This window comes from Xenopus laevis, chromosome 7S (assembly GCF_017654675.1).
Source record: "Xenopus laevis strain J_2021 chromosome 7S, Xenopus_laevis_v10.1, whole genome shotgun sequence".
Classification (NCBI taxonomy): domain Eukaryota; kingdom Metazoa; phylum Chordata; class Amphibia; order Anura; family Pipidae; genus Xenopus; species Xenopus laevis.
Window position 1 is genome coordinate 95515392 of NC_054384.1, and position 72089 is coordinate 95587480.

Here is a 72089-nt window from a genome sequence, read left to right on the forward strand (position 1 = left end):
GTTACATAGTTAAATTGGGTTGAAAAAAGACAAAGTCCATCAAGTTCAACCCCTCCAAATGAAAACCCAACATCCATACACACACCCCTACCTACTTTTAATTAAAATTCTATATACCCATACCTATACTAACTATAGAGTTTAGTATCACAATAGCCTTTGATATTATGTCTGTCCAAAAAATCATCCAAGTCATTCTTATAGTCATTAACTGAATCAGCCATCACAACATCACCCGGCAGTGCATTCCACAACCTCACTGTCCTGACTGTGAAGAACCCCCTACGTTGCTTCAAATGAAAGTTCTTTTCTTCTAGTCTAAAGGGGAGGCCTCTGGTACGGTGATCCACTTTATGGGTAAAAAGGTCCCCTGCTATTTGTCTATAATGTCCTCTAATGTACTTGTAAAGTGTAATCATGTCCCCTCGCAAGCGCCTTTTTTCCAGAGAAAACAACCCCAACCTTGACAGTCTCCCCTCATAATTTAAGTCTTCCCTCCCTCTAACCAATTTAGTTGCACTTAGTCTCTGCACTCTCTCCAGCTCATTTATATCCCTCTTAAGGACTGGAGTCCAAAACTGAACTGCATACTCCAGATGAGGCCTCACCAGGGACCTATAAAGAGGCATAATTATGTTTTCATCCCTTGAGTTAATGCCCTTTTTTATGCAAGACAGAACTTTATTTGCTTTAGTAGCCACAGAATGACACTGCCCAGAATTAGACAACTTGTTATCTACAAAGACCCCTAGATCCTTTTCATTTAAGGAAACTTCCAACACATTGCCATTTAGTGTATAACTTGCATTTATATTATTTTTGCCAAAGTGCATAACCTTGCATTTATCAACATTGAACCTCATTTTCCAGTTTGCTGCCCAGTTTTCCAGTTTAGACAGATCACTTATAGGTGTAGGTCTTTTAAATTCTAGGATTGTCTAACCTGCCTGATAGATATTCTGGACAGATATTGTAAGTTAGGCATTTGGGAGGGTCACATACACAAACAAATTGCAACCATCTATTCCGAATTTCTCTAATATTTAGTCCATAGAAACCCCAGCATACTTTGAAATTCACTTAAATTTGCCATTTCCCTATTTACAGCCAATGCATCTCACGGTGAGATCTCATGCCTAGGTTTTGGCTGTATTTAATACGAAATAAAAGAAAAGATTCAGTTTATGTTAGGCTAAGGCCAGGCAGTAATGATGTGCGGGCTGATCTGAAACCCGTGGGACCCATGGGTTTTGCCTGCGGGTCAGATGGGTTTTGGCCAACTTTTCCGGGTCACAGGCGGGTTCCGGTTGAGCTTTTCCTTCTGCTCTCCCTGCCTGCGACCATACTGTGCCGGCTTCCACCACCAGTCAGTGCTTTTTATACACAAATGCCTGTGTGCTCCACTTCTTCTGGTACATCAAAAAGGGGAAGGCGCAGCCGGTATATAAATATTTAGGTACACTATGCTAGGGTCAGGGGTGGATGGAAAAGGGGTGGTTAAGGTTGGGTGTGGGTTGATAGTTTGTTAATGTGTACATGACAACCAGGGGGATCTCGGTCTGAGGAGTTTCCTAGAAAGTGGGAGGTATTCCCATTCATCTCAATGATATCTCAGTGATAGGCAGGGGCGTAACTATAGAGGAAGCAGACCCTGCGGCTGCAGGGGGGCCCAAGAGGTATAGGGGCCCCATGAGGCCCTAATTCATATACAATTATACAATTTCAATAAATATTGGAGAAACAAGTCAACCTCTAAACATTTTGGGGGCATGAAAAATAATTTGCTGCTGGGCCCAGTAATATCTAGTTACGCCACTGGTGATAGGTCTTCTACATTATAAAGCAGGGCCCAGTTGATCGGAAGATTAGGATTCCTTACTAACAATTTCCTGATTTGCACCTGTATGGTGGGACCCATCTATGGTGGGACCCACAAATGCTACAAAATAAATCCAGGGCCCAGTTTCGGGGCTGACATCTCTGTATCTTTGCACAAGTGGCATAACTGCACTGGGAATGGCCGTTTATCACCCCTGCCAACAGCAATAATAAAAGAGCTGTATATGCTGCCATGGCTCACATAGCCAAACATTTTCCTTCTATGGGTTTCGTAGCTTTGCATTTGGAGATGGGGGGGAAGGGGACTTACAGGACGAGAGACCTTGTTCCTCAGCTTTTTACACCAGTCCCCCAGGAGGGTGAAGAGACGTCATTGCCTCTATAATAATGTAAGTTCCCTTTCAGGCTCTTATTCTACATATGTGCAACTAAGCAGAGTTTCCTGCAGCCTTTTAAATAATATAAATTCTCTTCTGGAGTCAGGTAAAATGTTTTGCAGCAGTCATCGTTGGCTCTAGAATGTGCAACTATGGGTCACCCCCCCCCCCACACCCCAGGGAAATATTTTTTGATAGTTTGGGGATGAGATCAATAATTCCCACTTACAATCGCGGTATTCAGGGAAATTAAAGAATCTTAGCTGATTAATCACTTTTCTGGGAAGGGACAGAAATCCACAGATAGTCCAAGGCAATATAGAGATATAGGTCAACAAGGGCTGGCAAACTACAAACTAACGTATTAATAATTAGTATGTGGCTCTGGGCCTCATTTAGGTATGTAGATAGATTTTTCTTTGCAGAGCTGAACATAGTCGATTATATGTGTATAATCCGGGGTCATTCTTACCACAAGTGCAGTTGAGATCACGCTAAATGTGACAAAACTCCATTCATTAAATGTACTTGCATGCAAACCTTCTCCTCACACTTCTCCATATTTGTGCTGAGCACCTGTTTGATCATTCTAATTGTGCATAAGTGCACCTATCAAGACAGGGAGCCATGGAGCCACCACTACATTCTAAGGTGGTTGTAGCCAGAGCCGAGCCAACAGCTACAGGTGGCCATGGACATCTCCGGCTCACCGCCTTCCACTATCCACTTGTTTAAAGTCACTCATCAGACCCAATCCCATTTCATCCCTGCAACCAGCTGCCAGACCCAATCGCCCTTCACCCCCTGCAACCAGCTTTCAAGCCAGATCCTCGTTCACCCCACACTATACCAGACCCTACTTCCCACGCCCACTATTTTCAATAGCCACAGCTCCTGTCAGCGCTCTGTGTGGAGAGGGCGTTTGCCATTTTCTCCCCAAATAGTGCTCCCTTCAAGTTGTGTCCTAGGCACCTACCTACCCGGCCTTCCCCTAGTTCTGGCCCTGGCAGGTGATTCCATGGTTCCCACATCATCCTTTGTCAATTGCCACAGCACCAAGGAATTGGGTGCAGATATTGTTTTGATGCCCAATGCCAGACAGCAACCATGCTTAGAAAATTTGCAATGGGTCTGATTTAATGCATTAATCTCAAGGCCGCAATCAAGCTGTAATTCTGGGGAAAAAACCCTCTGCATTGCAGAACCGGACTAAGACACTGACGTGCCCATGGAATATCTGTGCAATCACAAATAACCTTTATAGGTTTTTACATCTGGACTTTTTCTTTAAGTAAATTACACTTTTAGCCCTGCCTTCCTGCACTCACAGGGTTCCTCTACCTGCCAGCAAATAGTCAATTAACCTAACCAATCACTTTGCTGGAAATGTCAAAACGCACTGCACTCCCTGTTCCACCCCAGAACCAGCATATGTTGGGTGGTAGGGTAAATGACCAGGATTTAGGAATGATCAGAAATGGGGAGGGGGGGGGGTGGAAGGGACAGGTCACACTGTTTTGGAGAATGGGAGTACTGCGGCAGTACCCTTGCTTTTTTTTCTTTGAAGTTATCTCGCTATATAAACAACTGATAATAATAATAATATTATCTTGAAGGTGACCCCAGCAATGCCAGAACAATTTTCAGTTTAAATTTGGAGGCAGATAAAATAGAAAGAATATTTAAAGGGTGAACTCCACCAAAAACTATGTTTTGCCAAATTAAAGAAAACTGAATTCTAAACAGTTTCCATTGTACATGTAAATGTAACTGCTACTGAAAGTCGTATCTGCCCGTTTCTTACACTTCCCTTTTCTCCTTCTGTTGAATCTCACTCATCAATTCCCACAATGCCTTGCATGTTGTGAACCGAGCCTTGAGAAGAAGGTGAATAACAATCATATCTAGTGATAGGCGAATTTATGCGCCAGGCGCAAATTTGCGGCAAATTCGCAAGATTCGCCGCTGGTGAATAAATTCACGAAACAGCCGCGAAAATTCGCCGGCGTAAAGAAAAACGGATGCCGGTGTCAATAAACCGGCGTCAAAAACGAGATGCCGGCAACGTTTCGCAGATTTTTTGCCGTTTTGCAAATTTAGCGGGAAATTCGCGATTTTTTCAGTGAAGCGAAACGCCCCAAATTCGCCCATCACTACTCATATCTGATACATTTATTTCTGTAGCCTGTACATTTATTAGGGAATAACAAAAGAAACACTGCTTTCCATTGCCATTTTGATTTACAAACATAGGTATGGGATCTGTTATCTGGTACCTATTATCCAGAAAGATCCACATTACGGTAAGGCCATCTCCTATAGACCCCATTATAATTAAATAATTTAACTTTTGAAAAAACGATTACCCTTTTCTTGGTGATACTAAACCAGTACCTTGTACTTAATCCTAATTAAAGTGTAAACGATCCATATTGGAGGCATACTAACCTAACCCTATTGGGTTTAATTTATGTGTAAATGTTATTTTAGTGGATCCCTAAAGGTCCCCATACATGCAAAGGTTTCTCTTGCCGAACGACCGATTTTAGCGAAGTCTGACCAATCCTTCGAAATTATCGTGTGGTTAGTGGGATTCGAATGATCGAACATCTTATGATTTTTCGGCCGACAGCTGTCAGGAAAGGTCAAAAAATCTTTGTCGGTCCCAGTGCAATCTATCTGTGTTTGCAGGGCCAAGCAGGCAGCTACCCCTTGTTTTCCTGGCAAATTGGTCTTTTTAGTTGATGGACAATTCCTACGATCGTACGATTTTTCCGAGATAATCGTGGTCTCACGATGATGATCGGATCTTTTAAAAATCTCAACATCTATGGCCAGCTTTATACAGAAAATCCCAGGTCCCAAACATTCTGGAGAGCAAGTCCTTTAAAATGATAGGTCCCCTTTAAATAAAATGCACATGGTGTCAGTGAAATGTATATATATCGTATTTAGGTGAACTCCACTAAGGCACTTATATCATAAACTTCATTATTTCCCAAGTGATTCCAACTGACTTCAGCAGTAAATCCGTATGGAATCAATAGTATTGTACAGGTGGGCCGGTAATGAATAGATATGACCCTGAACATATTCTTGCAATAAATCAATGACCTTGGCCAATACACGTGACAGTAAACAGCCCAGCCGACATAAAACAGACTGCATCCTGCATAGGACTGGGGGAACCTCTTTGCACAAAACACAACAAGGAAATATATTTATAGGGTCCATTGTGCTCATTGCCCAGACTGGGGCAGCTATTGTTCAGTGGGTTTCTGTTGACACATGTTAATCCCCTGACGCCCACTTTTAAGTGGTTTACCAAGTAATTTTTAGCATGTTATAGACTGGCAAATTCTAAGCAACTTTTCAATTGGTCTTCATTATTTTTTTTTTTTATATATATATAGTTTTTTAACTAATTGCTTTTTCCTTCTGGCTCAAATGAGGGTCACTGACCCCATCTAAAAAACAAATGCTCTGAAAGGTTACAAATGTATTGTTATTGCTACTTTTTATTACTCGTCTTTCTATTCAGGTCTCTCTCTCTTATTCATATTCCAGTCTCTCATTAAATGTGCATGGTTGCTCGGGTAATTTCGACCCTAGCAACCAGTTTAAACTGCAAACTGGAGAGCCGCTGAATAAAAAGCTAAATAACTCAAAAACCACAAATATTAAAAAACAAAAACCAATTGCAAATGGTCTCAAAATATCACTCTCTACATCATACTAAGTTAATTTAAAGGTGAAAAACTCCTTTAAGGGCAGAGACACATGCTCAGATTCAAGGAAATTTAGTCTGCCGACGATAAATGCCTCTTCTTCGGGCGACTAATCTCCCCGAACTAGAATGTAAATCGCCGGCAGGATGGCACTCGGAAAGCTTTGTTTTCCAAAGTTGCCCAAAGTTTCCTCGTGAGTGACCCGATTGCCATCCTGCCGGCGATTTACATTCTAGACGGCGGGAGGCAGTTTGGGGAGATCAGTCACCCGAAGAAGAGGAGATTTGTCGCTGGGCGACTAATCTCCCTGAATATGGCGTGTGTCTCTGCCCTTAAACCTAGAAATAAAAATAAATAATAAGAGACTGGAATATAAATAAGAGAGGGCCTCAATAGAAAGATAAGTAATAAAAAGTTGCACTAAGAATACATTTATAGTCATACAGTGCATTTGTTTTTTAGATGGGATCAGTGACCCCCATTAGAAAGCTGCAAAGAATCAGAAGAAAAAGCCAATTAATTTAAAAAAAAAGACCAATTAAAATGTTGCTTAGAATTGGTCATTCTATAACATGCTAAGGGCTCTTACACACGGGTGTTCCGACCTGCGCTCCCCTGCGTTCCGTTTTTTGGCGTTCAGCTGCAGGGGAGCGCAGGAATAGACGCAAGTCATTATTTGAAATGGGGCTGTACTCACTCAGGCGCGTGTAGGCGCCGAACGCAGGAAAAATGCAGCATGTTGCGTCTGAACCTGCGTTCGGCGCCTACACGCGCCTGAGTGAGTACAGCCCCATTTCAAATAATGACTTGCGTCTATTCCTGTGCTCCCCTGCGGCTGAACGCCAAAAAACGGAACGCAGGGGAGCGCAGGTCGGAACACCCGTGTGTAAGAGCCCTAAAAGGTGAACCACCCCTTTAATCTCTTGCGTGTTTTTCCAATTAGTCTTGGGGATTCAGAAAGTAAAAGCAGATTGTGAGATTCCCTGGCAAAGACTCCCCATAAGTGAAACAGGATCCCTGACTGTTCAGTAACCTTAAACTCTATGGAGTCATTACTAAGCAGTGAGGGGAAATATACTTCATTCTAGGAATGAGGCTGTTAATGATACCACGGAGAGCTTGGACAATATTCTGTTTAAGACCATACCAAAGGCTGTCTCCAATACACTATCCAAATAATCTAAATTTTAAAAAATGATTCCCTTTTTCACTATAATAATAAAACAGTATCTTGTACTTGATCCAAACTAAGATATAATTAATCTTTATTGAAAGCAAAACCAGCCTATTGGGTTTATTTAATGTTTACGTTATTTTTTAGGCAAAAATGTAATGTATAAAGGCTGGAGTGACTGGATGTGTAACATAATAAACAGAACACTACTTCCTGCTTTTCAGCTCTCTAACTATCAGTCAGTGACTATAAGGGGGGCCACATGGTACATATCTGTTCAGTGAGTTTGCAATTGATCCTCAGTATTCAGCTCAGATTCAAAAACAAACAGCTATGACCCACGTGGCCCCCCCTCAAGTCACTAAAGGAATAAGTTGTTTGCGCTCCTTTTCCTTTTGGGGCACAGTTACACAGTTATATAGATGTTAGGGGCGCCTGCTTGCCACCCCTAAACATCTTGCCGCCCTAGGCCCGGGCCTCTCCCTAAATCCGGCCCTGGACATCCAGTCACTCCAGCCTATTTTGCACATCTATTTACCCAGTTTTTATTTTTACACTGAACAATTCCTTTAAGGTATGAAGATCCAAATTACGAAAATATCTGTTATTCGCAAAACCCCTGGTCCTGAGCATTCTGGATAACAGGTCCCATATATCTTATCAAGGCCTGGACTGGCAATCTGTGGTTTCTAACAAATGGCATAGGGGCTGCTGTAAGATGCCACATAGACAGTCACTACTTATTGGGCCTGTGGAGGGCTATTTGGGCCTCTGTGCACTTAAAATGCCAAGACCTATTTTGAATCCCAGTCCAGGCCTGCTCACATCTTACATATTTTAAGTGCACCCTCTTAATACCCTCAGCTGCCCAAACTGGCACACATATTAAATATATATATGACTGATTTCCCCAATGAAGCTGACAGAAGATATTCTTGCTCTTTGGCTTGCCCTGCAAATGGCTACACTGCACCTGCTCTTATTTAAATGCACACAGTGGAAGCTGCCATGCTGCAACTGATAAAAGAAGCAGTAAAGCTGATGAATGATATATTGGGATGGACCATGACGCACACACATACACACGCAACCAGATTTCTAGAACACAGCATGGCAGATGGATAGCCTCATACAGCTTGTTCTATTTCTGAAACGGAAAGTTGAAAATACCTAGGGGTGTAAAACAATTAAACAGAGAAAGTTTGCTGCAGTTCAAGCAGCTCAAGGCAAAAGTGGAGAGTGCAAAGGATATTGGGATGAAACACATCTAATTGATTTAACTTATGCAGTCGGGGTGGAGAGATTGCCATCAGTCCAGTTGTGTTGCATTAAAAATGCAGTTATTAAAAATAAGCATAGATCAGAATCAAAGCACCTGAAATTGCCTATTATTATTTGTTACAATATCCGCTTACAAACACATCAAAGTGCCTCTGTAATAACTAATAATGTATCTCCTACTGCCAATCAATATAATATACAATACAATAGTGAACACAACACAAAGAAATAACCAGTACCAGGACGAATATGACCTGGCAGGACTGAGGGGTGAAGGGGAGATGCTTTAGGGAGCTGTGCCCTTTCCCAACCCAAAGGCAAAGTTGTGTTTATTTCCCCTACACGTGTTTAAGTGCATTCAAGCGAAATTTACGCCCTAGTGGTGACAGATGAAATAAATGCCATTTTATTTGTGTAAATTGCTGGTTGTGCATCTGTTTTCCTTGCGCCTTGTGTTTGACATGAGAGGATATGACTTCTTCCCTTATATTTGCTGATTGCACTCCTGCCGCTGATTGGTCTGCTGCCAACTGATGAGGAAACCCACCCGTAATAATAATAAGGAACGTGCGCCCGCACCCTCCGGCGGCTGTTCAGCTCTAATGGCACACGCACAGAAACAATGTATTCTCAACTATTTTATTAGTAATAAAAAGGAGACTAATACCCTAAATTATGTTTTTTAAAAATCAGTCATGTGACACAAGCAACACTACTAAACACCACTTATACAGTGGTAGAGTCCTGCGTGGAACCAATTTCTACCCGACCCCACAACCCGCAGTCCGTGACCCGAACCGCAACCTGCATATTTACCCACTTTGATCCGTAACCCAACCCGGACCTGCAACTGCCTTATCCGCAACCCGACCCGCAACCCGCTGACCACCATCAAACAGGAAGTGGTGTTTCTGCAAACCGGACGTGACATCATCAAACGTAGACAGGGACAGAAACAAGTTTTGTAAAATTTTAAAAGGACTAAAATATAGACAATATAGCATAAGATAAGAAATTTAGATGAGACCCGCTTCCCACGACTCTAATCCATGGTTCTTGTGAATTATAATGCCATAAATGTATTCTGCAGCTCTGAAGGCTATAATACATGAACTGGCATAGCAATAATTGAGTAACACAAGAAAAAGGAGTCCTTGCTAGAAAGTTCTTACAGTCTATGGAGGTGGATTTTATCTATCCATTCAGGCTTCATATTAGAGTAGACTCTTGCTGGTATTGACCAGGCCTGGTGGTAAAATCTAGGTCACTGGACAACTGTATTAATCAGTAGCTGACTATGCAACACCAATCATGTGCAGGCCCGGACTGGCAATCTGTGGGTTCTGGCAAATGCCAGAGGGGTTGCTATAAGGTGCCATAGAAAGTCAGTATTTAGTGGGCTGGTGGGGGCTGTTTGGGCCTCTGTATGGGCTGATCGGGCCTCAATGCCAGGGCCTATTTTCATTCTCAGTCCAGACCTGATCATTTGATATACCGAGATCCACTTACTCTGTGACCTAAACAAGTGAATGAAGTGCAAGTGCAAAGCACTAGTGCAAAACAAAGCTTGAAGTGAAGCTAGTGAGAATGGTATTTACATATGTACATCCCACCTAGGGAACTCAAGTGACCAATGAACATAGCCATATTTACAATATCGGGGCAACTTTAGGGGGTTGCCCTTGGGAGCCTATATGGGAAAAAAATCACTAAAAGGAACAGTAACACCAACAAAAATAAAGTAATGAAAATGTAATGTACTTTTCTGCTGCGCTGGTTCAACTGGTGGACTCTAATATCTTTTATATAAACAAGCTGCTGTGTAGCCATGGGGCAGCCATACAAAGCTGAAAAGGGAGAAAAGGCTCAGGATACACAAGAGATAGCAGATATCAGTATACAACAATATTCTTCAGAACTTATCTGTTATCTACTGTGTATCATGTGCTTGAAAGGTTGCCCCCATGGCTACACAGCAGCTTGTTTATATAAACGATAGATGTGTTTCTGAAGCAAACATATCAGTTTTACCAGTGTGGGACAACAGTATATTATATTGTCATTCCATTAAAACACTTGAATGTTTTGGTGTTACACATTTAGCTCACTGCTAGACAAGCCTAGATCTGGCAGCAGATCTTAGAGGGGGGCATTCATTTTAATCCCTTCCCAATTGGTCCATGCGCAGTATAGACTTTATGCAGGTGACATTTAGGAAGGGAAGAGGGTGGATGGCCGGTGGTGACTAGGGCAAAGCCAGCTGCTAATACAGTCCTGCTGATAAGCTATGAACTAATAATTGGGGGAACTAATAACTGTGAGAATGACCCTGCCAGCTTATTAGTATGGGCCCCATAATTATTGATGGCAGGCCTGATCCACATTACTGTCCTCAATTACATTAAAATTCTGGGGAACAAACACTGCATTGTGGGCAATGGTTTGAAACCGCACTTTGCACACTTAAACTGCTTTTGTCTTTACACGTATGATATTCCCCAGACCCTGCTTCTACACTGACATTAGAAGTAGGGTCTGCTTGTGTTATTGTACATTTACAGGAAACTAAAAAAGAAACCCATCCATTAAACAGAGCACAGCTTCCATTTACTGCAATACCTGTGTACAGCTGACAACATTTTATTGGTGCTAAGTCAGTTCAGTTCTGCATCACTAATGGTGTTTGGGAGCTCCGGTATTTCTGGGGGAATGTATGAATAATAAGTGCAAGGAAGTGTTATCAGCAAATAGTAACAGTGAGTATCATTTGACAGTAACAATGAGTATCACCCATTCCATTGAACTGTTTATCAGCAGGTGACAGTGAGTAACACAACCTGGCAGAGGTGTATAAGGAGGAGTGTGCAGGTAGGGGAGGTGTCTCGGCAGTTTCTCTCTAAACACCGGAAGTTGCACAGAAAGAGGAAAAGTATTTCTTGTTATTTTTTAAATCGTCTCAGCAGGGAAAATCCTGCCCTGTCACTTTTCATCTCATCCCAGAGTTAAAGGTCTTCTCACTGCCTGGGGCCGCAGCAGCCTTTTCTGCTCTTCCCACCCAGTGTTATATTATATCCCACCCAGTGTCACATTATATCCCACCCAGTGTCACATTATATCCCACCCAGTGTCACATTATATCCCACCCAGTGTCACATTATATCCAGGTGTACATATCCCAACTGTTATTTTAGCCCCTGTTGTGACCTTCTTTCCCACACCTGATCTCTCCCACGGTAGCCACAATAGGTGGAAAATAATGAAAATTTAGGGAAACAACAGACAGAGGTGATTTTGAGCATTTTGTCACCAAAGCAACAAGTTCCGGCTGCCTGCTGGCGACTCCTATACAGTAGGGGTGACTTCAAGCCTTTTCACTCTGTATACCATTACTCTTATAAAGACACAGACTCCCAAGCAAAAAGCCACCTGCTATCTACTCCTGTATAATTATAAATTCAAAGCCCATTATCAAAGCCCATTGGTAGCCTCCCCAAACAAAAATGTCACTGTCCTCCCCTGTGTCCACTTCTCATCTGGACTAATCCTCAGCTGATTACTGGAGGTGCCATTAACTATAAGTCTAGTATTGATCACTGATCAGCTCAGCTCATGCTGACAGACTGACCCACTGGGAGAATTAAAAGGTTCCGTGTATATTTAAGATATGAGACTCCATTAACCTATATGAATTTTTACATTTTTTTCTTGCAAGCAAAAAGGTGAAAAAAAGTGTTGATTTGAGTGGGTGCCTGTGGGCTGACTGTATTCATCTGGGATACATTGCAGACTCCAACCACTGGGGATCAAGGGCACCTTAATGTAACCCACTGCATTTGCCACAATGAGGGCCCCAAGGGTGTGCACCCCCCATGCCTAGGGTTGCCAGCTTTTCTGAGAAAAAATACCAGCCTTCCTATATATTTATCTTTTTTCCCTATTAATATTATTGGGATCAACCATAATTTTTACCATAAAATACCGGCCAGGTGGCAACCCTACCCATGCCTAATGTTTCGGCCACAATCTTTGATTGGATTCAATTTTTGTTAGTGGGATTTCATTACACTGTCATGTCCCACAGGTAGGGGAGGGTAATATCTGATTTGTTATTATCTGCCATATTTCACCTTGTTGCTTTTTTTTTTATTCAACTAAACCTCAGAGGTCCCCAAGCCACTGGATTCCCCCACCAGGACATGTGGGTGCCCAGAGCCAACTTGCTATACTGCACCCACTTGCTATACTGCACCCACTTGCTATACTGCACTCACTTGCTATACTGCCCCCACTTTCTATACTGCACCCACTTGCTATACTGCACCCTCTTTCTATACTGCACCCACTTTCTATACTGCACCCACTTGCTATATTGCACCCACTTTCTATACTGCACCCACTTGCTATATTGCACCCACTTTCTATACTGCACCCACTTGCTATATTGCACCCACTTTCTATACTGCACCCACTTGCTATATTGCACCCACTTACTATACTGCACCCACTTGCTTTACTGCACCCACTTGCTATATTGCACCCACTTACTATAATGCACCCACTTGCTTTACTGCAGTGATCAACATGTTGCTCACTAATCCCTTGGTGGTTGTTCCCAGTCAAAGCGGGTGATTACTTTAGTTTTGGTTGCATAAAAACCAGGGGTAGTGCCAAACACAACCTCCTGTAGTCTGCCAGTCCACATAGCCAAGTACGACCCTTATTTGCATCCCCAGGAAGTTTTTTCGTTTGCGTTGCTCCCCAGTCCCCAACTCTTTTAACATATGAATATGGCTCATGGGTAAAAAAAAGTTTGGGCCCTACTTATATTGGTTATTACAGTTGAGGCTGATGGATCTTACAAATCTCTGCACTTTACCCTGTTTTAATATCTTAATGGGGAACTGCAAGGGGGGTTGGTGTGAGCAATTATTAGACCAGGAACGAAGGCCCCAAGAATAATTAAAAACCTCTGATTTAGATTGTAAGCTCTTGTGCGCAATGATCTCATATTTTAAATACGTTTGATCTGTGTAGTTTCTTATGCTGATCATTAGAAATAGTCCATAATATTTGGCTTATTTGCGTTTATAGCCGCACGTTAGCGTCTGCCTGAGGTTTTACAGACAGTAACAATCGTTATCTCTAAGTCTAGCGCCTGTTTTATGCGCCCAGTCAGTCGCACTCATATCCCTTTATTTCCATTCACCTCACGTTGCCCAATTCTCCCCCACCTCTCTAGTCTAAGATCTGGGTTGCCGCAGCCCGGGAAGGGGTTAATCCGCTGGAACAGGTGAACGGTGGGCGGTTCCTCGTATGCTAATAGTGGAGTGACGTCACCAGCGGGGAGCAGTTGGGAGTTCGAAAGCAGAGATCGAGGCCGGGAGTCGGGAGAGAGAAGAGGAGACTGTGCGTGGGGCGCGAAGCAACAGATACCGGGAAACGCGACTTGGTTGCTCGTTCTACTGCTGAGACGCGAGGAAAACGCAAGGGAACGCGCCAGAGTAGGGGGATTGGGGTAAATGGTGATCGGAGCCGGCAGGATGCAGCGTATTTGGGCTTTTCTCTTGGTGCTGCTGTTCTCAGGTAAGTGCCAGGCTTGTGTCTCTGAGCGATTAACCCCTCGCTCATCTTCTAGTGGGATTGTGTTCCCTGTGCTGTCTGATTTACTCACAGAGCCTTTCCCTGCGACTCAACTGGTGTCTGTGAACTCAATAGTAATGTGCAATATGGCCTCTCCCCTTCTGCATCTGCGGACTCACCTGGATCCCTGTCTGTTACACACTGTACTACTCACACTATACTGTACTACTCACACTGTACTACTCACACTGTACTACTCACACTATACTGTACTACTCACACTGTACCACTCACACTGTACCACTCACCCTGTACCACTCACCCTGTACTACTCACCCTGTACTACTCACACTGTACTGTACTACTCACACTGTACTGTACTACTCACACTGTTATCTCACACTGTACTGTACCACTCACCCTGTACTACTCACCCTGTACTGTACTACTCACCCTGTACTGTACTACTCACCCTGTACTGTACTACTCACACTGTACTGTACTACTCACACTGTACTGTACTACTCACACTGTACTGTACTACTCACACTGTACTACTCACACTGTACTGTACCACTCACCCTGTACCACTCACCCTGTACTCCCATAGTAACCTGGGCTGGGCAATACTGACCTTGTCATTTGCTCACTAGCACCCCCACCCCCATGCTCTCCTACATTTACCGTCACATATGTTACCTGCACTACTGTACCCTATATTCTGTGTTATTCACCCCCAGCCAGTCGTTATACTGTGTATTATTCACCCCCAGCCAGTCGTTATACTGTGTATTATTCACCCCAGCCTGTCATTATACTGTGTATTATTCACCCCAGCCAGTAGTTATACTGTGTATTATTCACCCCAGCCAGTCGTTATACTGTGTATTATTCACCCCAGCCAGTCGTTATACTGTGTATTATTCACCCCAGCCAGTCGTTATACTGTGTATTATTCACCCCAGCCAGTAGTTATACTGTGTATTATTCACCCCAGCCAGTAGTTATACTGTGTATTATTCACACTCATCCATTCGTAACAATGTGTCTGTTTTCACCCCAGTCATTCGTTACGCTGTGTATTATTCTCCCCCAGCCAAATATGACAAAGATAAGTAATATGGTATTTACCTGGCGTGGCCGTCCATGCAACACATTCAGTAATATCTGGAATACAGGGACAATGTGTTCTGCCCAACATTAAAGGGAATAAAAGTGCAGCTAAAGAAGCTGATGCAGAAGGACATTTGCATTTGTGTAGGTGAAGAAATATTGTATCACCTGCAGCTCTTGGTCCTTGAGCTTCTATTGAACCAATTGAACTTCTCATTGTTATTTTATAATTTGCGTTTACTTTGGAGAGGGTGACTTTTATGTTAAATAACAGCAAGAGGCTTATGTGTAGGATAAGACTGAGTCCTTGGCATTCAATGTTGTGCTTCTTTGGACGAGTTTATACTTTCAATACCTCCTTGTCTATGTTATACATACCTGTAATATATTCTGAATAAAATACCCACTTTAGAGAAATTTAAAGGGTTATTTCACCTTTGAATTAACTTTTAGTATTTTATAGAATGGACAATTCTACGGAATTTTTTTTATTCATTTATTTTTTTATAGTTTTTCAGTTATTTGCATTTTTCTTGCATGGATTCTTCTCAGCTTCCAAACCGGGGTCACTGACCCCAAAACACATGCTCTGTAAAGCTATACATTTTATAAAGTTATTGCTACTTTTTGTTACTCCTCTTTCTATTCAGGCTGCTGAATAAAAAGCTGAATAACTCAAAAACCACAAATAATAAATAATGAAAACCAATTGCAAATTGTCTCAGAATATCACTCTGTACATCATGCTTAAAGTTAATTTGAAGGTGAACAACCCCTTTAAGGATTATAAATCACTATGGGTGTTCCATGACCATATTCAGCCGAGTGCTTTTCTGCAGCTCTTGAAACCAAGGTGACTTCTAATATCCTCCTATATTTCAACAGGGTTTGCTTTATATATTACAATACACAAGTTTCAGTGAGTCATGTGACACAATGACATCACCGACCACGGCTTATAAGGATATTTCCAGGCTTTTGTGGATTATATCCATATAATACACAAAAACCATGTATATCCTATACATTATAGCCTTAGAAAAACTGCTCTTGGTGATGTCATCGGTTATTAACAGAGCTTAGTGATGTCATTTGTCACATGACTCACTGAAACTTGTGTATTGTAATATATAAAGCAAACCCTGTTGAAATATAGGATATTAGAAGTCACCTTGGTTTCAAGAGCTGCAGAAAAGCACTCGGCTGAATATGGTCATGGAACACCCATAGTAAAACGCGTGTATTATAATAAAAAAAGCACCCCTTGTACTTCAGCCTCGTGCTTTTATATGATCATGTAACTCCCCGGTGACTTATAATATCCTTATATTTTACAAAAGGGGGTACTTTATTCACTATATAAACAGTGCTTAATGATGTCATCTGTTACAACTGCTGTTGGGTGATTGCATCACTGGCCTTGTACATATATTGACCAATCTGCTATCTTTATTTTTCTAACAATGCCTTCGGCTGAATGTTGTGATCTGGGCCTGGTTTTTGGGCCCTACAGGGACCTACTCACTAGTAGCAAATGCCTATTGTGTGGCTCAATATCTTACCCCCTCCCCTGATGTATATTCCTTTATATAAAGCATAAAAACCATGTTGAAAAGTTCTGTACAACTGTGTTTTTAGTTTCACAACTTTGTGTGCTGCACTCTAGGCAGTTGTAATACTCACACTCCTCTCCTGCACATCCACCACCTGTTGCACCTACTAAATTATTTAAACAGCCCTGTGATGCCCCGTCTCAGTGCTCTGCCAAAGCCCTTGCACCCCTACGTCTTTGTTCTTTTCCCCCCACTGTTTGCCCCATTTCTTCATTGACCTGGTGCTGGTCTGTGATGAGTTAGTTGAGGAATTCTGGGAATGCTGTGTGTAATAATTAGATGGGGGAGGTGAGGCCTCGGCATTAGGAGGGGGAGGTTATTGAATAGGAGAAAGAGGGATCGAAGGTTAGAGTCCCACTTTACAAACTGTCACACCCCAACTGGTGGGTGGGGGGAAAATGCTTATCTTTTCAGACTCTTGTTTCCCCTCCCCCCAGTGCTCTCTGCTCTCTCACCGATACTGGATAATATTGGCCCTCTTTGTTGTCAGACAAAAGTGAAGTTGGAGAGGACTGAATAGCCGGCTGGGTCACCTCTCCAGCTTGTCGCTGTTAACCCCTTGGTTGTCATGCAGCTGCGGTACAGTCGCATGCCGTTGGACATTGCCCCTAAATAAGTTTGTTTAGTGACTTGTAACACATTTGGCGACTGTAGCAGGCCCTAATGCAACACATAAAACAAATCTAAGTGGATATTTGCTGCACGCTTAAATGCTACTCCATTCTGGTGGAACTAGGGAGCTATAAAATCCCACATACTGCATGCCTGATAAATGAGACCAACCACTGTCTGCAAATAACAGGTGCCTACACATTAATATATTTTTGTATATTATGAACTTTATACTTTGCAACTTTTCAATTGGTCTTAATTGTTTTTTTTGGTTTTTTTTGCCCTCTTATTCTTTCTTTTTTTTTTGTCAGCTCTTAAATAGGGGGACCCCAGCAGCCAAGAAACTATTGCTCTGTGAGGCTACAGTTTAATGTTATTCTTTTTCTATTTAGTCCCACTCCTGTTCATATTCCAGGCTCTCATTCATACTACTGCCTGGTTGCTAGGGTGACTTTGACCCTAGCAACCAGATAGCTGCCTGAAACACCAAACTGGAGGGCTGCTGAATAAAACCATAAAAAAAATGAAGACCAAATGCAAATTGTCCCAGAATATTATTGTATGGTACCGTTGTCCCCCAGTTAATGGTGCTTTCTCATGAAAGCTATTGGCAAGGTAAATGGGGGGGGGGAGTGGTATTTGTAATTTTCTGCTAAATATCTGCAATTACTGCTGAAGGCATGCTTTTATCTGCTGGCAGATCCTGTATTTCCGCACAGAACAAAGTTATTTCAGACAAACAGAGAAATCTGGAAAATCTTGCTGATCAGTAAACCACAAGGGCTGAGCTGGCCGGCAATGGGATCGATGATTCAGTAGTGCTGTGCTGTGTCATGGGGGTAAAATTAGGTTTGGTATTTGGAGGCTAGGGCAAAATGACATCTGGAACACATTATCATTGTTGCCCAATCTGTAGCACTTTAGTTGCCAGTTTTCCCAATAGCCTTCCGATCTGCAAGCCTTTAGCGACCTGGGTGCTGGCATTTGTAGTTCAACAACAACCCTTCTTTTACTTTATAAAAAAATAATGTGGCCCTGAAAGAGAGCAGGTGATAAATTTAAGGTCATACCCAATTGGTAACATATCTACCCCTACTGTCCATTTCGCTGTCTGGATTCTATCTTTTTGTTGTTGGTTTTTTTTATCTTTCATTCACGCGGCACCAGTATTCTCTCTGTTTGTCCCTAATTGGAGGCCAATCAATGCCAACATTGTGCTGCTGCCCACTTTGGACAATCATGGGGCGCGCTGATTATAACTTCCAAAACCTGCCCAAGCTGTTGAGGGACAACTGTTGAGCCTTATTCATTTTCCATTAAAGCTTGTTTTTGTGGTTTTAGGTTGGCGAACAAATCGTTGGAAAGTGGAGATACAAAAGGGGGTTAGTAGGGTCCGGGTTGGAAGAGCTTGTGCTACAATGATGTGGCCCCAGAGCTTGTTGTTGAGGGAACGTTGAAAGGCATGGACCTACAGCCTAGAAGAAATATCTGCATTTTGGAAAAAGCAGATCACTGCATTCTACAAATCTCTAGGAAGGCACCATAGTCTTATCCAAAGGTGTTTTAATTGTGGGGCAGTGTATAGAGTTAGGCAAGGTTGTATCCGGCAAAGGGACAGCACCTGTGGTATTATAGGAAAGAGCTGTATCATTGCAACATTGTGTAATAAGGCAAGATGGTGTCAGGGAATGGGGCAGCAATTCTGGGATAGGGTCTAAAATAAGGAGAATGTAACTGTTACTGTGAGACTGTGAGTATAGTCCTATTTCTAAACCTTGGGTGCCCAGATGTTACTGGACTAAAGCATACTTGTATGTTCATGAATGTTGCCAATTGTGTAGTTCAGCAACACTAGGGAGCCCACGTTTAAGAAATAGGGGCACAGTTCCTCTATAGTAAGATGGTATGTGGGATAACGTGTATAGCAAATAAGGTATATTTTCCCTTTAAATAATGCAAAATGAAGTAAACTAGCTATACCAAGATTACGTACCTGCCGCTTTAATTCCCATTTAATGCACAATGCTACGTGTCTTTGTTTCTTTGAAGCCCCTCTTACATATTTCCCACTGCCAATTATCTGTATCCTTCCCACAGTACTACATATACAGGTTTAACCCCTCCTTGTCCTGCCGGACCTCCAAAATTCTCCCCCCCCCATATCCTCTTGTCATTCCCTGTGTCTCCCAGTGCTCTCATCATCAGCCCCATACCACCCCTTAGCTCTGCATGCACTTTATTGTGGTGCCTTCGCTTACGCTCTGTTGCGCTTGATCTCGGCCCCTTTGCAGTGACAGACGGAGATGGGGGTAAAACGGTGCAGGGGGGGGAGGGGGGGAGAAGAGGAGGGATTAACCCAGTCCTGGGCTTCTCAGCAGGGAGTGAGCAAAATGTATGTTTATAATGAGGATGGGTAATGTAATAACATAATTGGCACAGCATATATGAGATTGAATCCTTGTACAGCACCATCTGTGTTTGTGTTTTGCTCTGCCCAAAGACAGCCAACGCAACAGCAACATAAGAGTATATGATATGTGCAAGCTGAAAGAGCAGAGAAAAGGTAAATTGTACAAGAGAATCCAGAGCACAAAGGGTTACATTGATCAAACAGCAGATAGTCCTGTGCAGTGTCTCATATAATATGTATAGCAATGGGCCAAATGAGAGCCATTGTCTTTGCTCCATAGATACCATGGGAATGGATGCTGTGCATGAATGTATGTGCTGCATTATCATGGCTGATGTTCTAAGCAGCGGTGCAACAGGATGATCATGGGTCCTGATGCTCAATTTGGTTTGGACCCTTCATGCTTTTCCTTCTGCCCAACAGCACTTTACTTTTCCACTTATTGTGGCCCCGCTCAGATGGGCCATTTCATATATTTTGTTTGTTCCTGTGACATTATGGGCCCTAGGAAAAAAAAATGTGGATGCTATAACTTTAGGGCTCCAGTATTGATTGGCCCTTTAGGAAAGACAATTCCATCAGTACATGAATAGGGTTGTAGGCTGACCTGCAAGTGCATGTGACTGACTCTAGCCCCTTGGTTTGAGTGGGGTTTCATAATTTACAAGAGAAGCACCCTTTAAACTTGAGTATGGGAGAACTAACTATATGTGAAACCTCTTTAGTTTCCCCTGCTGTATATAGTACAATTTCTAATTAAAGGAGAACTAAAGCTTAACTAAAGAAGTAGCTAGAAATGTTGTACATTATGTTTTGTGCTTCTGTACCAGCCCAAGGCAACCACAGCCCTTTATGAGGGAAGATCTGTGTCTCCAAAGATGCCCCAGTAGCTCCCCGTCTTCTTTTCTGCTGATTCACTGCAAATGCTCTGTGCTGCTGTCATTTACTGAGCTTAGGGACCCACTCACAATATACAGTACACATAGAATAGAAATGTCACAATATAAGGCTGATTAGTAATTAATACAGATAATTACTACATGGCAGCACAGGAACCAGTGCAATTAGCATCGGAATTTAATAATCAGCCCTGTAGCATCAGCTTATATTACAGACAAACTTCATTTTCTGCTTAATAATTAGTGACGAGCCCTAAGCTTAGCTTCTCAACAGCTGCTCAGAGCCCACTGAGCATGTGAGTGTCACAGACACTTTCCAAGATGGTGACCCCCTGTGACAAGTTTGAAGTCCTGGATCATTGCTGCTATTGACAAGCTGAAACTTTAGTCTGGTGCAATAAGGTCATTATATAAAATGTCATTTTTAGCCTTATTCATTTTTAGGGTTTAGTTCTCCTTTAAGGCCCTTGTTTCTATGGGTGATTAGTAGCCGCTAACTGTAGCCTGGCAGAATTAGTTATACTGCTTCCACCATAAATAGCAATAAAACATTATCCATCCAGCTACAACTGTGTATCCTCCTATGATTCCATAGCAAGGAATACTCCTTCCCACCTTGAATTTTGGCCCGTTAGCCGGTACAGGGGAATATGTTGCTTCTTTGGAAATAGTAAAATCAATGGGCGACACTTACACTAACAGCTCTGGCTTTACAGACCTCTTAGTGCTGCTGCCAAATCCCAAAGCAGTTTATTTATTTATGTGGCAATAGGTTATTCTATGGAAACACCACACCAATTCAATAAACCGATTCGGGACTTGTCTCGCTGCGTTACGCAGAAATGGGATTAGTGTTATTGAGCTGGGCTGCTGTATTAATAAAACAAGGCAGAGTGCTGCCCGTGCCTAATGGATCACCTTTTATATTTTAAATTCCTTAAATAAATGCGCAGTTTTGTTACCATTGTACTTGAGTGGTCTGTGGCTGGCTGGTTGCTCTGTAGTCGCACAACTACCTTTGCAGAACTGTTCTCCAAAAGACTTCTGAATGATAGCACTGCTGTGCTCATAAATACATTGTACTGTTTCTTATTAGTTCTATAGTTACAAGAAGCCTGGGACCCTAGGATTATATCTATAAATGCATGTAGGTTTCTGTACCTTTTAAGGGGTGGTTTACCTTTCAGTTAACTTTTTCGGGCAGAGACAGACGAGAAGATTCGGGAAGATTAGTTGCCTGACGACAAATTGCCTCTTCTTCCTGCGATTAATCTGCCCGAACTGCCTCCACACTGGCCAAAATCTAAATCGTCGGCGGGATGGCACTGGAGCTCTTCGTTTTCCGAAGTCGCCCGAATATTCCTCTTGAGGCAACTTCGGGTGACTTCGGGAAACGAATTGTTCTGAGTAACTTCCCGCCTGGCGATTTAGATTCTAGCCGGCTGGGAAGCAGTTTGGAGAGATTAGTCGCCTGAAGAAGAGGCGATTTGTCTCCGGGCGACTAAATCCCACAGAATCTTCTCGTCTGTCTCTGCCCTTAGTATGTTCTAGAATGACCAATTCAAAGGAACTTTTCAATTGGTCCTCATTATTTCTTCTTATAGTTTATAGTTTTTACATTTATTTGTCTTCTTTTTCTGACTTTTTCCAGCTTTGAAGTGGGGGTCACTGACCCCATCTAAAAACAAATGCCCTGTAAGGCTACAAATGTATTGTTATTGCGACTTTTTATTACTCGTCTTTCTATTTTGGCCCTTTCCTATTCATATTCCAGTCTCTTGTTCAAATCAGTGCATGGTTGCTAGGGTAATTTGGATCCTAGCCACCAGATTGATGAAACTGCAAACCAGAGAGCTGCTGAATAAAAAGCTAAATAACTCAAAAACCACAAATAATAAAAAATGAAAACAAGTTGCAAATGGTCTCAGAATATCACTCTCTGAATCATACTAAAATTTAACTTAAAGGCAAACAACCCCTTTGACTGTGTGCTCAATCCGAGTGCAAAAAAAAACTCTGCTTAGTTTATTTTCCCTTTACGTGGGCAGTAAAGGTATGAGGAAATAGTTTTGTGCCCAGAGCCTTGGACACACTGCCTCCCTCTTCAATTTAACTGAAGGATAAGCCCTGCTTCTAAGTTGTTTATATTCCCCCTGCAAAGCTTGTTGTCAGAGCAGCGGATTTGCCCTTTCATTACTAACAGCAGGACGGTGTGTATGTTGTTGGTGTGGGATTGTGGAATATCAGGCAGGCGATTAGATAACCTTAACTGACCCGCAATGAAAGGTGTTCTGGATTCTCCAGTCCTGCTTTGCTCTTATTGTCTGGCTCTGCACCATGTGGCGTGTTTAATGTCAGCAGCGGGTAATCGGCCTGATGAAGGGGCCCCTTATGTCCTGAAAGCCTGGGCGGATTATCTGTTTAGCCGTCCAATATAGATCTCACCTAAGCTTTGTCGCTTTTGATATTACGGGATTTGAATTTCTTATATGTTGTTTGCTTGGGGAAGTGCAATCCTTATTCTAAGCAGGGCTGTCTATATGACTAGAGGAGCGTTCCTGTACAAAGCAGGGACAGGTTTTGCAAATACAGGTATGGGATCCGTTATCCGGAAACCCGTTATCCAGAAAGCGCCGAATTATGGAAAGGCTGGCTCCCATAGAATCCACTTTATCCACATAAAACAAAAACTTATCAAAAATGATTTCCTTTTTCTCTGCAGTAATACAACATTGCCTTGTACTTGATCCAAACTAAGATATAATTAATCCTTATTGGAGGCAAAACCAGCCTATTGGGTTTACTTAAGGTATGAAGATCCAAATTATGCAAAGACCCATTATCCGGAAAACCCCAGTATTCTGGATAACAGGTCCCATACCTGTATTATCCAGGGTAGAACTGAATCTAGAACCCTAGGCTGCTATGCTAACTACTGTGCTGCCTGGATCACTCTTTGTGATTAACGGAATTGCCCCAGGTTACTTCTAACTAACTGCAGAGGAAAGTGCCGCCGGCAAATTATTGTATACAACTGCCACCCAAAACTGACAGCTTGAGATGCATTGTTATGAAGACCACTGCAGCAATGGGTAAGAAGTAGAAGTGACTGCTGCCTGACAGTGGCGTGACTAAGCACTGGTTAATTTGGGACACACAAGTGCAAGGGCTTCATCCCTATTTGTGACACCTTAAGGGCAGAGGCACATGGTCAGATTCAGGGAGATTAGTTGCCCGGCGACAAATCTCCTCTTTTTCGGGGCGACTAATCTCCTAATTGCCTCTTGAGGAAACTTTGGGTGACTTCGGAAAACAAAGCGATCCAGCGGAAAGGCAGTTGGGGGAGATGAGGTGCCCAAAAGAAGAGGAGATTTGTCGCCGGCGCCCTAAAGAAGAGATTTGTCGCCAGCCGACTAATTTACCGAATATGACCGTGTGTCTCTGCCCTTAGGTAGGACAGAACTTCTATCCCTGTGTGTATGTATGTATGTATATATAATACACAAAAGCCATGAATATCTTGTAAATTATATCCTTATAAACGGTGAGTAGTGATGTCATCAGTTATAAACGGTGAGTAGTGATGTAATTTCTGTCACATGACTCACTAAAATTTGTGTATTATAATAAATAAAGTACCCCCAATTGTAAAATATGAGGATATTATAAGTTACCTCGGAGTTCCATGACCTGTATAAAAACACTCGGCCTTCGGCCTCGTGTTTTTATATGGTCATGAAACTCCTTGGTAACTTATAATATCCTTATATTTTACAAGAGGGGGTACTTTATTCACTATATATTCTTACAGTTTTGTCTATTCCAGGGTGTGATGGTGCCCGTGAGTCTGTGCATCGTTAGTAGTAATTATGCTTGGACAGTGCCTGTGGTTAATGAAGCGTCTCCTCATTTTATTCCGTTTTGTTCATCCCAGCAGACTGTGGTTTCTGTGGTCAGAGAGAGCTATATTAAGGCTGATGCGCTAAGTGTCCATTGACGCTCCTCTGAGCCCTGCTCGACTGCAGCCCCGGCCTCCTTCCCGGATGGCTCTTGCTATTAAAAACGAAATCTTGTAGTTCAGCATCTGCCCAGCTCTCTCTTGATTCTTGTGTGTTTTGGCTAGAAAGTGGCAGGCTGTTTGATGTATTGTGCAGTTCCTGTTTCTGTGTAAATATTTTCTTATTTTGGTGAAGTGTGATCTCTTTGCTGTTTGTCAGCATATTCTTTGTGCATTGATCACTTCCTGCTCAGGGGATGGTATAGAGATGTGGCAACACACTGCACCTTAATATGTTGGGTTAATCTCTTTGGGAATAGGCTGTAATAGTCTAACTTGTGGATGTAGTTTCCCTTTAAATTAAAATGCATGGAAGACACACACAGACTTCTGTAAGGGCTTGTATGTTTGTGCCGTATGACTGTCCATCAATCCACCCTCCTTAAATCTCTGCTTCAGCCAACATCTGCTCCGGATCTGCCGCTCCCTTATGGTCTGGGCTACAATTAGGGAATGTGCCCAGTGGGACGTGAGCCCTCTAGTAAGTCAACTGCTGGGGAAGGCATTTGCCCCGTGGTACTGCTGTCATTGGGTTAGATTGATGCCCTCCTGTAACAGCTCCAGTAAGTGTAATTTGGCCCTGTCATCCAGTGGCAGTTAATTACTCATGTCAGGAAAGCTGTGAGACATATACATTTGGGGTAAAACCGCCAATGCGTAAACCGGCACAGACACCTAGATTCCCAATTTCCTGCTGGTGGCCTTGGGCATGTGCAATGCTCTGCTTATCCCCCCAGCACTGCTCCAACTTGTATGTAATGGGGAGTTAGTTCCTTAGAGGCAATTCATAATCTTGATGCCAATATTCATGATTTTCCCCAAATGGAATTTTCCTGCACTGATTCAGTTTGTTTCCAGATTATCTCTATGGGGAAGTTGGCTCATTCCTCTTTATTTGATCATGTGGCACTTAATCTTTCTGATTGTATATTTATTGCTCTTTTACTTCCTGTTCCCTGTACTATTAATAAACTGTACGTATACATTCTGCACAGGGAGGCACTGGCTCTAGCCATTAGTATTTTGGTGTTTTGCAGAAGGGAAAGAGCAGTCAATAATATATGTTGCTAAACTTGACTTTTGCCAACCTGACTGTCGCTTCTCAACCAGTCAGTCAGCATCTGGCAAATACTCTTATAACTAAATTATAAATCATATACACAGACAATATTATGATAGATATAAAAAAGGTATATTTTCTGGTGTCAGTATTTTTTTTTAAAGGGGGGCTGCCCGTCTATCAGTGCTTACAGGGAACCTCTCCATCTATCGGTGCTTAAAGGGACCCTCTCCATCTATCGGTGCTTAAATGGACCCTCTCCATCTATCGGTGCTTAAATGGACCCTCTCCATCTATTGGTGCTTAAAGGAAAACTATACCCCCCAAACAATGTAGGTCTCTATAAAAAGATATTGTATAAAACAGCTCATTTGTAAAATCCTGCTTCATGTAAATAAACCATTTTCATAATAATATACTTTTCTAGTAGTATGTGCCATTGGGTAATCATAAATAGAAAATTGCCATTTTAAAAAATAAGGGCCGCCCCCTGGGATCGTAGGATTCACTGTACTCACAAACATACCAACAAACCATACATGTTAGGTCACATGAGCCAATTAACAGACAGAGTTCTGTCTTTTGCTTCAACACTTCTTTCTGTTACAGTTAGAGTTGAAGTATTTCTGGTCAGGTGATCTCTGAGGCAGCACAGAGACCATCACAAAATGGTGGCTCAAGGCAAGAGATGTAAAAGGGCAAGATTTACTTAAATATATATTCCAGTTTGGTAAGATTCTTTAATATGCCACTTAATATGATATGAACTATCTGTTGCTTAAGTGTTCATTTTGGGGGTATAGTTTTCCTTTAAAGGGACCCTCTCCATCTATCGGTGCTTAAAGGGACCCTCTCCATCTATCGGTGCTTAAAGGGACCCTCTCCATCTATCGGTGCTTACAGGGACCCTCTGTGGCCTGTGCAGGGGAGCTGGTGGCACTCGGCACACTGCTCTGTAGTTTAGGAACCAATCGGCAGGCTGACCTGATGGGGATCTGAAGCCTATCTTTGCTTGTGTAACTGCAGTGCCGTGATTTCCTATCCCCCTCCTTCTGTGCTTTTGGCAGGGACCATTAGGACACGCCCACCCCTTATTTAAAAAATTGGACAGGGACCACAGCAGATCTATAGGAAACTCCAATAAAGGGACACTATATATTATTCATAATTGCCTACAAAATCAAGGTTTTTTCAATTATTTTATGTGTCCTTTAATTAAAAACCTGTTTGCCCTCTGATAGCATTCACTGAACAAGAACGCATACTAATTTGTGTGTATTTGTTAGACACACATACGGCACATCTAGTGGAACACTACAGCCTACTATCCTTGTATTACCAGCATCATTTTGTAATAGGCACCAGTAGGTGCTGTTGTACTCAAGCATGAAAAACTGCTTCTCCACATAAGCTTACAATCTTATTGGCCTATCCGAAGGGCTTCTGGTTGGTTTTAAAATCCCATCAGATGAGGATCATAACTGTGTGTTGATGAGGTCCTGCACTGGTGTGTCTCTGTACCCCCCTCCGTATAATCTATTTATTGTCTCTAGGGCCAATGTGGGTGGCTAAATCGGGCAGAGATCATCTCGTTCAGCAGCCTTGCCTAGTGAGCAGATAGGCTTCTGGTTGGTCATTTTAATTGTTACTGTAAATGAGCACAGATGAGGGTTTTGTCTACTGACAAGTTGACAACTCATGTAATTGGCAGGAATTGTCTGGTTTTTGGCCACAATTTTCTTTTTTCTAATTTCCTGGATTTCTAGTGGGATTTCTAGTGGGATTCAATGCAAAATGCTGAGCATAGGAGTTCAGTCTCTTAAAGTGGACCTGTTACCCAGAAATAAAAATCTGTATAATAAAAGTCCTTTACAAATTAAACATGAAATCCGTGAATTTTTTTCATTAAAACGTTCATAGCTGTTGTAAAACTTCAGCTGTCAATCATACCTTAGGCATAGAGGCAGGTCAAGCTATTACTTTCACTTTCCATTCAGCACTTCCTAGATGTCACTGCTCTCCCAACATTCCCCCTATTTTCTTAACCATTTAATTGGGAAGCCAGGGCTTGGGGATAGACATCAGGTCCCCCATTCTGGTGCACAAACAAGATTCTGAGATGATACAAGGCTTGTCTTAATAACAGTGTCCACAATATGGCTCCTGCCTGTTTGTTATAGTTATGAATTCCCAGACTGATGGAAACAAGATTCAAATAATTTATACAGTTTAATTAAAGTTTATTTTGCTTGACTAACATGATAAAATAGGATTTGGAATAATTTTTTTGGGTGACGGGTCCCCTTTAATCCCTGCAATGTTGCACTTTGGCATTCAGAATAGTTGGTTTAGAAGATCAAGCCGATGCTGTATATATATGGCATATTTGTGCATACAAAACCACACGGTTTTTGTGCCTTGCACCATAAGGCAACTCAATATCTGGGAGTGTTCAGTGCTCTGAGTGAGCCAGCCATGCCATGGATTTCCCCTTGCACGTTTTTTTTGTAGAGAGCCAGAAGGGCTCCAAGTATGTTGATAGTGTATCCTAGTGATGGTTGTGAGTCTCCAGCATTATCCAGCAGGACTGTCAGGCCGGGTGAATGCTTTACAGGTGAATGCTGCCTATATAGTCATTGTTTAATCTCACGGAAACAGCTGAGGAATGTGAGTGGTTTTTAAGGGCTTTGAGCTTTTGTCTACGGAACAACAAAGCCTTTTTTTAGGTTTCCTTGCGGAGAGGCCACAATCTGCTGTTAAATTTAAACACTCCGGAATCCTTTCTCCTGCAGGAGATACAATTTCATTCATCAGGAAATGGCTGGGCTATTGGCAGGCTGGGCTACAGACAATTACTGGCTGGGAAGGATGGAACGTATGGTGCTTTTAACTTTTTTTTTTTGCAATGGAAAAGTTTTACATTTCCTCTTATATTTTTCTCTAAGGAGGATAAAAAGGAATGTCGGACTATTAGCAGATGGTGTAGTAAATTGCTTTCATCATTTTAACTGCTTGAGTCAAGAAAAGGTTACAGGTTGATTGGTTAGTGCCCATATAGTGTGGGGATATCAGAACATTATGGGGCACATTTACTAAGCTCGAGTGAAGGATTCGAATGAAAAAAACTTTGAATTTCGATGTTTTTTTTTTAGGTACTTCGACCATCGAATACGCTACTACGACCTTCGACTACGACTTTGATTCGAACGGTCGAACTAAAAATTGTTCGACCATTCGATAGTCAAAGTACTGTCTCTTTAAAAAATACTTTGACTACATATTTCGGTAGGTTAAACCTACCGAGGTACAATGTTAGACCTTCCCCATCACTTTTCTAAGGTTTTTTTGATCGAAGGAAAATCCTTTGATCGATCGATTAAAATCCTTCGAATCATTCGATTCAAAGGCTTTCATTGTTCGATCGAACAATTTCTCAATCGAACGCAGAATTTGCAGTAAATCCTTCGAATTCGATATTCGAATTCGTAGGATTTTACTTCGAGGGTCGACTTTGAGGGTTTATTAACCCTCAATATTCGACCCTTAGTAAATGTGCCCCTATTTCTTGATAACCAAAAGTTTTAACTTCCTATCAGTTAAGTAAAACTGGTGACACGGGGAAGGCAGGGGATTTACTCCTCTGTGAAACTGCAGTTGCACACACCGGTTTTCCCCCACACACTCTGAAAACTTAAAGGAACCGTAACACTACAAAGCCAAACTGTTTTTAATGAAATGACACGAACGTACCTTTGCCCTGCACTGGTAAAACTGGTTTGTTTGCTTCAGAAACACGACTATAGTTTTTATAAACAAAGTGGCCTGAAATAGCTGCCGACGCACTAATATTACAACTAAAAAAAATACACTTGCTGGTTCAGGAATGAAATTTTATATTGTAAAGTGAATTATTTGCAGCGTAAACAGTGTCATTTCGAAATTAAAAACAACATCATAAAAATCATGAATCAGAATCCCTTTACACTACATGTGTTATAGGAACCTTAGGGGTCCGTTTATTAAAGTGCGGTAAATCTGACTATACCTTTTTCCGCATGTTATCGCTGAGAATATTCGCAGCGACTAAGTTTACTAAACAGCGATGCGCTCAGAAGTCATTGCAATCACTTGCGGTAACTACGTTAAAGAACCATTAACCATTTAGCAAGTTCTGGCGACAAATTACGTTTTTGCAAATATTTATGCTATAAAATAGTCTTGTTTTATGGCGGTTATTATGGCAATTTTTACTGTGACATTTATGACCAGAAATGCATCTTCAAAACTCATAAACTTTATTGACTGATGATTATACCATCCAACAACATTACCAGAGTAACACCAATCAAACATTTATGCATCATATAAACCCTTCTGCCAATAGAATCATATGAACAAGAAATCATACCAGTCAATCTCTTTGCTTCATAGAAATGCACAGTTTAATGTAGCCAATCACAATGAAACCAAAAAAGCGTAGAGGCTGACGATTCCTTGGACTGTGATGCCCGCTGTTAATAATACGACTCTGAGCTGAAACTGCTGCAGCAGATAGAAGCAGAAGCCAAAACTGTCAGCAATAACTACAGATCTCTTGCCTGTCGGCAAAGAATGATGGGTAAAAAAAAAAAAGTATTATGGGATATTTCCTGCCCCTTGAGAATTTTCTGGCGAAAACATACTTTTACGCCACTACATAGGTGGCGGTAAAATTTAGCCAATATTCTTGCGTAAATTTTGTCTTTTGCACATTTTGCGGTTTACTAAACCAGGTGTTAATGTGTACGTAGCTTCATTTTCAGTGAATGCGATAACTGGCGAAAACTAAAATATAAATTCACAAATTTTTATTTACCGCAGGTTAGTAAACTGGCGAAAACATATTTGGCGACAAATTTATCTATATTTTGTGCGCATATTTTTACCGCAATTTAGAAAACTGACCCCTTAGACTCTACTAGGACAGGGACTGATGTGAATAATGCCTAATCTCTGCAGAGCACTGCAGAATATATAGCTCAGGGGTGTCCAAACTTTTTACAACGAGGGCCAGATTTGGTGAGGTGAAAATGTGTGGGGGCCGACCATTTAGCCTGACATTCTTTGATTCAAACCATTAAGTTGATATTAATGAAGCTGCTGGGCTGTTGGATCCCAGGCAAAATGAAATGTGAAGCCACTAAGCATTCTCACATTTGCTGGTGACTTTCTTCGATTTCAGACAATTTTGGAGCAAAAATCTGCTGGACCAAAATGTCTAGAGGTTGACCCATTTTACCAATATTTATTGAAATTGTATATGGGCCCCCCTCTGTAGTTACACTCCTGGCGACCGGCGAATCTGTCCCATTTTGCTTCTTGGAAATTTATGCGAAAGTGAAAATTTTAAAAAGGTGTATTTTCACATATATTCATTTATTTTTTCACTGCACACATTGCGCTACTTTTGAAGTGCCTCCTGGCTGTTTTTTTTGCTGACTTTGGCCTGTGACTGATCACAGTGTGTGATTGCTCTCTAATTACACCTGTAGAGATGTTTGGTTTTCTGGTTGGGGGTTAAGTTGCTGCTGTTTTGGAAACTCCCACTTTTCCAGATATATTAATATAGACTGCATATCATTTTTGGCTGCTATTCACCACTGAATATCTGCCTGTTAGTGGCATGTTGACTGCCGACATTGATTCTTTCGACGGGGCTAGTGTCAATAAAGAATCGAGGACATCTGATTGCAGTAAAGAACTGCCAATCACAAGGGAGATTATATTGCCTTTTATTATATATTTATTGTTTTAATGCAGAGGCTTCCAGATTTTTTAGGTTGAAGCCTCCTTTTGATGTCCACAATTAGAGCTATATAAAAACCTTATCATGATAGCCTTTTATTGCTGTAGGAGTGTGCAGAACATGAAGTCATGCATACATAGAAAGCTCACCATTAAACTGCGCCCCCATCTACAGCTTATGCCTCGTTGGGGAGGCAGGCCCATATTTTGATAGGAAACTCTTCACTGGATGTTATGGCCCCATCTTCCCTCTTGTGACTTTGTGTGTACCGTATGTATAATTGCTTTTCTTCCCCCTGGTTTATGGTTAAACACGTTGCATCTGGGCTGGATACATTGCCCTTGGTTGCTAGTGCACAGCTGCTCACAATTTATCTGTTGTTTTCCTTGCCAGTGATACAATGTTATGCATAATGCATGGACTTTGTAAGCTGCTGGCACACGGCTGCACATACTGTGCCCTTCTTTCCCAGATTTATAGTATCCACCTTGAATCATCTGAGGAAGGTCTTGTCCCAGACTATGATTTATTTCTGTCACATCTCTGCTCTGGTGTTCGAATCTGTATGCACATTAAATACCCATCACTTTGTCCTCCAAGTGCCTTTCCTTGTAAATGTTTTGATTGTTTGTTTCTTCTCCGTGCTTATCTCCTGGTTTCACCATTGGCAATACTTCATTCGTACTACAATCTACTGAGCACCCAGCCTCAAATTTCTCATCTCAGCAAGTTTATAGGGCAGTGGAACACAATGCAACTTCATGCATTTATTCCATATAAAAAAAAAAATGCACCAGTCAAAATGCTGAAATCACACTGTGCGCCACTGCCTGTAGATTCTCCCTCTCTCTTCATAACTTTGAGCTAATCTCTTGATCATATCTTAAACAGTAGTATCAGAACTGGTTTCTTAGCACCCATCCATTATATGTATCCATGGATTATCAACCCGCTGGGCAGCAGCGCACATAGCTGGGGTCCCGCAGAGCAGTTCTTTTGGGTGTAAAGATTGGGCTAGCAGGTATTGTAGGGCAATTAATGTCTGCTGATAATCTTGCACCTTTTGCACCTAACTAATTGCTCCGTTTCCCTTCAGTTTTGCAGGCACAACAGATTACAGTCAATGAGAAGGTGACCGGTACCCTGGGGCAGCAAGTCACCCTTCCCTGCACATTTACCAGCAATGGTGTTGACATGCAAGTGACTCAGATAATGTGGATAAAAGATAGTATCAACATTGCTACCTACAGCCCCCAGTTTGGCATACACATACAGAACACGAATGATTTTAATCTCACTGCCAACCCGAGCAGCGCAACGCTCCTTATAAAGTCGCTGCGGGCTTCTGATGAGGGCAACTATATCTGTGAGGTCACCACCTTCCCAGGCGGCAACCGTAGGGACACTACATATCTCAGTGTGAAAGGTAAGTAAGAAAAGGCAAAGTGATTTTTACAGACCTGGGCCTTCTACAAATATCATAGTGTTATTACAAATCACTCTTTGCGCTAGATACTCACAACCTGTTTGTCTCTCTGTAGCTGATCCAAAAAACTCTGCGGAAGCTATTCCTGTAGTTGCCGGCGACATAGAGGTTCCGGTAGCAAAATGTGCATCGGTCAATGGCAGACCCCCTTCCCAGATCACTTGGAGGTCGACACTCCCTGGCAATTTTGCTACGACTATAAATAACAACACTGATGGTACATACACGGTGGTGAGCATTTACAAGCTCGTCCCAACCTGGACTGCTGATAAGCAAGAGGTCACCTGCGTTATATCCTACGATTCTAAAGAGTCGCCAATTCCCGTCACTCTGTCTGTACAATGTGAGTATATTTTGCTTGTGTGCCATGAGTGTTGAGACGGTGCCAATCATGCAATGGAATTCCCTTTATTGTATAATATAAATATTCTATACAATCCTGTAACGTTGGTTGTTGCATTGTACCACAATTCATACCTGTCTGTGACCTGCTACTAATGGTTTGTCTGCACACACCAACCTGACCTTGGGATAAATTTAAGGGACCTGTGGGTATGGGACAATTTGCGCATTACCACTGTAAAAGAATCTCAGTATCCCCAGTTTCTAATGCAGGGGTCCCCAACCTTTTTCACCCGTGAGCAACATTCATATGTAAAAAGAGTTGGAGAGCAACATGAGCATGAAAAATGTTCCTGGGGGTGCCAAATAAGGGCTATGGCTATTGGTAGCCCCTATGTGGACTGGCAGCCTACAGGAGCTTCTGTTTGGCAGTACACCTGTTTTTTTCTGCAACTAAATTTGCCTGGAATTCAAAAATAAGCACCTGCTCTGAGGCCACTGAGAGCAACATCCAAGGGGTTGGGTAGCAACATGTTGCTCATGAGCTACTGGTTTGGGATCACTGTTGTAATGCATCTCCATGCAATTTCTATGGCTTCCCTTGTGCCTTTAATAGTGTTTGTATGTCTGTCTGTCCTCATACTATTGCGTTTCCCAGGGATCTGATTTTAAGCTTTTGATCATTGCTCCCTTGCAGACAGCCCAATTGTTGCCATCGAAGGATACGATAACAATTGGTACCTGAAACGTACTGGGGCCTCTCTTACCTGCAGCGCACATGGGAACCCCCAACCTACTTCATACACCTGGAAAACGTGAGTGAAAATACAATGCAATGCTATGTTCCGTCGTAACAGGCATCCTTGGTTTTAGAAATGCAAAGATAAGCTGGAAAGGCACCTGGCTCGTAAAGACTGCAATAATGGCCTTGGTAAATAAAGCCCTACAACAGTATAAGCTTATAGAAAATGTAAAGAAGAGACTACATTTGTCCATGACTTGAAACCCACAGCAACCATTCAGTCCTTTCTTTCCATTGTTCAGTTGCAGCAATTGAGACAATTCTAACTGCCACTTGGTTGCTATGGGTTACGAGATCTGGGCAAGCTATGCCTGTTATTACATTAGTCATTAACAGTCATTTTATTTCTAATGACCCGTCCCCTCGGTAACAGGAACAAAAGAATAATAATCCAGCGACCTGGCAATTTCCTCTCTTCTCCTTTTCCTTATTTCCTTACCTTTGAAAACCCAAAATATTTATGTCATTCATACCATCTCTTCTTCTGTGGCTCTGCGTATCCGACAAATATGTTCTTAAGGTTTTATTGATGATTATTGACATTAAAGGGGTGGTTCACCTTTAAGTAAACGTTTAGTATGTTAATGCTGTAATTGATGGACCGGGTTGTGGTTTTCTTAGTTAATCTGATATCTGGTTCCCAAACTTTATGTTTTCAGATACAGTGAAGTTGCAATAACAATTAATATATTCAGGAACAGATACGCCAATGCAGGAACTATGCTGCTACATTATTTATTTAACACGACATGTTTCGAGCTGTGGGCTCTTGAGAACACTTGAGAAAGCGCCCACATCTCGAAACATGTTAAATAAATAATGTAGCAGCATAGTTCCTGCATTGGCGTATCTGTTCCTGAATATATTAATTGTTATTGCAACTTCAATTTTAGTATGTTATAGAACGACCAATTCTAAGCAACTTTTCCATTGGTTTTCATTATTTATTTTTTATAGTTTTATAATTATTTGCCTTTTTCTTCTGACTCTTGCCAGCTTTCAAATGGGCGTCGCTGACCCCCATCTAAAAAGTATATGCTCTATAAGGCTACATATTGTTATTGCTAATATGTCCTCTCCTATTCGTATTTCAGTCTTTTATTCAAATCAGTGCATGGTTGCTAGGGTAATACGGACCTTAGCAGCCAGATTGCTGACATTGCAGCCGCTGAATAAAAAGTTAAATAACTCGAAAACCACAAATAATAAAAAATGAAAACCAATTGCAAATTGTATCAGAAACTCATTCTCTACATCATTCTTAAATTTAACTCAAAGGTGAACAACTCCTTTAAATATAGATTTATCAAATTGAGTGACTTTTTTTTTTTTCTTTGCAGGGCTGATGGCTCGCCGCTCCCAAACTCGGTGAAAGCCAGAGATAATGTGCTGTATGTGGAAGAAGTGGATGAGCGAGTGAATACGACAATAGTTTGCGAGGTGACCAATGCCCTAGGGAGCCGAGCATCACAACAGGAGGTGCTAGTGAGAGGTAAGGCCCTGGATGCTGCATGAGCCGAGTGCTGAGCCAGAGTGTGTGCTGGGTTTTTGCATGGGGGGGGGTCTGCTGTCACAAGACCCATGTCATCCTCATACAGGAGGTGGTGGGGCTTTTCTGGACATTTTCGCCATCCCATTCCGGTTATTATCGTGCGTCACTTTCAGCCTATGGCTGTGTCCTTTACCTTTTCAGCTGGGGTATCAGACCTGCCTGTGTATTAGGTGATGACTACAGTATACTTGACAGATGTGTGGTTGACATATATGTATTAGAGATTGAATCGCTGGTGTTGCCAGACTACCTTCTAAAAACCCCTGCTCTCAGAGCAATGATACAAGCAGCGGTCCATCAGGTCCAGCATTTGCATAAAACCAGTTCCTTATCCATCTACCTTTTTGGTTAAAGAGAAAAATCTACCTTATTTAAATGTACAGTAAACATGTTGACATGGGTTATTCTACCTGCTGTGGATTACTAGAAATGGAGAAAGCTTTGCTATTGCTGTTTCCTTAAAGGAGAAGGAAATGCTTTGGGCACTTGGGGGTGCCAAATGTTAGGTAACCCCAAGTGATTGTATTGACTTACCTGAAACCCCCGGGCCTGTGCTCCTATCAGCAGAAAACTGCACCGGCCCGGGGTTATTCCAGCGACCACCACGGATCCTCTGCCGTCTTCCTCTTTCTTCGCGCGGCTGTGCATACACAGTAGAACGATGGATCGATCCGTGGTGCTCACTGGTATAACCTGGGCAGTTTTCTGCTGATAGGAGCACTGACCTGGGGGTTTCAGGTAAGTCAATACAATCACTTGGGGGTGCCTAACATTTGGCACCCCAAGTGCATGAATCCTTATCTTCTCCTTTAACCCTATTAATATCACCCCAGGGTTCAACTGAATTTTCTGCAAGACTTCAGAACGGTTTTGGTGTTTTTTTAAGTTGTTGTAGTTCTGCAATTGCTGAATACTAATTGTAGCACTGCCCTACATACACAAGCCATAAGGCAGGGACATGCAGGCAAACATTGTAGTTTTAAGTCCTCCCTTAGGTGTACAGGGGCTCCCTTAGTTTACAGCAATTTTATAGATATTAGAAATCATAGTGGTATCAGCCATTCAGCCTTTGTTCCAACAATATTTAGGCAGAAAATATGAGTTTGTGCCAAATCCTACCCTAAATTAACTTCAAACTAGGCTTTGGGATTTTGGGTGTATTGAGTTGAACAAATAAGGATTTTACCTAAAGGGAATGGAGGTGCGGGGGGGGGGTTATCCTAAGGGGTAAGCGCATTAAGCTTGCTGGGGTCATGTCTTTGTGACCAGGCACACTGTCGGTTACACCCAAATATTTTCCCAATGATCCTGTATTTGTACTGTTGCCTCTTTATTTCATACCTGATAAAAATAGAGCATTTTTTTTTTTTTTTAACATGATTGCGTGAAACTTTTCTGTCTAGTTCTACATTTGTCCTATTAAATTGCTTCCTCAATCTGTTGTGTTTTTAGTGTGGGTACATTCTGTCACCTTCCGTTGTCGCTTAATATGAATTTCTGTTGGTGCCAGATTTTGTTTTGAACTGCTCCAGTGAAAGTGAAGAAAAATGTAACTATTTGTATAAAGGGTTTTATTGGTGTGTTCTCAAAATAGGCATAATGTTCCGTGAAAAGAGACGCTTATATATAAGCAAGTTTTTATTTATGTGTATTAACAGGTGCTGCCATACAGCTTTTATTGCTAAGGTCTACCTGGTGTTTCTTCTCATATAGTGCCCCAGTGGCCAAAGAAGTATGAAACTATGGGATGGGTTGACGATTCCAAGCAGTAGTTATTTTGGGGGGCTTTATTTTGGGGGTGAGCAAACTGCAGAATTGATATCGGAATCCATTACTGACATTGGACGTGCTGTTTAGGATATCTGACGGCAGCAGCCAGGAAGTCCACCAGCTACAGACCGAATATAGTTCAACATAGCAAGTAATCAGTTGTTTAGGTTATTAAGAACAATCTGTTTTATAGTCCGACATTTGGGGTTACAGTCACCAGGCGTGTTCCAGGGGTACCCAGGTTACAAATTAACACTCACCCCAAATCTCACCCTGACTGCTCTTCAGGCTGGGCCCCCTTAGCTCATAACAAAGTTACAGATATATAGAAACAATGGCATAACAATCACTCTCCTATTGTTCCAGGGGTACCCAGGACACAAATAAGCACTCACCCCAAATCTCACCCTAACTGGCTTTCAGGCTGGGCCCCCTTCGCTCATAACTACATTATATATGCATAGACACTTTGGTGTAACGGTCATCCTCCTATTGTTCCAGTGGTACCCAGAGCACTCATCCCAAATCTCACCCTTAATGGCCTTAAGGATGCCCCCTTACCCACTGCTTTATCTCACAGGAGCCTATCTTACAGAATGCAATATCTACATATTAGGAAAGTTCCCTTGGATCAATAACAAGTTCTACTTCACTTTCGAATTGGGGAAACTCTTAGCAGTTTATTCATCACTCCTTTATTTGGTGTCTACTCTCGCATTTAGGTCATGTTTTCTTTTGGCACACCCAAAAAAAACCTGTTTCCTTTCCCGTAGGTGTTAAAGTCCCTATGTTGACCTCAATTATCCAGAAAGCTCTCAAGTCATATGTGAAACGCCCTGAATTTGGGGTGTTTCCCAGTGAAATGGGAGTTTGTGATTGGCACAGATGTGTAGAGCAGGGCGATCCAGTGCGAGGCCCACGCACAATGTTATTGCAGGATGTCCCAGAGCAGAGAGCACACTCCGACTTCAGATATAATGTGTAACACATCCGTGTGCCCCAAGGGATAGACCAAAAAGAGCACTGAACCATTAACGTTATTGTTAATTAACTTGGAATTATTGCTCCTCTTCCAAAAATGACACTTTTATATAGACCAGTGATCCCCAACCTGTGACTCCTGAGCAACATGTTACTCTCCAACCCCTTGGATGTTGCTCCCAGTGGCCTCAAAGCAGTTGCTTATTTTTCAATACCTGATATGAAGGAAAGCTTTAGTTGCATAAAAACAATGTGTACAGAGGCTCCTGTAGGCTGCCAGTCCACATAGGGGCTACTAATAGTCAATTACGGCCCATATTTGGCACCCCCAGGAACTATTTGCATGCTTATGTTGCTCTTCAACTTTTTTTTACATTTGAATGTGGCCTGGGCCTAGGGCGGCAAAATTTTAGGGGCGGCATGCCGTCCAGTTGCATACCTAAGGAGCACTGGGGACTCCAAGCTCCCCAGTGCTCCTGTGCAAGCTCGTTCACCTCCTCCCCGCTAGGCCGGCACTAGGACCATGCGGGAGAGGGAGCGTGTGCACCCAGAAGCAGACGGCTTTAGGACCATGCAGCCCTGCTGATATTTATTAAATGTACTGACCACAAAGTCTGTTGCCTGGTGAAATGATCAATTAAATCTTTTGGTTGCTTTTTATCTATCGATCCAGTATGGGCAGAGACGCTGCTATTTTGCTTTTCCAAGACGCGCAAATTTGCCTCATGAGGAAACTTCGGGTGACTTCGGAAAGCCGAAGTGATCCACGTGCCATCCCGCCGGTGATTTACATTCTAGGAAGGCATTTCGAGAGATAAGTTTGTCGCTGGACGACTAATCTCTCGAAAATAGCAGCGTGTTTCTGCCCTAATGCTGAATATTGATAATAAACTGATAATGATGGAAATATTTCTGTGGTATAGGATGTGGGAATCATTAACTGCCTGTGGCACATGGGTGATGAAATGATGGCAGGAGCTTGTGGAACCCCCCTGCGTTCTCTCCTAATGTTCCCATCATGCTCACGCCTGCAGGAAATCTACTGCTCTCTATAAAGGGAAGCAGCAGCCTGTACTCCCAAAATGTATATAAAGGAAAGTAAACAGAAGATAAAAAGGTCTATTTTTTTCTTTAGTCAACACTGTTCCAGGTGGTAGTGTCCCACACACCCTCGCCTGGCTCTTTTTATTAAAATTAGTGAGCGGTACTTAGAAAGCTGAGCTGGGTAAAGGTGGCCATACACGGGCCATATTGGCCCGTGTATGGGGGCCCCCGACGGGCTTCCCCGATCAAGATCTGGCCGAAAGTCGGCCAGATCTCGATCGGATGGGACTAAAAATCCCGTCGGATCGCGGCCGCATCTGTTCGGTGATGCGGTCCCGTGATCCGACAGCCCGTTTGCGAACGCTAGGATCCGATCTTTGGGCCCTAGGGCCCACGATCGGATCAGCCCGATATTGCCCACCTCAAGGTGGGCATATCGGAGGGAGATCCGCTCGTTTGGCGACATCGCCAAACGAGCGGATCTCTCCATGTATGGCCACCTTAAGACAATTAGTTTTATCATTGCTGATAAACATTTTCTTTTTAGAATATTAAATATTATCCATTTTCTAGGGTTATGCTTACAATTTCAGAACCACAGCCTGGTTGCTAGGGTAACTTTGCTCTGGTTATTTTTCGCCCACTCAACCAAGCTGTTGTTTGAATGACAGACTGAAAAAAAATTGGATTAAGTATTGGTGTATTAAAATAAATAAATAGAAAATACCTGGCCTAGGATTTGCTGGGGTCAGTAATCCCGAAAACCAGATCGCATACCCCCCAACTGTCCCGTTTTGAGCCTGTAAATTCCTGTCAACTTTTTTCAGTCTGCCATGCCTCCCGCTGGCTAGAATGTAAATCGATGGCAGGATGGAAATCGGTGTGTTTCATTTTCCGAAGTTGCCTCTGGAAAACTAAGCACTCCGATTGATATCCCGCCGGTGATTTACATTCTAGCCGACGGGAGGCAGTTCTGGGAGATTAGTTGCCCTGAAGAAGAGGCGATTTATTGACGGGTGACTAAATCTCTCCGAATCTGAGCGTGTGTCTCTGCCCTAAATGTTGAGAAGTATGAGATGGTATTTTCAGGTTAGAGATAGGCAAGACTTAGGGTCATTTCACACGAGCAGATTGAGATTTAGTCGCCTGGCGACTAATCGCCTCTTCTTCTGGGCGACAATCTCCCCGAACTTCCTTCACGTGTCTTCCCGTCCGCTATAACGAAAAGTCGCCTGCGCTAAAGCACACGCCACACTTCGTTTTCTGAAGTCGCCAGAAGTTGCCTCACGCGGAAACTTAGGGCAACTTCAGAAAACAAGGCGCCGCGTGTGCTTTAGCGCAGGCGACTTTTCATTATAGCGGACGGGAAGTTCGGGGATATTGTCGCCCAGAAGAAGAGGCGATTAGTCGCCAGGCTACTAAATCTCCCCGAATCTGCTCGTGTGGACTGACCCTTAAAGGTAATCGATTTTTGTTTGTTTTTTGTTTTAGTTAATTTCTAAGCTTGTTTATTTTAGTTTATCTTTGTACTGTGAACTTCTCTTAGTTATGCGTGAGTGATGTGGAACTGGATGCTGTTTGTTAAAGTTCAACCAAATCTGCCCAACGTTAAATATAAATCAATTTCCTTCCATCCCTGCATGTGAATGCTTTGTATTTGCAGCACCATAATGAGATGTCTTGTTTGTGCATGTCCCTGTGTTTATGGGTGTGCATGACCTGTATGTATATACACAAATAAACACACAGTGCACATTACTGGGGATGGGTTGGGGTCTGCTGTTGTGTAGTTGGGCAGCCAGTAGAATTGCTGTGTTTCTCTCATATCTAGACCGTGCGCTCGAGACGCAGACAAACAACGCAGGAGCCATTGCCGGGGGTGTCATTGGGGGGGTCCTGGTCCTGCTTCTTCTGGCTGCTGTCATCTTCATCCTCATTCGGAGGGGAGGGGTGCACAAGAAAGAACGGGCATCTTACAACCCAAAGACCAGAATCTTCGGCAGCGGGAAACCCTCCCAGGAATTAACCTACCAGGATGACTCTGAGATGGGTAAACCTCTTAAAGCCTCTGGTCCCCTGAGAGACAGTGGGTTGAGCCCCTCGTTGGCAGAGGAGGATGACTCCGAAGAGAGGATGAAGTACAATGTTCTGGAGGATGATGACGAAGAAGAGAAATTCAACGAGGTGGGGCCCATGCTGCAACTTAGACCTCACCATGATGCCTACTTGGACGATGACATGGAGTCTCAGAATGATGGCTCTATCATCTCCAGGACTGCAGTGTATGTGTAATGCTCCACTATGGTTATGTCTTTCCGCCACTAAGCTCACGTTGACTCCAGGGCCTGTGGCATTCCAAACACATGGACTGCAGTGTATCCATCCACCCTCATCTCAACAATAATCCGGATTGCTGGTGTAGATGTACAAAATGTTCCCATCCACCCACCATATGGACTTCGTTGTGTATCCTCACCACCCATATATCTCCACGCTCCTGCAGTGTGTCACTACCTTGCATCTCATAGACACGGCCTTCACGATCCTATTTCTAATGGACACCGCAAAAACAAATGTGCTCTTTCTTAATTCACCAGGAGTGCTATGTTCTTATAATACCCATTCCCAACACTGCAATGTTCCTCCCTTCCCACCCCCAAACCACTTGGACTTTACAAGGGCAGAATATGAACAGACTCTTACCTGTGTCACTGTGCATCTCAGGGTCCTATTGATGACTGGGGACTAAAGAACGAGTGGCCGTGCTCCACTTACAGGGGAAGGGTTTTTTTAATCATCAGGAAATGGATGCCATTTTTATTTTCTCTGGACTACAAAGTGAGTGTGCCTCGGGGGTAAAAACACAAAGGAGGGTGCACAAGGAAAACAAAAAAAATGAAGAATCGACGGATAATGGGATCATATGAAGTAGGGAGCAGTTAATAGGAAATGTTCCCTTCCCTTAAATTTTTTTTATATATATTTCTGTAAGATAAGAATTTTAATAAAAAATAATTGTAAAAAAGATTCCTGGTTTTAAATGCGTCAATCGCAATAATCAGCTGATCCGTGGGCTTGGAACCACATCTATGTTTCTGTTGATTGTTCTTTGTTTAGTATCCATCTGCTTAAAGGAGAAGGAAAGGTTAAAACTAAGTAAGCCCTATCAGAAAGGTCCATCTAAATATACCAGTAAACCGCCAAAATAATGCTGCTCTGAGTCCCCTGTCAAAAGAAACACTGCATTTCTTTCCTTCTATTGTGTTCACATGGACTTCTGTATCAGACTTCCTGCCTTCAGCTTAAACCTCATTGCCCTGGGCAAGAGCATGCTCAGTTTGCTCCTCTTCCCCCCACCCCTCCCTTCTCTACTGTAATCTGAGCCCAGAGCAGGGAGAGACTCAGGCAGGAAGTGATGTCACACCACATTAATACTGCAGCTCCTATCCTAAACAAACAGAGAGTTTCTAGAGCTTTTTACTCAGGTATGGTAAAACATTCTACAGAATAAATATAGCATTCTAGCTTGCACTATTGCAGCTAATCTATTGGCAATAAAATGCCTCCGTAGCTTTCCTTCTCCTTTAATGATAATTTAAGTGAGGGTTTCTTCTTGGGGCGACTAATCTCCCCGAACTGCATCCCCGCCAGCTAGAATCTAAATCACCGGCAGGATGGCACTCGGAGCACTTTGTTTTGAGTCGCACAAAGTTGCTTCACGAGAAAACTGCCGGCAATTTAGATTCTAGCTGGCAGGGAGGCAGTTCAGGGAGATAAGTTGCCTAAAGAAGAGGAGATTTGTCGCCAAGTGACTAATCTCCCCTAAGTGAGGGCCCTGTTGTTGGGATTCTGATGGGGTTCATATCATTTAGGGCCCTGATGCTAGGATTTTAGTTAGGCCCCTGTTTTTGGTATTATGGGGGGGGGGGGGGTATTCTACAGGGACACATACTGGACTTTGATGGTAACATTTCCATTCAAGGCTTTGTATTTAATAGCTAAAAACAAACTTGATGCAGCTCATTATCTATAAGGTGAAAACATACTTGTGTGTGTATAAAATATAAATGGGAGTGTTCTGTGTGACAACCAGGAGTGATGTTTACCTGGAAATCAATGGCCAAGGTAACCGCTTGGCTGCTCTTGTTGATATTAAGGGAAAAAAAATCTCATGCCCTCTGCCCACAGTGTACTATTGTAGTGATTTAAAGAATAAGGATAAAGACTTGTTCCTAGCAGAGCCATTTCAAAGTCCCCCGAACTTTCTTCGGAGGGCGGAGGGAAGGCAGTTTGGAGAGATTGTCGCCCCAAAGAAGAGGCATTTGTCGCTTGGGCGACCAATCTCCCCCAGGGCTGGTTGTAACGAAGCGGCGCCCCAAGGCCGCACGATCCATACCCTTGCTGCTTCCGGTCGCGCCGCCCTGTGTCCGCAGGGTCCTAGGGCCGGCTGTGGCACTCGCTGAGGCAGAAGCGCTGGGGAGCGTTAAGTCCCCAGTGCCACCCCCCAAAAATTTTGCCGCCCTAGGCCCGGGCCTATATGGCCTTGCCACAAATCCGGGCCTGATCTCCCCAAATCTGCTTGTGTGGCCCGACCCTTAGGCTTTTGGTTCTGCAGCAGAACTAATAAAACGGCTGTTCAGCAGCAAAGTAGGAAGGTCTGTGCATTTGATTTGCTTCTGAGCAGCAATCTGTTTTATCAGACAGTGGATCTGGCTAGGGAACTTTGTAGTTCAACTGCAACATTATGGTATGTTAGGGGGTTTATTTACAGTATGAAAACAGGAAATGAAAGGGAAGCAGACATTTATGAAATGCCATGCAGGCAAAAAAGGGATGCCTGCCTACAGCCATGCCAACCAACAGCTGACAGCCCTCTATAAAACTGCCATGGTTTTAATTCCCTTAGCCTTTGCTTAGCTTTCTTTTCCCACTTTCTCTGCTATTTATCTTGCTATGGTACAAGTCAGATGGGAAGTCTTCTATGATGGTGATTTTTGCCGTGTTTATTAGTGTTACCACTTTTTCTCTTCAGTATTTGATGTGTTCTGCCGCTGTGTGATCTGGAGAGAGACATTTTGGAGTGGTATAATCCAGGGGTGGAACATATATTTACTGCCGTTGCGCTGCTTTTGTCCCAGGCCTGTACAGCAGCCACATGACAGTAGTGCACTCGCTACAGCAATAATGAATAATGTGATATTAATAATATATCAAACAGGTGCTCTTCCTAATGCTAAATAACGAGATCGGCACATGAAAACGAATGCAGAGCTGAGGCTTAGCCTGCACTAAACAAATGGCAAGCCACTACCCAATCCTCTTTGCTTACCCATTGCTTGTCTCTATCATTATAATGATGTCTCATAAACTAGCCTAGACTCTGGCTGCCGCCTTCAAAGGCTTCATGCTAGAACATTGCTCTGTTGGCATTTGGCTGCTTTGTCATCATTGAATGTGAAATATGCTTGGAGGCTTGGTGCAAATAATTTATGGGGACACTAAGCCCTACACTGAATTTCAGCCAATTATTTTTAAAAAGCTCAAATCCCTATACACACACTCATACAGGGCTTTAAAAGAAAAAAAAAAAAAATTGCACAGGGTGAATTTAAAGGGATACTGTCATGGGAAAACATGTTTTTTTTTTTTTTTTTTTTCAAAACACATCAGTTAATAGTGCTGCTCCAGCAGAATTCTGCACTTAAATCCATCTTTCAAAAGAGCAAACAGATTTTGTTATATTCGGTTTTGAAATCTGACATGGGGCTAGAAATATTGTCAGTTTCCCAGCTGCCCCCAGTCATGTGACTTGTGCTCTGATAATGGCCAAACTCGCACACCCAGGCCTTAAAAGCTCCGCCAGGTGCTCAATTGCTTGGAAGGATCGGCACCCTCCTCAAACGGCAAAAGAAGAAAGCAAATGGCACTCACAGCATATTCAAGCAGGATAAACCTTGCGTATGTTTATTTGCACACGATGCAACGTTTCGGGGTGGTCCCCTTTGTCAAGCATTGCTTGACAAAGGGGACCACCCCGAAACGTTGCATCGTGTGCAAATAAACATACGCAAGGTTTATCCTGCTTGAATATGCTGTGAGTGCCATTTGCTTTCTTCTTGTGCTCTGATAAACTTTAGTCACTCTTTACTGCTGTACTGCAAGTTGGAGTGATCTCACCCCCTCCCTCCCCCCCCCCCAGCAGCCTAACAAAAGAACAATGGGAAGGTAACCAGATAGCAGCTCCCTAACACAAGATAAAAGCACCCTGGTGGATCTAAGAAGAACACATTCAGTTACATTAAGTAGGAGAAATAACAGCCTGCCAGAAAGTAGTTCCATCCTAAAGTGCAGGCACAAGTCACATGATTGGGGCAGCTGGGAAACTGACAATATGTCTAGCCCCAAGTCAGATTTCAAAATTGAATATAAAAAAAATCTTTGAGAATTGGATTTCAGTTCAGAAGTCTGCTGGAGCAGCACAATTAACTGATGCGTTTTGAAAAAAACATGTTTTCCCATGACAGTGTCCTTTTAAAGTCCTAGGCCATAATGGAAGGTGGCATGGCGCCCCCTATTGTCCAGGAAACATGCCAATCCATGCTAACCAAAACCAGTATTAAACCATTATAATCAAAAACTCTCGCATAGCTTTTCTGTCTCAAGCAGCAGTCTGCACCATAAAGCTCCAAAACGCAACCAATGCAAGAGACTCCTGTGAAAACGGATTCAAAGCTGTACGGCTTGTGATAGAGCAGTTGGTACTATCTTCCTATAACAGTAACAACTCAACTAAGAGTTTCTCAGGCAGACGAGTTGTTTTACAGGGACACAGTCATCTGAATGTAACCGGGAATCTCCTAAAATAATGAAAGGAACCGCAACACCAAAAAATGTAAGTGTTTTAATGGAATGACAATTAGGGATGCACCGAATCCTGGATTTGGCCAGGATTCAGCCTTTTTCAGCAGGATTCGGATTCAGCTGAATCCTTGTGTCTGGCCGAACCGAATCCTAATTTGCATATGTAAATTAGGGGAGGGGAGGGAAATCACGCGACTTTTCATCACAAAACACGGAAGTGGGAAAAAAATCACACTTTCCCACCCCTAATTTGCTATTTTTGATTTGGTTCGGTATTCGTCGAATCTTTCGCAAAGGATTCGGGGATTTGCCGAATCCCAAACAGTGGATTCAGTGCACCCCTAATGACAATATAATGTACTGTTGCCCTGCACTGGAAAAACTGCTTCAGAAACACTACTATAGTTCATATAAACAAGCTGCTGTGTAGCAATGGCGGCAGCCATTCACGCTAGGGAAAAAAGGAGAAAAGGCACAGGTAACACAGCAGATAAAACACCAATGTATTCTACAGGGCTTATCTGTTATATCCTATGTGACCTGTGCTTTTTCTCCAGCTTGAATGGCTGCCTCCTTGGTTACACAGCAGCTTGTATATAAACTATAGTTTCTGAAGCAAACACAGAACTTTTACTAGTGCAGGGCAACAGTACATTATATTTTAATTACTTCGATACACTTTCATTTTTTTTTTTTTTGGTGTTACTGTTCCTTTAAGATCATAGACACAATAATGCCTAAAATTGACTGAGAGGGTAATTAAACCCCTTTACTTTTTCCTGCCTGAGCAAGGCACCCTGTATATAATTAGTCGTAGATGTAAGTGAGACCATGGAGACTGGTTTGACAAGTTTATAGCTGTGACATGGCTTAGGCAATTGTTATTCAAAGCATTTTTTCTTTTGTTCGGTTCCTGGTTGAGCGAAGGTCAGCCTGACTTGACCTGTATAGTTCCATCATGTGCTGCTCAGATTTTGTTGACCAAACATTTTCAGTCTATAAAATCGGTATCTGGGCAGCCCGCCAAACCCAGGACCACGATTTCTGCCAAACACTACATCGCAATTCATTTGTATAAAAATAGGGCAGATCGCCAACACTTTGTACCTGATTGAGTCAAGTGTATTGGATTTCAAGTGTTTTGCATTGCAACTTTTGTCTCAGAAAGAGCAATTGTATTATGTTGGGCTGCCTTTCTTCTTCAAAAGCAAAAATGCCAAGAGTCATGACTTTTTTGGTTTCCTGAGAGCAAGTTCTTGGCCAGTCCAATGGTCTAGCGCTATACTCAACACTAGTCTATTCCTACTCACTTTGACTGGGATGCAGAGTAGATGCAGATGTACATGGGTTATTCAAAGTAAGCAATATATCAGGCTACATTTGCTGTTGCTTAGAGAAGAAAGTCTTTAATTAAGGTAGCCATAGACATTGAGATCTGCTCGTTTGGCGATGTCACCAAACAAGCAGATCTCTCCACGATATGCCCACATTGAAGTGGGCAATATTGGGCTGATCGGATCATAATGGATCCAATACGTGCGGTCGGATCGTGGGACTGCATACACGCATAGGGATCAGGGAAGATATCGGCCAGATATTGATCGGGGAAGCCAGTTGGATGGCCCCATACGCAGGCTAATAAGCTGCCGACTCTTGTCACCAGCTTTTATCTGCCCGTGTATGGGGGCCTTTAGTGTTCCGCATAACCGAATGTTGTTTCAGGACCCTTATGATAAGGCTATTGTTGGTAGTTAGTCAGAGATCATTAAAGGAGAAGGAAAGCAGTTTATTGCCAATAGATTAGCCACAATAGTGCAAGCTAAATACTTATTTATTCTGTAGAATGCTTTACTATACCTGAGTAAACGGCTCTAGAAGCTCTCTGTTTAGGATAGCAACTGCCATATTTTCTTGGTGTGACATCACATCCTGCCTGAGTTTCCCTGCACACTCATTGCTCTGGGCTCAGATTACAGCAGGGAGGGGAGGAGGAAGGGAGAGAGGAGCAAACTGAGCATGCTCAAGCCCTAGCCCTGGAGGTTTAAGCTGAAAACAGGAAGTCTAATACAGAAGCCCATCTGTACACAATAGAAGGAAAGGACTGCTGTGTTTCTTTTGACAGATGACTCAGAGCAGCATTACTTTGAGGGTTTACTGGTATATTTATATACACCTTTCTGATAAAACTCACTTAATTTTAGCCTTTCCTTCTCCTTTACGTTCCAAAGACAAAAGTGTCGGGCACCTAGTAAGAAAAATCACATATTTCAAATATGTAAAATAAGTCGCTGACGTATGAAGCATCTTCTGTAGCATATCTGCTTAGTTCCACTGATCAGGACAGGATTGGGGTTGCCAACCTGGGCACCAGGAAAAATCCTAATGGGTCTTCGTATCCAAGGCTAACTGCCACTAGTCTGTGGGTAGGGTTGCCACCTTTTCTGGGAAAAAAATACCGGCCTTCCTATATATTTATTTTTTCCCCCTTCTAATAACATTGGGATCAACCATCTTTTTTACCAGCCAGGCCCTGGCTAGGTGGCAACCCCATCTGTGGGTGACAGGTGGCAGTGGTCATTAGTGAACCCTAGAGGTTTAGTACCCACTGGCCCTGGTACTCCATTCCAATGCTGGAGTAAGGAAGAATCGGAAAAGGCTTTCTGTATCAGTAAATTAAGCAACTTTCCATTCTGACTGGTTCTTCTGGACAGAACAGCAGAGGCCTCTCCTGTAACACATGGTAAAAACTGCTCATACCAAGAAACCGTAAATACGACAGAGCCTGAAAAGGAGAATGAAATCAATTAATTTTTACAATATAACTTTTAGGAATGTTAAAAAGCTTTGTATGGTGGTCCCAGAGCAATTTTATTGGCACAAGTGATGTTGGTAGTTTGTATGGGCAATAAGGGGCATCTACTTTGTGCCCAGTAATTGCAACAATGGACAATTGTGCGCAATTTTCTGTGTGCTCATCGATCCTTTGCATTCACACACAGCTTAGATGGGACATTGAATCCAAGAGAGTAGAAATTGAGAGGAATATTGGGCAGAGATAGACGAATGGATTTCAGGCTAGACCAGATTTACAGGAATTCCTCTTGTGATGGTTTCCCAACACGTTTATTTGTACAAGTTCTTGTTAAACGCGACTGATAATAACAACACCTATGACCTTTCATAAGGTCTTCCTTTCAGTGCGTGAGCTCACCTGCTGGGCGTTGGGTCTGTCCTGTGCATTGTACATCACAGTTTGTTCTCAAAGATCTCTACACTGGGTCATCCCTTCCTTCCTTTTTAATGGCTGCTCCCATAAAGTCCCTCTTTTTACAGGCCAAGGTAAACATTCATGTGTCTCATTGTAATTTAAACTTGGCTGGTTTCCTATATTCTCTATCCACGGTGTTTTAACACCAGCATCTGCCAATTTTTCTGTAGCTGGAAGCCTTAACCTGTTGTCCTTTTGTGCAGATAAACCAAACACTTCTGGAGCAGGTGCCACTGGTGGAATCATTGGAGGAATCATTGCAGCCATTGTTGGTATTGCCGTTATTGCCACAGTGATCATGATCTGCCGGCAACAGCGAAAGAACCAGACGGCTGAAGATGATGAGTAAGTGTTTATGAAACCTCAGTTGAGTCTGGGAGAAAGCTCCCCCCCTCTGAGTTAGGTCCTTAGGGCAAAGGCAATCATGGTGGTTTCTCCAAGAAGTTAGTGTAGCCCTTGACTCAAAAAAATACTTTAGGGTAGAACCCCACGGGCGATTTAGACGCGATCCGGCACGCTGCGCAAAAATGCAAGTCGGATGCGACAGAAATAAGAGAAGGTAAGAGATGGAAATGTCTGATGAAGTCGCAGCAGTCATCCAACGCATCACGACTGACGGATGCAGACGCATCGCTTGCATCCGACAGTCGCGTCGGACAAACAATGCGACACTCTCCAATGTTCCTGTTGCTAACCTAATTTCTGTCGCATCCGACTTAACGCCTGCGTCCGCGGAGTCCCTTCTTTAGAAGACCACTTTCAGCCACCGGCCATCCAACTGGATAGCCCTAATTTAAAGAAAACCTTTTAAAAATCTATGGCCAGCTTTATGGTCTGCACAGCCCAGTTGGTTGGCTATGATGTCAACTTGTGTGGGTTTCCCTGGCCAATTACAGCTGCTTCAAACTGGCGCAATCTTTCCCATGTGACAGTGTGAAGGTATTTTTTTTTTTTCCAGGTCTCAAAATGTTTTTATTATTTTGTTTATAACCAGCAGGATTTTAACAAAAGATCAAAGCTGTACAGTGAGGCAAACCAATACAACTTGTTATGGCTGAATGACTAAAAGAAAAAGAAAATATAGATTTGAATGTTTAATTGGTGACGCCACCTGAACCGTTCAACATGGTAAAACAAATTAATTAATACCAAATCAAAGAACCTATCTACCGAACAACGCTCAGTGAATATATTACAAGGATCTCAAATACAATCCTACAACAGGGAATGAAAACTGAAATATGTTGGCATTCCAGACGAACCACTAAAGGAGAGATTATAACTGTAACAAACCCAAAGTACATGATTTAAAGTAAAAGGTTCTTATTAGGGATGCACCAAATCCAGGTTTCGGTTTGGCATTCGGCCTTTTTCAGCAGGATTTGGATTCGGCGAATTCTTCTACCAAGCTGAACCGAATCCTAATTTGTATATGCAAATTAGGGGTGGGAAGGAAAATCACTTGACTTTTTATTATAAAACAAGGAAGTAAAAATGTTTTCCCCTTCCCACCCCTAATTTACATATGCAAATTAGAATTCTGTTCAGCTTGGCAGAAGAATTCGCCGAATCCGAATCCTGCTGAAAAAGGCCGAATTTTTCGCAAAGGATTCGGGGGTTCAGCCAAATCCAAAATAGTGGATTCTGTGCATTCCTAGTTCTTCGTAGTGATGGGCGAATCTGACCTGTTTCATTTTGCTGAAAATTTGCGAAAGATTCGCCAAATGCATTGAAGTCTATGGGTGACAATTTATTTCACCAATATGGGCTTAGAGAAACCTGGCGAAAAACGTTGTTCATCACTAGACCTTCTGTGATCCCCGTAGGATAGAATGACACACTACTCTTTCAATATTGTCTCCAGACATGGAGCTCATTGGTCAAGCTGTACCCAGATTTTCTCACTGTTCTATTTTTTCTTTCCAGCTTAGAGGGGCCCCCAGCATATAAACCACCTCCTCCATCTGTAAAGATGCAAGAAGAAAAGGTAATGTTGTTATAACACCATTTCCCAGCACTTCTTCGTGGCCACACAGTCCCAATGCTATTCCCACTTTCACCACTTCTTGGATTAACATTTGACAATGCTTTATACTGGTTTATAGATGTTTAGCTCTGCGAAATGTAAGCATTTGAGCCCCATCTTGTTTGTAACTGTGCCTGGACTCAAAATTTAAGAGGCTGTAACCTAAAAAAACACTGATATGTAGGAGCAAATTCTGTTTAATCCCGAAACATTTTTTTTTTTTAAATTAAACCACTAAACGTTTCTGCACAAGACTTGTACAATAATCAAGAATAGATCAGAATACCTGCCATTATGAAGCCCATACAAGTAGCTGAGCTTTTCAGATGAAATTAATTTTTTTGTGCCAGACTAAAGACATGGCATGAGAGATCTGACCCAGCACCATGTGCTTATATTAACAAGTCAGAGATGTTTATGTATACGTACAGCTCGTTTATATTGCACAGGAGGTATATGGAGAAACCCAACCAGCACTTAGATATAAATACACAGTAAAAAGGATGAAGGCAAATATTTAAGTTGGGATACAAGGGCTACGTAGATGTTGGTTTTATTTTAACTTAATTTCTTTTTAAAGTGTTACTGCCGCTTCTTTAAAGGCAACAGTTATTTTTTCTACCACATGATCCAGCACTTTAACATGCAGTGTGTGCTTTTTAATCTGTAGTGTTTCCGGGGGCCAGTGTGATCTGTGTTTAGTACTAACTGTTTGCATATACATTATTGTACATTATATATTCATGCTGTTGACCCTCCAGCTATTGGGGGCAGGAACTACCAGCAGCTCCATACACTACCACAGAGTAGGCAGATGATGGTAGGGGTTGCAGATCTGCAGGTAGACCCATTATCTACAAGTTGTGAGAAGCTCAAGCTCTTGGTTTCTTGGGCTTTCAGTGCCTGGAATGCTTGCTTGCATAGACCAGTACTCCGTTATTAAACTAAATGTTTTGTTGTCTTATAGTTTCCTCAGATCCAAGGAGAAGAGATGCTTCCACTCAAGGCTCCTCTGGAGCATACAGACACCATGGAAGATCCTGATATGGTAATTGTATTTGATGTTGCCTTCCAGTAGTTAAGACCTTAGAAGAAGGCTATGTTTTTACCATTGGTTTTGCGCATTCAGAACAATGACATCACTACCAACAGGCATGTCATGACATCATCATGTAGTTTGGTGCCCAAAAACAGCAATGGAAAAACATGTACTTCTGTTAAGATTTCAAAAATAGGGAGTGACTGAAGGATTGTAAGTCCTGCAGAAGAAGGTTCTGTCCTAGGCTGTTCAAGGTGGGCATTCCAAAATTATACCCGGTCCCCTGGATTAAGGTTTCCAGTAGATATTACATTAGGATATTCGAGGGAGTAAGAGTATAATGACTTACCTGACTAATATCTTGCTGAGGAATTGGGCAGAAATCCATGTTAAGAGGGCCACGTCGGTGTGTTGATGCTGTTCTCTCCCAATGGGTCGCAAATAGAACAAATAGAACAATAGCAAACACTGAGGCAGGTGTAGCGGGGAGACCCCCTGCACGTTTATTAGTCAATCGATGTAACGTTTGGGGGGTGTCCCTTCGTCAGACCACTTATGGAGAGGCTCGGGAAAAAAGGAAGAATCCTTGCTACACTCTTCCAAAGGGTCTCCATAGGCCCCTCGTTATGACTTGTTAGTTGACTATGGGGCCAAACGTATGAATCATCATGATTTCAGTCATTTGGCTTTTTGGTGGCCAAATTAAGTAAATAAGTTTGTTGTCATCATTATTTTATAAATAACTACTCGAATTATACCTCATCCATCCATTTTTTCTCCCTTTAGACACCCCCCAAGTACTGGTCGCCCACTGGATCACAGGACACTGCTACGTTAGAGGATGACTACCTAGAACAGATCAATCCTATATACAGTGAATTGTCTATACCACAATCTGGTTCCCATAGAGAAGACCAAGGCTTTATGATGTCTCCTGCCGTGTATGTATGAGATGCAAGAACCCAGCACAGGACCAAACTATGTCACTCAGGCAAACGACAAATCAATATGTGGCATGGAACCATCTTCTGCAGCGCTGCTTCAGTTAGTCTTAAACGTGCTGTGAATTTGGGGTTATTTGCACACAGTGCAGTTAGATTTGCAGTGCTGTTAGGTATGAACTTTATTTATATGGATTCAGTGTTCTGTTAGAGATCCTCCTGCAAGTGCAGCTCTATGGGTACGTCCACAGCGATGGGTTAGACCGGTTTATTGATGCCTATCCTTACTAGCACAGATGTGGGCCTTACATACCTGCATAGTCAGGCACTTATTTATTAAAGGGAACACTCCAAGCTGTAGCAGGCGCCTGTAAATTCTTCTCTGCACCTTATTTGCTTTGGCTGTCTCATTCATGATTTTAGATGGCAAGCTGTTGCGGGAAGAGATGCTGCAAACTGCTATCGTCTTTTAATCGTTGCCATTCCTGTTCTTTATGCTTTCTACTTTTATACCTGTAAATACATAATACAAGGAAATCAGTAGACCTTTTTTTTTTTCCAACTGAATTGAGGGATTCCTTTGAAATTGTGGCTTTTTTTCTTAAATGAAAACCCCTCGAAAAACCGTTTTCCATTGTATGTGTTCTGCTGCATAGAGCGGACATGTACACCGTCTCATCATTTCTACAACTTGCCTTTCTTGTCATTTGCACGCTCATGTGCACAGTGGGTGTTTGCAAGTGGAGGTGCCTGAAACACAACCGGGCGCTCTCATGATACTACCAGAATTTGGGCTGGCTGGATGATCAGCATCAGCCTGTGGTGTATGAGAACTCAATACAGAAACCCCTCTGCAGATGAACATATGGTATGCTAAATAGATAAGAATGAAAACAACACAACATTTCAGTTTTTATACATGGATCTCTGTGAAATTTGTGTGATTCTTGTTGCACAGTGAGATCTGGATTAACACAGACTCTTGGGATACATTGATTCCTATACAAGAAGCAGTGGGGAATTTCAGCGTAGACACACGGCACTTTGAGCTAGAGCCATCGACTCGGAGCTTATACAGACATTGCAGTATAAGAGTTCTATAAGATAGGTTTTCTAAATTCATATGTACAGGCAATATGTCATTTTGTGGGAGGGTACAGCATGTGTCTTTGTATGCCTATAAATTGCTATGCTGCAGAAGAGGACTGAATGTTCATGCATGGATCTGCTTGTGAAGAGGGTACTACATGGGTCCTAGTATGTCTGAATTGCTGTGCTGTGGGAGGGTTCTGAATGTCCTGGTATGCCTATGGATTATTATGCTGTAGGATGATATTGAATGTGTCCTGGTATGCCTATGGATTATTATGCTGTAGGATGATATTGAATGTGTCCTGGTATGCCTATGGATTATTATGCTGTAGGATGGTATTGAATGTGTCCTGGTATGCCTATGGATTATTATTCTGTAGGATGATATTGAATGTGTCCTGTTATGCCTATGGATTATTATGCTGTAGGATGGTATTGAATGTGTCCTGGTATGCCTATGGATTATTATTCTGTAGGATGATATTGAATGTGTCCTGTTATGCCTATGGATTATTATGCTGTAGGATGGTATTGAATGTGTCCTGGTATGCCTATGGATTATTATGCTGTAGGATGGTATTGAATGTGTCCTGGTATGCCTATGGATTATTATTCTGTAGGATGATATTGAATGTGTCCTGTTATGCCTATGGATTATTATGCTGTAGGATGGTATTGAATGTGTCCTGGTATGCCTATGGATTATTATGCTGTAGGATGGTATTGAATGTGTCCTGGTATGACTATGGATTATTATTCTGTAGGATGATATTGAATGTGTCCTGGTATGCCTATGGATTATTATGCTGTAGGATGATATTGAATGTGTCCTGGTATGCCTATGGATTATTATGCTGTAGGGTGATATTGAATGTGTCGTTGTATGCCTATGGATTATTATGCTGTCGGGTGATGCTGAATGTGTCCTGGTATGCCTATGGATTATTATGATGTAGGATGGTATTGAATGTGTCCTGGTATGCCTATGGATTATTATGCTGTAGGATGATATTGAATGTGTCCTGTTATGCCTATGGATTATTATGCTGTAGGATGATATTGAATGTGTCCTGTTATGTCTATGGATTATTATTCTGTAGGATGATATTGAATGTGTCCTGGTATGCCTATGGATTATTATGCTGTAGGATGATATTGAATGTGTCCTGTTATGCCTATGGATTATTATGCTGTAGGATGATATTGAATGTGTCCTGTTATGCCTATGGATTATTATGCTGTAGGGTGATATTGAATGTGTCCTGGTATGCCTATGGATTATTATGCTGTTGGATGGTATTGAATGTGTCCTGGTATGCCTATGGATTATTATGCTGTAGGGTGATATTGAATGTGTTGTTGTATGCCAGCCTGGATAGCAATGTGTGTATTCTGGCAAATGCCAGAGGGGCTTCTGTAAAATGCCATATACAGTCACTTTATTTGGCTGGTAGGCGCTGTTTGGATCCCAGTCCAGGCCTGCTGGTATACCTATGGATTGTTATGATGTGAAATTATACTTTATGTGTCCTGTATGCCTATGAATTGTTACTATGGCACAGACTGAAATGATGACGACCAGGTTTTCTACAAGTCTTGTACTAATACTGTGATCTGGGACTACAATTCTGCAGTTTACAGCTGTGAACCCGCTATATTTTTGATAAATTGATATTAAACATTGTTTTTTCATATCAGCGTGTGGTCATTTATTTGTCATTGTAGCTGGAGAAGAGCAGATCATGGCTCAAGGCACAAGCCTGTCCTATTTGCTATCAGCTTTGTTCATTTTCATGTATATCTTGCTTAAAGTAAATCCGAAAACATACCCAACCCACAAAGTATAAAAGGAACATTGGGCAGTCTTGAAAATCAGCCTTGCATGGGGGTGAACTCTAGACTGACTGTCCCATTCGTGAAGCAACAGACGGAATAGGAGGAGGTGGTACCGAGGGACCTATTTTACTTTCCCCTCTGCATCTGGAAATGTATGTTACAGCTTATTGGAAACAGAGCTTTGTAGGAAGGAATGCGGAGGAGAAAACAGTTGTACAGTACAATCACCTTCCTTATCTCGTTACATTAGTGGAGTAATAGGGAGAAGCACTGCTGGTGCAGAAAGACTTCTGATTTGATGCCAGTTTATGCTGCAATATCGTTGCACAGTAATCACGGGAGAAACCAGTGGCGGCATTAAATGTGCAATAACTTGAAGAGACTCAGGTCTGTTAACTCCAGCATTCCCACTGGAACACACAAAAATGTCCGCTGCATGGGGACACAGGAGTTAACGGACGCCATTCTTCTCAATGGGGCTGTAGCATCGCGAGTGCACCTCCATGCTGAAAAGCGCAAAATAGCCACAACGCAAGAGCGTCATTAAAACCGCCACAGATGTGTCAAAGCCCTTATCTGAAATGTATGAAAGCCCTACAGTAAAACCCCCCGTTTTAAGTTTTTCAGGGGACCAGGAAAAAATTGTGTAAAATCAGGGAAATTAGTTAAAGCGACTTTTTCTTCAAGTACTGAAAGGATATAAGCACAGGAGTCGGGTTTACTTTGAAATACCATATTTACTGCTTTAATAACAAGAGTTAAAGGGGAACATAACAAAAAACATAACTTAAGCTTTTTGAAAAGAAAACACAATTTCAAGCAACTTTGCAATATATATCAATTAAAAAATATGCAGACTTTTCTTGATTTTTAATGGTTTTGGAACAGTTCCCTGAACCTAGCCGCCTGCTGATCTGTCTGACTACTTTGCTGAGCTGGCTGACTACTGTTACTTTGTATCAACAGCCATCTGTCCTCAGCCTGCATCCTCCAAACCCCACAATTCCCTGCACATGTGATTTCAATAAGGAACAGAACATCACAGTGCAATGCATTGTGGGTTATGTAGTCCCTGCATGCTGCCTGTAAGCTGTGGAGTAGTTGTTACAATTTGTAACATCAGTGTTTAGTCCCTCCTTCCCTGCCAGGATTTCCAATGATACAGAAAGAAAAGAACTGTTAAACAGCTGGACTTCAGCATAGAAATGGCATTTATTCACACTTTTTGTAGAAACAGGTAAGGATCTGGCCACACGGGGGGACGACAAATCCAGACGACAAATCTCCTCTTCTTCGCGGCGACTAATCCCACCGATCTGCCTTCCGCCGGCTAAAATGTAAATCACTTCGGGCAGACACGCACATTGCTTCATTTTCCAAAGTTTCCTCATGAGGCAATTACGAGCGACTTTGGAAAACGAAGTGCTTCGTGTGCCTGCCCCCAGGCAATTTACATTTTAGCCGGCGGATGGCAGATCGGGGAGATTAGTCGCCACAAAGAAGAGGAGATTAGTCGCCAGGCTATGTGATAGGTATATTAGGGGTTTCTGTGTTATGTGGGCCTCTTTATCAAATTTTGGTTTGGAAGCCAAAGTTCCCCTTTAATCATTGCAGCATTCATTTTACATTATGGGGGCATGTGCCTCTTTGCCAGTCACAACCGAAAGCAATAAGTGATTGGTGCAGGACTGTATAAGGGGCAGACTAATTGGAATTGACTATTTACATGCAGAAACATGGAAAATATACATCTGGTTCATATATTAAACCTCTTTATTTCACTAATAATAACAATCATAGAGGACAAACAACAATTTATTGTAACATCAGGATAACGTTTTGATGTAAAATCCGGAAAAACGTGATCTAAAATCAGGGAAATGCACCCCTTGAAATACATTGGACCACAAATAAAAGTAAAATGCTGGAAAACTTAAAATCAGGGTACTTAATAAGGTTTCACTGTAGCCGATTGCCTAATTACAGCACATTTATTGGTGGAGCATGACCTGGCTCATTTTGAAAAACTTAAAATGACGTAGGAAATGGCTTGGGTTGAAGGCTCTGGATTTTCCCCCCAGTAACTGTTCCCTGATGAATGACAATGAAGAGAACTAAGCTTCTACATTGCATCAACATTTTAGGGTCTGGCCACACGGGCAGATTCAGGGAGATTAGTCACCAGGCGACAAATCTCTTCTCCTTCGTGGCGACTAATCTCCTGATCTGCCTTCCGCCGACGAAAATGTAAATCGCCTGAAGGCAGGCACACGGAGCACTTCGTTTTCCGAAGTCGCCCAAAGTTTCTTTGTGAGGCAATTACGGGCGACTTTGGAGAATGAAGCTTTCTGTGTGCCTGCCCCCAGGCGATTTACATTTTAGCCGGCGGAAGGCAGATGAGGAGATTAATCGTCTGGCGACTAATCTTCCCCCAAATCTGCCTGTGTGGCCAGACTCTTAAAGTGATGGGAGTCTGTTCCTTTGTTTATTTTTGTGAAAGGCATGCACAGTGAACTATCGTTTAACGTTGATTATTTGACTGCACCATCCACTGACCAATTTCATAATTTCACAATAAAAACCAGTTTGATTGACTGTTGGGACAATGTTGACAGAACTGTACAATACTGTCATGGGAAAAAAAATTTTTTTTCAAAACACATCAGTTAATAGTGCTGCTCCAGCAGAATTCTGCACTGAAATCCATTTCTCAAAAGAACAAGCAGATTTTTTTTATATTTAATTTTGAAATCTGACATGGGGCTAGACATATTAACCATTTCCCAGGTGCCCACAGTCATGTGACTTGTGCTCTGATAAACTTCAGTCATTCTTTACTGCTGTACTGCAAGTTGGAGTGATATCACCCCCTCCCTTTTCCCCCCCAGCAGCCTAACAACAGAACAATGGGAAGGTAGCCAGATAATAGCTCCCTAACATAAGATAACAGCTCCCTGGTAGAGACAAGAACAGCACTCAATAGTAAAATCCAGGTCCTACTGAGACACATTCAGTTACATTGAGTAGGAGAAACAACAGCTTGCCAGAAAGCAGTTCCATCCTAAAGTGCTGGCTCTTTCTGAAAGCACATGATCAGGCCAAATGACCTGCTATGCACCTACACACCAATATTACAACCAAAAAAAATACTCTTGCTGGTTCCGGAATTTAATTTTAGATGGTAGAATGAATTATTTGCCATGTAAACAGTGTCATTTAGAAATTAAAAACTACATCATAAAAATCATGACAGAATCCCTTTAACTTGTAGGTAACTGTTTAAATCTAACTGCTGATTGGTTGCTATGGGCAACATCACTGGTGATGTTTGTCTCCAATGTTAATAAATATGCCCCCATGTCTACTGAGATGGAAGTTGCTGCAACCTCCCTATAATAAAAGGCTGCCTACTTGAAGCTGCCCTGCAGTTTAATTGCTTATGGTACAGTCGAACAGATTTACAGTATATGTCGCAATAGTTTCACAAGACAAAAAAATAATCAAATCATTTAAGTGAGGGTCCCTTTAATAACTATATTAATTTTACTTAGCCCAGACCACAAGCATGGTTTTATCTAATTCTCCTGTTAATGTTACACTTGTTAGAAAGTATATAAAATATTGGCAATGCAGTCAACACACGCTGTGGCCTGTGTAAAATTCACTAAAATTTGTCTGGAGTCTGGAATTTGCTGCTCCAGTTAACTGTGACAATGATGTGATTCAGACGGCTGGAGAGAGACTGTCCCGACCATTATTTCAAGAAAAACATTTACAGAGCTCTCGGCCTGACTGTTATCTAGTGCAGAATACACCATTATACAGTTGTATATACTTAGAAGATACTGGACCAAACGGCTTTTAGCATTGCCCTAAAATGTGGGCGTAATTATGTATTTTATACACATACAGGTATGGGATTCATTATCTGCAAATCCATTCTCCAGAAAGCTCTGAATTACGGAAAGGCTGTCTCCCATAGACTCCATTATGATCAAATAATCCACATTTTTAAAAATGATTTCCTTTTTCCCTGTAATAATAAAACAGTACTATATAAGATATAATTAATCCTTATTGAAAGTAAAACCAGCCTATCGGGTTTATTTAATGTTTACATGATTTTCTACTAGACTTAAGGTGTGAAGATCCAAATTAGGGAAAGACCTGTCATCCGGAAAACCCCAGGTCCCCAGCATTCTGGATAATGGGTCCCATACTTGTAACCATATATTTTCTGGGAATCTATTATAATGTTTTTTTGACGGAGACACACTGGCAACGTAGTCTGTTGAGGCATCTGTATAACTGACATACCAGGGCCTATTTTGAACCTTAGACTCGACCTACCTGAGGGTCTTTACCTAGGGCAGCTGTCTTTTGGCCAAATATATGGACATGGAATGATTTGCGGTCACAGAGGACACAAGTGGCGTTTCGGTAAATTATTTCTTAATAAAGACTTACCGATTGCAAAGTTTAATTTGTCTTTGTGGGTTTTTTTGGTTGTATGCTAATGAATTTAAAAAAAATTGATGTTACTGGTCCTTTAAGCTATACACAAGCTTTGAGGCCGATTTACTAACCTCTGAAATTGCGCCAGCGATGGCTTCACTCACATCGCCACACTTCGACAGGTGAAAATTCGCCATACAACGCTAATTCACTAAAATGCGAAGTTGCGTCCAGGGTGCCGAACGATGGCAACGTTTCGCTAGCGCAAATTTGCATATGGTGGGAAGTCAAAGTTCAATGGACGTATATGTTGCAGCAAATACATTACACTACACAAGCCCGGGGAAACCTTAATAAAATAAAATAGAGTTGTTATATTGCCCTACAGATGAGCCCAGTGTATAGTTTATGTGCCATATGTTAGGAAATGTAGGGGGGAAGCCGAGTACCCAAAAAAAAATTTACAAGGTGGCGAAGGCAAATTTAGCGCAAGAGGTACCGTTCATTAAAATCTGCATCTTAGTGAATTTGCGTAGTTACGTCCATTCGCCAGAGCGAAAATTCGCCTGGCGTTAGAGAGCGAAGTAGCGCTAGAATCTATCTCCTTCGCTAGCGAATTTATGCCAGCGCCCGTTAGTAAATCGGCGAAGTCCCGAAATGAAGTCAAGCTCGAAAATTTTCGCCAGCGTTAGTCACTTAGCCCTTTAGTAAATTTGCCCCTTTGACTCTGTACTCTGGTCTGTTCGCTTTGAGCATCTTCTCAAGATAAATAAACATTCAACTGCTCCATCTAGTGGTTCAAAAGGTTTTTACATGCTCTTTATAAGGACAATCAAGCTGCTAATGGTGGCCATACACTATTGGATCAGCTTGTTTGGCGAGGTCGCCAAATGAGAGGATCTTAACCAGATATGCCCACTAACGGCCGGGTGATATTGGGTGAATCAGAACGTTTGGCCCTGGGGATCAGATAACAATGCTGTGAATGGGCGCCAACGCCCATCTTGGTCCTTTAAGACCGATTTGTGTGTGGGGGCTCCCGATCAATATCAGGCCAAAAATCGGCCAGATAATGATAGTTCTAGTTTGATTATTTTTTGCAATCTAGGGCCGCATCGGCTAGTTGGTGCGGTCCTGGATTGCAGAAAAAATAAACAAATAAAGTCAATTATCTTTTCCATTTTATTTTCATAATCACAATTATTTTAATAGATAAAACTGGATATATAAATAAATATCACAATATCAACCCTAATAGATGAGACTACTATCGGTCAGATATCGATCGGGGAAGCCCATCGGTCTGTCGGCAGCTTTTATCAGCCTGTGTGTGGGGGCCTTTATTCTCTCCTCCCATAATGTATTTTCCTCTACCTCTCCGCAGTGTATTTGTCAGCCTGAGTCACCACTTTCCCTTATCATATTTATCCAACATTAGCCCCCCTCCCCCCCCCACTGCCTTTTCTTGTTTCAGCCTTCTCTGATTTATATTCCAGGAAATTTTTTTAAGGACATCCTATTATAAATTCGGGTTTGTTAATCTCCAGAAGGCTCATTAAACTAAATTAGATCCACATTTATTAAGGAAAGTCCCCAATGGCTGCATGACTTAAGATGGGAGCCTTGCATATACATCAAAGACTCCCTGCTCCAATCTGGAGCAATCACATGACACACACTGGATTTGGGAGCCTTTGATGTACAGAATAATTTGGCATCATGGGGTAGTTTATTAGGACAAAGAAATGATTGTAGCCTATGCTATGGCAAAGTTAAAACATTTAACCCTTGGTGTAGATTAGCTAAGCACCTTGTTTTTGATCAGGGTCGGAAATGGGGAAAAGGGGCCAACACAATGCTTGGGCCCTGGAAAACCTAAATTAATCAAGCATGTCCTCTAGTTGATGTTAAACAGCTCTCAGATCATCTTGACAATATTAAGCAGATATTGGATGCTGTACAGCTGGAGAGGTGTAGGTTTAACATCAATAATGTACAAACCCGATTGGCCCAGTCCACTCTTCTATTCCCCCCCCCCCCGCTCTCTTGCTCCTATTTTCTCCCTTTGTTTTTCTCCTGTCCCTGTGTGCCTCTCTATCTTACCTCTCTCTCTTCCTTTCTCTCTCCCTATTTCCATAAGCCCCAATTTCTTCCTTTCTCTCTCACTCTTTCCCTGTGTGCCCCTATTTCTTCTTTTCTCTTTCCCTGTGTTCTCCTATTTCTTCCTTTCTCTCTCATTCCTTCCATGTGCCCCTATTTCTTCCTTTCTCTCTCCCTCTTTCCGTGTGCCCCTATTTTTTCCCTTCTCTCTCACTTTTTTCCTGTGTGCCCCTATTTCTTCCTTTCTCTCTCCCTCTTTCCGTGTGCCCCTATTTTTTCCCTTCTCTCTCACTTTTTTCCTGTGTGCCCATTTCTTCCTTTCTCTCTCATTCTTTCCGTGTGCCCCTATTTCTTCCTTTCTCTCTCTCTCTCTCTCTTTCCATGTGCCCCTATTTCTTCCTTTCCTTTATCACTCCCTCTTTACCTGTGTGCCCCTATTTCTTCCTTTCTCTCTCACTCTTTCCCTGTGTCCCTCCCCTATTTCTTCCTTTTTCTCTCACTCTTTCCGTGTATCCCTATTCATTCCTCTCTCTCACTCTTTCCATGTGTCCCTCCCTTTTTCCTGTTCCTATGTGCCCCTATTTCTTCCCTCTTTCCTGTTCTTTTCACTCTTCTGTGCATCATGTACCCGTTTCCTCCCTCTTGCTCTTCCACTGTGTGCCCCTATTTTCTATCTCAGTCCTCTATGCCCCTATTTTGCTGTATACTTTGTGTCAGTAGGCTGCAACACTTTGTTTGGGGGCCCTGCCAAAGGACTGGCCTTGCGACCATTTAAGCCGAAAACTATTTCTTAACCTTTCTCTTCCCTGATCCTATTCTTCCATGTCTACAACCCACCCATTAGGTCATTGCTCCACCCCATCATATCATCACCCTGTCCCTTTACATCACTGCTACACCCCTTGGGTTACCACATTCCAGCTGCTAAAATAATTTTCAAGGTGGTAACGTAAGATGTTACAAACCACAACAAGACTATCTGATGCATATTTAATATTTAAGAAGGTATACTTTGTGCAAGTTACCTCTATTGATTAAATATGCATCAGACAGTCTTGTGGCAACCCTAGTTGGGAGGTAGCCCCTAGGGGTAGGGCTTGGGGGCTGGGACCAGAAAATGTTGTTGTACAGACCATGATTTCTGATGGCGGCCCTGCTGCCATCGGGGTTATAAATATGGAAAAACCATAAACAGTATTTTCCAGAAAAGGGGGCAGCTAGGGTTGCCACCTTTCCCGGAAAAAAATACCGGCCTTCCTATATATTAATATTTTTTCCCTATCAATAACATTGGGATCAACCATTATTTTTACCGCCAGGCCAGTAAAATACCAGCCAGGTGGTAACCCTACCAAACATATGGAGATTTGCCTTCTACACAAAGAAAACCCCTCACAACCACTGCCATAAAATTTTAATTGAGACAATAAATGTAACTACGGTTGCCACCTGGCCGGTAAAATTGATGGTTGATCCCAATGTTATTAATAAGGAAAAAAGATAAATATATAGGAAAAAGGTGGGGGGGGGGTGGGGTTCTGCCTGACTGGCTAAATACTGCCAGAAATGCTGATTCTGACAAAGGCTGGTGTAAAATTCTTTTCACTCTCTCAGTAAATGTAGGCACTGACAAAATGATTCCCTTGTGCTGAAGTATTTCATCTTTGGTTGACTGATGTACCACGCCCCATAGCAAATAATATCCCGTATTAACTTCATAATAAGCTAGGCTTAAAACGTGACATCACGCCGCACGCTCGTTTACGTCATTGCCCACTGCCTGAGGCTGTTCCCGTTCATGACAGATTTCTCCATGACAACCTAAGATGGCCGCCGAGGTCAGACAGCGCGTGGAACTCTGGGGCGGGTCTCGCGACCTTGCACTGCGACCTGAGCGCCGACTCCAACCAATAACCATGCAACATTGCAGAGGGCTCTCCAATCAGAAAAGGGCGGCGATCAAGCTTGTTAGAACTGCAAAAAGCCGGGTGATTGGCACGCCACGTTGTCCATTCATATCTTACCTTAAAGGCGGAGGACGGAGAAGACTCCAATAGCGTAGGGCAGTAGGCGGGACGTGAGGGGTGAGCGGGTTAGTCTGATCCTATCGTGTGTGTAAGTGAATGTGAGAATCACAGAGACTGCAGGAGAGAGGAGAGGAAAGGTGAGGGGGATTTGGGGGTGTCTAGGACATAACGGGGAGGGCGGGATATGCACAAAATGGGAGCAGAGCGATTGTTATATGTGTGGGGGGCTGTGGTTAATGTAGTGTGAGACACAGTGTGCAGAATGGCAGGAGCACAGGCAGTGCATGTGGGGGTTAAGGAGGAAAGGGAATTGACAGGAGGGGATCATTATTGATATGATTTGGGCCAGTTCTAAGGCAGGGGCTGGTGGTTGTTGTACTGGGGCCCTGACTTCACACACACAGGGGGCTCTTATGGGGCGAAAGCAGATATTTCATATTAATACAAACATGGTCCCAGCCTTCTGCCATTGTAAGGCCTAATTCCTGATGATGGTTTATTGGTGAATCACCTCTACAGCTGCTGATTGGATAAACAACAAGGGTGTGTGGCGAATTAAAGGGGAACTTCACCCAAATTATTTTTTTTGAATAATGCAAAAATTCTATTCTCAGCAACTATCCAATATACAAAGTTGCAGTATTGCAGTAGAAATTCTCTCCTTGTGTTCTATTGGGCTGACTTTTGTGGGTGTTCACTCCTTCTACTGCTCTGTTGGTCAGCTGGCTTGTGCTACATTGTTTCAGAAGTCAGAACCGGGGGTGCAGAGCATATAAACAGGCAATTACACGTACAAATAGCATTAATAACATATAGAATTTGCATATGACTTTACATTGCACTTTCTTTCATTATGCAAAACTCAGTTGTATATATCCTTTAATTGTACAAGGTGTTAAGTTCATTTTATGCGCTTGTGAGCAGGTGCCATTAAGCAAGGCCAAGGCTGAATATACAAAACTATAGGCTTGCTTGCTGCTTTTTTTTTTTGGTCAGAAACCAGTTTTCTAAGGAGAGCGTGTGTGCACTTTTATAGCAACATTTATTTAAAAAAATAAGCAATTCATTATTAACATATTGTTTTTATATGTGTGGAGCAGCCATATTTGCTTCTGGCTAAGAAACCTCACCCACATGCTATGATGATAGGGTCCTCCCAGTGACCAAATCTCTTTGTATGGGTTGCTCCCCAATGGCATTCAAAACCAGTTGCCCTGCTTGTTTATCGATTGTTGGTTCAGTGTGGGCCATAATTTTTCCTCTTGTTTCAGTGGGAAGAGATCTGCTGAAACAACATTGACAACCAAGACACTTCTTGTGTTCTAGGCCATGCTCAGGTGCAGTGTCTTAAAGGAGAAGGAAAGGTTAAAACTAAGTAAGCCTTATCAGAAAGGTCCATCTAAATATACCAGTAAACACCCAAAATAGTGCTGCTCTGAGTCCCCTGTCAAAAGAAACACAGCATTTCTTTCCTTCTATTGTGTACACATGGGCTTCTGTATCAGACTTCCTGTTTTCAGCTTAAACCTCATTGCCCTGGGCAAAAGCATGCTCAGTTTGCTCCTCTTCCCCCCACCCCTCCCTTCTCTACTGTAATCTGAGCCCAGAGCAGGGAGACACTCAGGCAGGAAGTGATGTCACACCACATTAATACTGCAGCTCCTATACTAAACAAACAGAGTTTCTAGTGCTTTTTACTCAGTTATGGTAAAACATTCTACAGAATAAATAGCATTCTAGCTTGCACTGTTGCCGCTAATCTATTGGCAATAAAATGCCTCCGTAGCTTTCCTTCTCCTTTGAGATGGCCATAGACGTAGAGATCCACTCGTTTAGCAATGTCGCCAAACAAGCGGATCTCTTTCCGATATGCCCACATTGAGGTGGGAGATGTCGGGCTGATCCGATTGTGGGCCCTAGGGCCCAAAGATCGGATTATAATGGATCCGATACGGGTGGTTGGATCATGGGACCGCATACACATATAGATGCGGCCACAATCCGACCGGATTTATTAACCCACCCGATCGAGAAATGGTCAACTTTCGGCCAGATATCGATCAGGGAAGCCCGTCGGATGGCCCCACACATAAGACGCCGACTAGGTCTGTCGACAGCTTTTATCGGCCTGTGTATGGGGGCCTTTACCCTTGGAATCAGATTGGCTTTGATTGCTTTGAGGAAGCAAATACATGCTCTTTGCATAAATGCACATTTAAATGGATTCTGTTATGATATTTATGATGTAGTTTTTATTTCTAAATGACACTGTTTACACTGCAAATAATTCACTCTACAATATCAAATTTAATTTCTGAACCAGCAAATGTATTTTTTTTTTAATTGTAATATTGGTGTGTAGGCGCCATCTCAGGTCGTTTTTCCTGGTCGTGCTTACAGAAAGAGCCAGCATTTTAGGATGGAACTGCTTTCTGTCAGGCTGTTGTTTCTCCTAATTAATGTAACTGAATGTGTCGCAGTGGGACCTGGATTTTACTATTAAGTGCTGTTCTTAGATCTACCAGGCAGCTGTTATCTTGTGTTAGGGAGCTGCTATCTGGTTACCTTCCCATTGTTCTGTTTTTAGGCTGCTGGGGGGAAAGGGAGTGGGTAATGCCACTCCAACTTGCAGTAAAGAGTGACTGAAGTTTATCAGAGCACAAGTCACATGACTGGGGGCAGCTGGGAAACTGACAATATGTCTAGCCCCATGTCAGATTTGAAAACTAGATATAAAAAAAAATCTCTCTTAAGAAACTGATTTCAGTGCTGAATTCTGCTGGACCAGCACTATTAACTGATGGGTTATTTTTTCTATAAGGCAGTGTCGTCCAAGACTTTTCCTGTTGTGGACCCCATAGCCGCCTTTTCGCATTCATGATTCCCTGTTATAATAAAACACTGTTGTCATTCATACAAAGCGTCCTATGGAGATCTAGGGACCATTCTAATCAGCACTGATATAAAGCACAGTGAAAGGAAGCATTAAAAACACACACTATGCCAAGAGTACTGCACTTTACAAGTACATTAGAGGACATTATAGACAAATAGCAGGGGACCTTTTTACCCATAAAGTGGATCACCGTACCAGAGGCCTCCCCTTCAGACTAAAAGAAAAGAACTTTCATTTGAAGCAACGTAGGGGGTTCTTCATAGTGAGGTTGTGGAATGCACTGCCGGCTGATTCTGTTAATGCCTTTAAGAGTGGCTTGGATGATTTCTTGGCTATTGTGATTCTATAGTTATTATAGATATCTATGTATATATAGTTTATGTGAGGGTATGGCAGGGTATGCGTATGTATGGATACTGGGTTTCATTTGGAGTGTTTGAACTTGATGGACTTTGTCTTTTTTTTTCAACCCGATTTAACTGGAAATCTTAAAGTACACAGGTGCTTGGGTCCTCCAGTACACACATAATGGTATATGTTACTATATTGCAGCAGGTTTTGTTCAGTGGCCAGTAACTGGGATTTTATTTTAGGTTATTGTAGCACAATGAGTGCCCACAGGTACTGTGTAAGGCTTTTCTGCAATGATCCATTGCGTTTGCTCTTTGCTTTTACTCACAAGGCTTTTATTTTAATATTCAGGTAAAGATGGGGAATGTTCTAGCTGCAAGTTCTCCTGCTCCCCCTCCAGCAGGATCCCCTCCAGCCCCAGGCTTAGTATCTGTACCTCCTGGCTTCACAATGCCCCCTGTGGCTGGGTTGACCCCCACTCCAGATAAGAAGGAAACACAAGAAGACCGGTTACCAAACCCTGGCACATTTGAGGAGTGCCACCGCAAGTGTAAAGGTAACGGTTCTGTTCCTTTTCTGTGTCTTCCCTGTTCTTTTTATTTGCTTTCGCATATTCTGCACTTTCATGTAATTTTATGCATCTGTTCTCGTTATTAAAGGGGAACTATAGTGAAAATTTAATATAAGTGTTAGCACACTGAAATAACAAACTTTCTAAACACAATCAATTGAAAATTCTGAGCCTTTTCTGAAATAATCAAGTTTATGCTCACAATAACTCTCTCGGCATCTGTTTTTCTTCATTTTCTCTTCATGCAGGAATTGGATGTCAGATAGTCATTTACAGTTAGATCCAATATATCTTACAGGGGGGCTCTATTGCCTAGAAAATGTATTAGAGCTCACTCAAATAACTGAGTGAGATCTACAAACAAAATTAACAAAATAACTGCCCTTTGCACAAATTCTGCATATAAAGTGAGCTCTAATACATCTAGGCAAAAGGAGCCCCCTATAAGATATATTGGATATAACTATCAATGAATATCTGGAAACTTCAAAGGAGGCTGCACAAGCCTGGTCCCACAAAGTAGGAGAGTCGTAGTCAGATGGTAAAAGGTTAAAAGCTTACATTTTATTTTCCAAAAATAAGAACCAAGGCCTGACGCGTTTCGTGTCTACCAATGACACTTAGCCAATGATTATCTGACACCCAACTGCTGCATGAAGAAAGAATGAAGAGAAACAAATGCAGAGAGAGGAATAGTGAACATAAACTTGATTACTTCAGAAAAGGTACAGAATTTTTAATTGATTGTGTTTTGAAAGTTTCTTATTTCAGTATGCTGAAGCTTATATTACATTTTCACGGTAGTTCACCTTTAAAAACATAGCATTTGTTTCTGCTGAGCTACCTGCCTTTTCAAGTTTTACCTCTGTACCAGATGCTTGTGCATACATAACTGCTGTATATCTTAGCCTGTATTTATGTAATGTCACTCTCTCCTCCATAGAATTATTCCCAATCCAGATGGAAGGCGTAAAACTGACTGTAAACAAGGGGCTTAGTAACTATTTTCAGGTAAGAGTTTGGGGAACTGGGAGTGCAGAGTCGTGTGTAGGTCAGTGAACATTGTAGGCAGGCATTTCTCTAGATTATTATGTGAAGAAAGGGTTCTGTGACATAGCTTAGGTATTCAAGCACAGCTTAATCCTCACTGCAAAATAAATGCAATCACACGGACATTGGAATAATTATATTTCAAATATTTCTTGTGTAGGGAATACTATACATGTAAGGTTGTGCTGAGCCGTCCCTCATAAAAGAGAACTGTTCACACACTAAAATTTATGAAATAATGCTAAGTGGAGACTGTGGGTGGAAAGGTGCTGCAGTTATACAGGGAGAATATGATACAGCGCTTCTAAAGGTGGCCATACAGGGAGAGATCCGCTCGAATTTCGGCCAGATCTCGATCCGGAAGCCTGTCGGGGACCCCCATACACGGGCCAATAAGCTGCCAACTTGGTCTGTCGGCAGCTTTTATCGGCCCGTGTATGGCCACCTTTAGTCAATGGCTGTATCGGGTGGGTTTCCTCTCAATAGTGAGAAGACTTTTCTATACACATTGTTGACTTGGAGTATAAAGGGCTCCCTTTACTGTTATTATTACGTAGCAACAATGAGATGGGATTTTGCACTCGCCAGTAGGAGCTTTCCCCTACAATATTGTTTCTTTATATGTTGTGTATGGGTGGCAGAGGAATGTTGTTCCGTTCTTCTGGCAGGACAGCTTGCTCAGTAAATACTGTGTTATTTAAATTTAGGGATAGCACCTGCGTTTGCTTTGAGCATTTGAAATGTAGTTTTCCTGCTTCTCAGAACTGAATATATTTGGCTTTGTTTTCTAGGTTTAGATTTTTTTTTTTGCACGGTGTCCGTGCAGTTGGATGCATCTGTTTGCCTAAAATATCAACAGTTCCATCATGTAGGGTAATAATAGTACAGGTATGGGACCTGTTATTCAGAATACTCTGGACCTGGGGTTTTCCGGATAACAGGTCTTTCTGTAATTTGTATCTTCATATCCTATGTCTACTAGAAAACCGTTGAAATATTAAATAACCCCAATAGGCTGGTTTTGCTTCCAATAAGGATTAATTATATCTTAGTCTGGAGCAAGTAAAAAAAAAATTGGCTTTTTTGATGAAAATGGAGTCCATGGGAGACGGCCTTTCTGGAATTTGGATCTTTCTGGATAACCGATTCCATACCTGTACACAAGTGTTTCCATTAGGGATGCACCAAATCCAATATTTTCAATTCGGCCGAATCCTTTGTGAACGATTCGGGCGAATACTGAACCTAATCCGAATCCTAATTTGCATATGCAAATTAGGGGTGGGAAAGGGAAAACATTTTTTACTTTGTGACAGTCACGTGATATCCCTCCGGCCCCTAATTTGCATATGCAAATTAGGATTTGGTTCGGCCAGGCAAAAGGATCCGGCGGAATCCAATCCTGCTGAAAAAGGCCGAATCCCGAACCTAATCCTGTATCCGGTGCATCCCTAGTTCCATAGAATAGCCAGGTAACCGTATTATGCACTCGGGATTGAAGGCATTTTTAAGCATTTTGTTGACATTGGGAAAAGCATTCAGTTCATGTCATCCCACTTATGTCTTGGTTCCAGTCATTGGGTTCCTGTTATCATTGCTCCAGTCATTATATCTATTATCATTGCTGGCTGTAAATGACAGTATAGTAGCTTTATAGAATATTATGCCTTTAGAAAGCTCTTATCTGAGATCTAGTTTTTCAGTGTCCATCGTTATTTTTTTTAGCTTAGCTTTATCATTGTTCTTACTAATTGATGCTGTTTTCTGTCCATTGTAAATACTACCATAAAATATAGTTTTATATTGTCACAATGGTGTTTAATGGTAACACAAATGTTATAACTGTTGAAAATCCTGAATTGAGTGCAATACGTATATGAGCTGCACAGTGATGGTTTCAATCGCAATAATAGTAGGAATAAATCTTGGCAGCTGTCTGTTTTGCTTATGACTGTCTTGTCATATTTTAGGTGAATCATACAATCTCTCTCAGTACGATTGGGGAGTCTAACTATCACTTTGGGGCCACCTACGTGGGAACGAAACAGTTGGGCCCAACAGAGGTGAGTGC

At 42.2% G+C, this 72089-nt stretch overlaps 2 protein-coding genes across 3 annotated transcripts in view; both read left to right on the forward strand.

The window, feature by feature from the left end:
* The first annotated feature begins 13257 nt into the window (after nt 1-13257).
* On the forward strand, nt 13258-53971 carry LOC100505446 (nectin-2beta). Of its 2 annotated transcripts, NM_001197282.1 has the most exon segments (9): nt 13258-13982; nt 32625-32954; nt 33070-33357; nt 34054-34171; nt 35499-35650; nt 49838-49979; nt 51561-51621; nt 52628-52708; nt 53486-53971. In NM_001197282.1, coding segments are annotated over 9 exon segments (1401 nt in total). In that variant the 5' UTR covers nt 13258-13918; the 3' UTR covers nt 53651-53971.
* Nucleotides 53972-65130: 11159 nt separating this feature from the next.
* The window catches only part of tomm40.S (translocase of outer mitochondrial membrane 40 homolog S homeolog), a 16686-nt gene continuing 9727 nt past the window's right edge, over nt 65131-72089 (forward strand). Inside the window, exons 1-4 of the mRNA XM_018226788.2 lie at nt 65131-65287; nt 68749-68953; nt 69912-69979; nt 71989-72081. Of these exons, the coding sequence (XP_018082277.1) occupies nt 68755-68953; nt 69912-69979; nt 71989-72081 (360 nt within the window). The 5' untranslated portion in view covers nt 65131-65287; nt 68749-68754. The remainder of the gene's footprint in view (nt 65288-68748; nt 68954-69911; nt 69980-71988; nt 72082-72089) is intronic.

What these genes read in the sequence shown, in the direction of transcription:
- LOC100505446 (XM_018226775.2), top strand. Translation starts at nt 13,919, where the DNA reads ATGGTGATCGGAGCCGGCAGGATGCAGCGTATTTGGGCTTTTCTCTTG. An exon ending in TACATATCTCAGTGTGAAAG is followed by an intron (nt 32,955 to 33,069) that starts GTAAGTAAGAAA and finishes GTCTCTCTGTAG; the next exon opens with CTGATCCAAAAAACTCTGCG. An exon ending in CGTCACTCTGTCTGTACAAT is followed by an intron (nt 33,358 to 34,053) that starts GTGAGTATATTT and finishes GCTCCCTTGCAG; the next exon opens with ACAGCCCAATTGTTGCCATC.